The sequence below is a fragment of the Theobroma cacao genome, chromosome 9 (assembly GCF_053813885.1).
Source record: "Theobroma cacao isolate CCN51 chromosome 9, ASM5381388v1, whole genome shotgun sequence".
NCBI classification, from domain to species: domain Eukaryota; kingdom Viridiplantae; phylum Streptophyta; class Magnoliopsida; order Malvales; family Malvaceae; genus Theobroma; species Theobroma cacao.
The window spans coordinates 9,627,415-9,699,503 of NC_142647.1; the positions used below are offsets into that span (position 1 = coordinate 9,627,415).

General features: G+C 34.3%; 1 protein-coding gene, 1 non-coding gene and 1 pseudogene across 2 annotated transcripts; 2 read left to right on the plus strand and 1 right to left on the minus strand.

The window, feature by feature from the left end:
* The first annotated feature begins 21,747 nt into the window (after positions 1 to 21,747).
* Positions 21,748 to 23,788, plus strand: LOC148760696 (ABC transporter G family member 41-like; annotated as a pseudogene).
* A 6,157-nt stretch (positions 23,789 to 29,945) lies between these two features.
* On the minus strand, positions 29,946 to 30,038 carry LOC148760697 (small nucleolar RNA snoR8a). Its single transcript, XR_016028720.1, has one exon. It is a non-coding gene; the product is annotated as a small nucleolar RNA snoR8a (small nucleolar RNA).
* Positions 30,039 to 47,395: 17,357 nt separating this feature from the next.
* LOC148760698 (aspartic proteinase CDR1-like) lies at positions 47,396 to 48,679 on the plus strand. The gene has a single exon (XM_088809443.1). It carries the CDS (start codon positions 47,396 to 47,398, stop codon positions 48,677 to 48,679), a length of 1,284 nt encoding a protein of 427 aa, XP_088665569.1.
* The last annotated feature ends 23,410 nt before the right edge of the window (positions 48,680 to 72,089 follow it).

A 72,089-nucleotide genomic window follows, 5' to 3' on the forward strand; every position in this document is an offset into this window, starting at 1 on the left:
TCCATTTGGAGCATTAGTTGAGGTTAGAGTCAAGCAAAAAAATCAACAAAACCGGTGAGTGAACTTGCATTTCAAAATTTTTTTGAAAAATAGAATTGTGTTGAGATGAATTATTTGAATGATTTTATCCAACTTTTCATTAAAAATGGGTGCTTGGGAACCAACCCTTGATAAATGTTTTGATGTTGCTAAAATGTGAAAAGTGCAAAAAGATGAATCCATGTGCTCCTATATTATGTTGGCATGTATATATATATATGAAAATATGTTGTGCATAGATGAATAATGTTGTGTGATGATATTGACTCGGCTATGTGCGAGTAGGGAGTGTGCATAAGCCGATGATGATGATGACCCGGCTATGTGCAAGTAGGGACTGCGCATAAATCGATGATAATTATGACCCGGTTATGACGATGAATGAAGTGGGGTGGTGTACTTGTTGATATATGTTTATATATGTATATGTGATAGCAAGTTTATGATTATAATATGTGATTGTTTTGAATGTTGATAACTTGATTATTGTCAATGTGTTCACTTTGATGTGCAATATGGGAGGGATGGATTTTATGGCATGTGAAAACCCCTTATTTGTCATTTGCCCTGAATCTTGCATTCTCGCTACAACAAGAAACTCTCAGGTGGTGGGGGCATAAACCAGCCTTGATTTTCGCTGCAGCAACGAGGAAATTTCGCTGCAGCGAAAATAAATCTCGCTGCAGCGAGAAACTCTCGGGTTCTAATGTAATGTTTTCACTTCGGTGAAGATTTTGACTACTTTCCCTTCCGAACTGGGAAAAGTGGTAAACATTAAAATTGTATCCTTGTCTCTTAGCTTTCTAATGGTTGAAAAATTAGGTCAATTGAACTTTTGTTGTAGGAGATATGCTTGAAAAACTGAAACATATGCAAACTGACACTATTTCTCACTACAACAAGAAACTTTCTGTTTTGGCCCCTGAATCTCGCTGCAGCGAGAAACTTGCTACGATTTGATTTTGACATATTTTTCACCCATTTAATTTCATGGGTTGATCTTGGGTTTTTGCAACACTATGAGGTTATTAATCAAAGTTTGAAATGAGGGGTTTTTAATAAGAAACTAAATCAATTGCATTATTTTTGAAGCAAGTGCATCATGATTTCTAAATTCTTCCTATTGATTGCTTGTTCCCTTCTTATGTTCACTCACTGAGTTTTATACTCACGTTTTGAAAATTCATGTTTTCATATTTGGAGGCAATTGGACCTAGATTAAGTCACACACATATGCTCGCCTTCTTGGTAAGTACTATAGCATCTCAATAGCTATATCTTCACCTAGAGTGACTTCGCTGACAATCAAGAGTCTTATGCTTGTGTACATGTATAAGTAATGAAGACCACTAAGATTCATGTTGAAAAATCAAATATGAATATTTGATTACTGAAACCACTATAAGGTGGCAAATGAGTAATACTATGTTAGCATAATACAATTGTGAGTATTGGGTTACTATAAAATGTTATTGAAATATTTTTAGTTGAGAATTACAATATGGGTTTGAGAAATGATGGTTTGGAATGATGATCGGGATTGCATAAACAGACTTGCTTGGGCTTAATAGGCTATGCCCATTGGGCCCATGGGTCGATCATAGCCTGAAATTTAGGTTGTGACAAAGGTGGTATCAGAGTAAGGGTAGTAACCCGATCCCTGGAAACTCTCGTATGTTAACAGGGGCGAAGCATAACTCTTTGCCCAAGGGCTTATAGGGATGGATGCTTCATGATCTTCCACTTTATGAGTGCTTTGATAGGTACCATTTGTTGCCTTCGTATTGAGGGGGATGCTCCATGATCTTCCACCCTCTAGTGACAAAGGTGGTATCAGAGCTCAAGGTTTAGTTGAGTCCTAAGGATTCTTGTGTTAGTCCGCGGAGTTGTAGGAGTTAATGTAGAGTCTTGTTTATAGTTTGTAGCTACAGCTTAAATCATTGACAATAGGCTATATGAACTCCTATTTTTAGTAACCTACCCTCCTACTAACATTATGCAAAGGTCATAAGTGGTGTCGTTCGTGTTTGAGATGCCACCCGAGACATGAGCTGTTATTGGGAAGATTTTTAAGCAAATGCTCCTAATGAAAGGTCAATATAGTGATATATTCCTCCGACTAAGAATGAAGGAAAGTGGAGTTGGATTAATAGGTCTATAATAACCTGTTCATTTGACAGGGTTAAAAGTTGAGCCCAAGATTGTCAACAAAAAGAAAATTTGATGACTCTTAATTGTATTTGAGGTCAATATAAAATAGCACGTGTGATAATGGTAACAAAGGGCGCACTTTAATTAAAATGAATAGTGATGGTTTTAATTCACTTTGAGTGTATAAATTTAAGCATTTAGGGTAAGAGTAAACCAATATTTGTGTGCACGGATGTAAATGCACTATTTTAAGTGAGCTTGTTATGCCATATATAAATGGTGTTGGGCTTACGAAATAATTTACATGTGAATATGTGTGTAGTAGCCTAGATGGAGTTGGTTTTGATTCTAATTAAGTAATTGCGAGATTCCAAGGCTTGAATTGAATTATTGTACTTTATGGTTATAATTGCATGAATTCGTTCAAGGGTGAAAATCGCTGATTATTATAATTGACGTATGGTCATGAAGTAAAAGGCCAGTAAATGATCTACTCTAAGGATGGGCTTGAATTTTGCCATGCTTAATGTGGAACCCAAGGATTAAAAGACTAGATGTGGATTTAGCAGTTTGAAATTAAATGACATAGAAATGACAAATTTAGTCTAAGTGCCATATGGAGTTCTATATGAAGATCGATATATGAATTTCTTTAAAGGTCAATTTAAATAAAATATGTTTGGTTCAATATGCAACCTATGATGTAAATTATTAGTCTTGAATGTGACTTCTCTAAAGGTAAGGAGCTTAAAACATGTGGATTTTCGGATATGCTCTAAGAGGAAGTTTCTACATCCTAAGCTTAAGAAATTTTAATCTTATGACTACAAAAGCAAGATACAAAAGTTTAGTGAATTGTCTATCTTATGGATGTAATTGGTTAAGAATTGATGAGTAAAGTCAAGATTTTAACACTAAGTGGTGTACAATTTGATATATGTGTACCTAAGAGTAAATTTGAAGATCATTGCTTAATCAATTTACACCGAATGTTGTGGTAAAGGTATATGAATGTTAATAGTGAAGTATGTCCAAAGTGAGATATGTGGAGACTAATGTTCCAATCTCAAACTTGTGATAGAAAGCTAGTTTTACAAATTATGGTTTTATGACCATGAAATATATGGAGGTTACCACTATGCAAGCATACACTTGAAGTTGTATATCTTGTGATTTACATTCATCATATGGAAGGAGATATTCCATAGCAAGATTTCGCCTAATTGGTGACTACATGACTATAGGCTTGGCATGAGATTGAGAATGCCCTGGCATAAATGTGGAATGTATTATGAAAGGTTGAAAAGCCACATATACCTTAACAAGGTCAATAAGACAAATGATGGGTGAAACATAGATGTTGTTATAATGAGCATAAAAAGCTCAAGGATAATCAATGCGATTATATTAAGTTAGTTTGGTTCAATCCGAAATAAGAGTAAGGCCATCTTGAAAGATCTTAAAATAATGTTCAATGGAGTTAATGAGCTAAATGTTATCGAATATATATTAAATTGTTAAAGTTATGCATGACTTTGAAGATAAACCTTTGATTGTCTGAGTCCTCAATAGAATTCTATTAAAAAATGTGTTTAAGCATTTTGGAAATGTATTGGAAAACATAAGAATAATATACTAGTTTGACTTGGTATAAGAGGTCGCATTTGGATGGCCATGAGTGGCTTGTGAACAATCAAGCAGTGTAAAGTATGTGCTCATAAAGGAAGCTATGATTGGTAGATAAAGGTGGAACTTTAAATTTCATTGTCATAGTTATTAGATTATATTTTGTATTATATGATATAGTGTACAACATCAATGATGAGATTGTGTTCAATGCTTTAGGCCTTGAATTGTAAGTTATGGACATATATCCACCTTATGAATACCCTATGAGATAAATTTGAAAGATTTTTCACAATGAGAAAACATTAAAACTCAAGCAGCAAATGGCTATATAGTCAAGTTGGGCTCGTGACTGATATGTCACATAAGTATGAAGATATGACACAAGCATAAGTATACTTGGAAATGCTGGCTTGAGGCAATGATTATCCTACTATTTTGTGGACCTGATAAGATTCTGGTCTCGACATAATTGTAGACGCAAGGCATAAATTGTGAAATGCTCATCCCTCACAAGTTCTAATATATTTTGAGTAATTATCAAGGTAAAGTGCCTGATAGGGATAGGCAAAGGTTGAATTATGCTTCAAATGTTTAGAGAATGAGAGTGACATGGTTTGATTAAATGATACTACTACTGGTGAAGGAATAAAAATATGCTATGGGAATTGCAGAGATCTACCTAGACAAGAGATGATGATTTGAGAATTCAAGTACTCGTATATGAGTAAAGATTTGGTAATGAGACATGACCTAAAGTTGGAATACTACAATATGAATTTTGGCTAAGAAAATCGACTTATAAAACACATGATGTTTGAAAATGGTGCCAATTAGTGGTTGACTCTCGTATAAGAATAGAATATTGGGATTAGCTTTGTGTATTCACCACAAATGATGAGTATGATCTAACCAATAGAAGAAATGATTCTAAACTTGATTGTTGGTTATTTTGGTTTTACAGATGGGTTATTGAGCTTGGTATGCCTAAGGCCATTCGAAGTTAAAAGTTTTGGAAATATATATGTATAGATATATATGTTGCTTATTGGTATAAAAACTCATGCGGAGTTAGTTATAATTTTATTCGATGATGATATTCTAACAATGGTTATAGTGCTAGACAATGATTAAGATAATTTATCGTTGATTTTGGCAGTGAACAAGTGGGTTATAATACTGATAGCTTAAAAGTAAGTGTTTATACTTTTGGTATAAGTTCCTCAATTTTTATTATATCTTGATCAAACTCGGTGTTTTGATATAGCTTGAGAGGCTTGGCATATGAACTAGCTTAACTGTGAGCTAGAAATTGTTAGGTTATTATGAAGTACACAAATAGAGAAGTATGACATGAATTTAATATCCTAATGGGCAATGGAAAATGATGTATAAGTTTTGGTATAGCTTCAATATATATAGTTTTGATATATAAAGATGTGGGGAAAAGTTTATAGCTTATGCATAAAGGTGTGCATTTGAATGCGTATAATTAAAAGTGTAAAATCTGACTTGATTGGTGTAAAGCTAATGATTCAAAATGAATGATTATGGATTTAATTTTCTAAGGTAAAAAGGACTAAAGGAAGTTAATATCAGAAAGGTCTTAATAGATGATTCTTAAATTTTAAAGTGCACTTAAGGAGAGATAAATGTTTTGTTTGATATTCAGATTGATAAACTAATGAGGCCATGAGATATGATGTTTCGAGTAAATTTGAGAAATATCAAGTTAGATATGTTGAGTTTTCTATAAGATTGGAAGTTGATATGATGCATGAACCAAGATTCTATGTTAAGAATGCCCAACGAAAGTGATGTGGTAGAACTTTAGAACTTTGATTATTCACCCTACGTCGATTTGAATTCGATGACGAATTCGTTTTAGGTAGGGGAGACTGTAGTATCCCGTATTTTTGATACGGTAGCTAATAAAGTTTACGGATGCCAATTAAGGTTAAGTACTGAGTTAAAAAGGGTAATTTAGAAGTGAACCTGTGAAATCTCGACCTCTAGAGACCCGTAACTAGAAGTAGACACAATAACACGGACCAGGGGTAATTTCATCATTTCTCCTGGTCAACCCTTGAAATTTGTTTTCTAATGTTATTAAGGTCCAAGTAGGCCTAAGGAATGAATGAATGAGGATAAGATAATGAAGAAGATGGAAACATCGATAATTTTCACGGTAAGGGTAAAATGGTCATTTTATATCTTGGGTTGAATTTTTTTAGTTTCATTAACCCAAGTATTTTTAGACCCTTATGGACCTTGTCTTAGTGTTAAAGAAGTAAAAAGATTGTATATAAGCAATGGAATAAACAAAATGACATAGTTAAGGGCATTTTGGTAATTTTGCTAAAAATGGATAAACTTAAGCAATAAAAATCTAAGTTTCTAGGATGTTCTTCAAATTTCCAGCACTTCTTCTTTTTCTCCTTCCTCTCCTACGTTCTCTCACCCCCTCTCATGGAAGCTTGCCTTGAATTTTCATATATTTCCTTAAGATAACCCTGATTTTCATGTTTTTGTGCACCCTTTCCCAAAGTTCTTTATGCTCTTTTACTTTTTCACCATAAAACCATCAAAAACCATTCCTTATTACACTCTCTCACTAGCTGGACGTTCTAGAGAGAGACTGTGAGATTTTCATGATAGTTTGAAAGCTTTTGGGAAAGAAATTCAATTACAAAGCTACCAAGGTGAGTAATGAAATTGAGTTAGATTTTTTTAAGTTGTTGAGAATGTTTAGGAATTAGATTTGTGAGAATTTATTTGTTGGGATTATTATTCATTTTAGTGTGACTAGAGTATTACAAATAATAGTCATTAAATGGTAGTTGGGAGCTAGTTAGGAATAACTATCTAAACTTGAATTAGGAAATACCTTTAGAGAGTGTATTAATGCCAATTTGGGTTGGTTGTGATGTTGTGTGTGTATAGGTTCCAACAAGGCCTCACATGTCCATTTGGAGCATTAGTTGAGGTTAGAGTCAAGCAAAAAAATCAACAAGACCGGTGAGTGAATTTGCATTTCCAAATTATTTTGAAAAATAGAATTGTGTTGAGATGAATTATTTGCATGATTTTATCCAACTTTTCATTAAAAATGGGTGCTTAGGAACAAGCCCTTGGTAAATGTTTTGATGTTGCTAAAATGTGAAAAGTGTAAAAAGATGAATCCATGTGCTCCTATATTATGTTGGTATGTATATATATATGAAAATATGTTGTGCATAGATGAATAATGTTGTGTGATAATATTGACCCGGCTATGTGCGAGTAAGAAGTGGGTATAAGCCAATGATGATGATGACCCGGTTATGACGATGAATGAAGTGGGGTGGTGTACTTGTTGATATATGTTTATATATGTATATGTGATAGCAAGTTTATGATTATAATATGTGATTGTTTTGAATGTTGATAACTTAATTATTGTCAATGGGTTCACTTTGATGTGCAATATGGTAGGGATGGATTTTGTGGCATGTGAAAACCCCTTATTTGTCATTTGCCTTGAATCTCACTGCAGTAATAAACTCTCAGGTGGTGGGGACATAAACCAACCCTGTTTCTCATTGCAGCGAGATTCAGAGAGGAAATTTCGCTGCAACGAAAATAAATCTCGCTGTAGTGAGAAATTCTCAGGTTCTAATGTAGTGCTTTTATTTTGGTGAAGATTTTGACCTCCTTCCCTTCCGAACTAGGAAAAATGGCAAACATCAAAGTTGTAGCCCTATCTCTTAGATTTCTAATGGCTAAAAAATTAGGTCAATTAGACTTCTTTAGTGGGAGATATGCTTGAAAAACTGAAATATATGCAAACTAACACTGTTTCTCGCTGCAACAAGAAACTTTCTGTTTTGGCCCCTAAATCTCACTGCAGTGAGAAACTTGCTACCATGCTTACTACCTTGCTTGATTTTGACATATTTTTCACCTATTTAACTTCATGGGTTGATCTTGGGTTTTTGCAACACTATGAGGTTATTAATCAAAGTTTGAAATGAGGGGTTTTTAGTAAGAAACTAAATTAATTGCATTGTTTTTGAAACAAGTGCATAATGATTTCCAAATTCTTCCTATTGATTGCTTGTTCCCTTCTTATGTTCACTCACTGAGTTTTATACTCACGTTTTGAAAATTCATGTTTTCAGATTTAGAGGTAATTGGGACCTAGATTGAGTCGCACACATGCTCACCTTCTTAGTAGGTATTATGACATCTCAGTAGCTATATCTTCACTCAGAGTCACTCCGTTGACGGTCAAGAGTCTTATGCTTGTGTACATGTATATGTAATGAAGACCACTAAGATTCATGTTAAAAAATCAAATATGTATATTTGATTACTGAAGCCACTATAAGGTGGCAAATGAGTAATACTATGTTAGCATAATACAATTGTGAGTATTGGGTTACTATAAAATATTATTGAAATATTTTTAGTTGAGAATTACAATATGAGTTTGAGAAATGATAGTTTGGAATGATGATCAGGATTGCATAAATAAGCTTGCTTGGGCTTAATGAGCTATGCCCATTGGGCCTATGCGCTGGTCATAGCTTGAAATTTGGGCTGTGACAAGAAATACCAGAGAAAATTGGTCCCTGCGTGTTTGATGTCCAATTCTAAGTGATCGACATTACCCCATCTTATAACTGTTTATTAAGACGCCCGTGGATTCATATGGCTAGAGCTGTATCGTCTTCTCTGCATCAAAAGGTAAAATTCATAATTGAAGGCCAATTGATAAACATCTCTGCAGAAGAAGACATACTAGCCATCCAATCCTCATCAGCCCCTTATGTAGAAGTGATTGAGGAAGTCCCTGAATGCTCGTTCAGATCTTTTGAATTTGTTAATGCTACTTACGTGGGAGAAGGGGCGGTGATACCGACTCCTTGTTTGTCAGTAGCAACTAAAATGGAAGTTAAGTAGATAGTGGGAAAAAGATGTCGTGCTGGTCTAGGGCTAGGGAAGAATTTACAAGGAATTAGTCGTCTTTTGATTCTAGTTAAGAATGAAGAAAGGTTTGGTCTGGGGTATAAACCTACCAAAAAAGAGAGAAGGAAATTGGCAGCCCAAAAGAAGATTAAAAGGATGGCTTAGCTCGAGGGAAAGGAAGAAGAATTTGAGAAAAGAACAACTCCATACTTGTATGAGACTTTCCGCTCTACAGGTTACATTCATCCTGAAGCACTAACAAAAGACAATCAAGTCCTGCAGATGCTTGATGAGCTATCAATCCATATGATCAAAGATGAAGAATCTAACAAGAAAGTCCCTGTGGTGTATCCAGTACCTCCAGGAGAGGAGTTAAGCAATTGGACAGCCACAGAGTTACCTGTCATCTTTAAGTCTTTAAAAATATAATGAACAATTTTACCTAAATGCCTATGCCCAAGGGCGTTAGGAGTAATTTCCTGTTTAAGTAGGGCTTTCTATTACCATAATCATTTAATCAATGACAATGCATGATGTGTTTCATAATTCATCAACCTTTTTGCATATTTCCTTTTCATTTATTCATTTAGCCAATAAACACTTGCCCATACATGTGTCCAATTTTACCTATTTGTAAGTCTTTAAATAATGAACATGAAGACAATCTAGAGAACAATGTGAATTTTGATTTCGAGAAAGTTTTGAACATTGATGAATTGAAAAATAAAGAGAAAGTGGGTGACTATGACTTACCCCCTGATTTGTCAAGATTATTGGAATAGGGAGAAAGGGAGATTTTAACTCATCAAGAACTCACAGAAACGATCAATCTGGGAAATGGGGAAGAAAAGAAAGAGGTTAAGATTGGTACCTCGTTATCATCTGATGAACGGCAAAAGTTAGAGGAATTGCTTCGTGAGTATGTGGATGTGTTTGCTTGGTCATATCAGGACATGCCGGGTTTTAATACTAACATTGTTGTCCACAAGTTGCCTCTGAAACTGGATTACAAGCCAATTAACAAAAATTGAGAATGATGAAGCCAGATATATTGCTGAAGATTAAAGAAGAAGTAAAAAAGTTATTTGATGCTGGGTTCTTGAAGGTGGCCAAGTATCTTGAATGGGTAGCTAATATAGTCCCGGTTTCTAAGAAGGATGGAAAAGTTTGAATGTGCATTGATTACAGGGATTTGAATAAAGCGAGCCTGAAGTATAGCTTCCTTTTGCCACATATCGATACTCTTGTGGACGATACAACAAAACATACTTTATTCTCATTTATGGATGATTTTTCAAGGTACAATCAAATTAAGATGGCACCCAAAGATATGGAAAAAATAACGTTCGTAACCATGTGGGGAACATTTTGTTACAAAGTAATGTCATTTGGATTAAAGAATGCAGGTGCCACCTACCAAAAGGCAATGGTAACTTTATTCCACGATATGATGCATAAAGAGATAGAGGTATATGTGGATGACATGATTGCAAAATCTCGTATAGAAAAGGATCATACTGTTAATCTCAGGAAGTTGTTCGAGAGATTGCAAAAGTTTCAACTCAAGCTGAATCCTACAAAATGTACTTTTGGTGTTATTTCTGAGAAATTGTTGGGATTCGTAGTAAGTGAACAAGGAAATGAAGTGGACCCGGATAAAATACAAGCTATTCAAGAGTTGCCATCTCCTAAAACGCAAAAAGAAGTGAGAGGATTTTTAAAGAGATTGAATTACATTGCTCTATTTATATCCCAACTCACCTTCAAATGTGATCTAATCTTCAAGCTGCTTCAAAAACAAGACTCAAGAGAGTGGAATGAAGAATGCTAGATAGCCTTTGATAAAATCAAAGAACATCTCACAAATCCACCAGTATTGGTACCACCAACGGTTGAAAAACTTCTATTTTTGTATTTGACTGTGAACAAGAATTCGATGGGATGCGTATTGGGGCAACATGATGAAACTGGAAAGAAAGAACATGTCATATACTACTTGAGCAAGAAATTCACGGAGTATGAGTCCAAATACTCTGCGCTTGAAAAGATGTGTTGTGCGCTAGTATGGACCGCCCAAAGGCTCCAATAATATATGTTGTATTATACAACATGGTTGATGACAAAGTTGGATCCCATCAAGTATATTTTCGAAAAAACTTGTCATGTCTGAAAGAATAGCACAATGACAAGTTCTACTATCTGAGTATGATATTGTGTATGTGTCCCAAAAATCAATCAAAGGGAGCGTCATAGCTGATTTCCTCGCAGATCGAGCTACTGAGGATTATGAACCTGTAAGTTTTGATTTTTTTAGACGAAGACTTGATGGCCATCTTGCACATAGAAAAGGACGGTCTCAATGAACTTAATCCTTGGAAAATGTATTTTCATGGGGCATCCAATGCTTTGGGGCACGAAATTGTTACAGTGTTGATTTCTCCAGACGGAAAGTATTATCCAGTCACAGCAAGATTGAATTTCAACTGTACTAATAATATGGCAGAGTATGAGGCATTGGTAATGGGATTACAAGCAGCAATTGAGATGAAGGTTGACACGATAGATGTTTATGGAGATTTGGCTTTGATGATATGTCAAATGAAAGGCGAATGGAAAACTAGAGATTCTCAACTAGTTCCATATCAAAAGCTAGTTATAGAATTAGGCAAACAATTCAAGGAAATCAACTTCAACCATTTGTCTCGAGAAGAGAATCAGATTGCTGATGCTTTGGCCACTCTCGCAGCTATGTTCAAAATAAAAGAAGCGACTCATGTACGCCCTTTTGATTTAGAAGTTCGTGAAGTCTCCGTACACTGCTTGAACGTCGAAGAAGAGGTTAATGGTAAGCCGTGGTATCATGATATTGGGCAATACATCAGGCACCAAGCATATCCGGAGAATACCACGGACAATGACAAGCAGACTTTTAGAAGCTTAGCAATAGGTTTCTTCCTGAGCGGAGAAGTGCTTTACAAAAGAAGTTGGGATCAAATACTTTTGAGATGTGTAGATGCTACTGAAACGAACAAAATAATGAAAGAAGTCCATGAGGGAACTTGTGGAGCTCATGTTAATGGACATATATTGGCTAGACAAATTATGGGAGCTGGGTATTATTGGTTGACATTGGAATTGGACTGCATAAACTTTGCTCAAAAATGTCACAAGTGTTAGATTTATGCAGATAGAATCCATGCTCCTCCAGCCTCATTGCACGTTTTCACGGCACCTTGGCCATTTTCAATGTGGGGAATGGATGTGATTGGGCTTATTATGCCAAAAGCCTTTAATGGACTTCAATTCATATTGGTGACCATTGATTATTTCATGAAATGGGTAGAAGTGATATGCCAATGTGACACAAAAGGTGGTGTGCAAGTTCATCCAAAGGGAGATAATAGGTAGATATGGGCTGCCGAAAAGGATCATTACTAATAATGCAAGCAATTTGAATGGTGCGATCGTGAAAGAGGTTTGCGCTAAATTCAAAATCAAGCATCATAACTCAACAACTTATCGTCCGAAGATGAACGGAACGGTAGAGGTAGCCAACAAAAACATTAAAAAGATTGTCAAAAAGATTACTAAAGTCTATAAAGACTGGCATGAGAAACTTTCTTTTGCCTTGCACGCATATCAAACTTCTGTGCGTACCTCCACGAGGGCAACTCTGTACTCATTAGTATATGGTACAGAAGCAGTTCTACCTATTGAAGTGGAAATCCCATCATTGAGGGTGTTGATGGAAACAGAATTGGAAGATGCTGAGTGGATTCGTTCTCGCTATGAACAATTGAACCTGATTGAGGGAAAAAGGCTTGCGGCTCTTTATCATGGCCAAATGTACCAACGAAGGATGATGCGAGCATATGAGAAGAAGGTTCATCCCCAGCAATTCTAAGAAGGAGAGTTGGTTCTTAAGAGAATACTCCCTAATCATATTGATTTTCAGGGAAAATGGATGCCAAAGTGGGAAGGACCATATGTGGTAAAGAAGGCTTTTTTAGGAAGAGCTTTAATTTTGGCTGACATGGATGGGGAAGATTTGCCTAATCCAATAAATGCAGATGCGGTGAAGAAGTACTATGCTTAAAAAAGAAGAAGAAAAAAATAATAAAAAATATATAATATGAATAAAAATGGAAGGGGTTTGTGTTGAAAACCAGAAAAAGGACAACTCATACCCAAAGGAGGAGGCTCATGCTAAAAACCCAAAAAGGGCGGCTTGAGGCCAAAAGGCAGGAAGTTAGAACGAAATGTCAGCCCAAATGGAGTACAGAATTGAGGTAAAAATACACTATGAATAAAGCTCCACAATTTCCAAAACAAGGGGAAGTTAGGGAGTCTACAACCTATAGATTTGCTCAAAGCATCAATCAAGGACAATTCTTGAAGTCGAATATCAAATTGGTTTTTCTGAATGGTTTGAGTGTTCATTACTTAAAAAGATCTAATATTTGCTCTGTAAATTCTCTTTTCTTGGAATTATTTGAACTCTTATATATGAAACTCCATTTTCTTATCTATTTCAACCTCTTTGTTCTTTACCATCCCATGGTTTCACATAATGATTGTCATAAAATGAATGCTGACTGGTAAAAGGAATAAGCTAATTAAGCAAGAAATTACACTCATTGTTCAACAAAGACTTAATGATGAGGAAAAAGAATGGCAAAGTTTTAAACCTAAGCAAAAAGTCAAATGTCAAAAGAGAAGATGCTTAAGGGAAATCTAGAGTTTCCTAAAGTAACCAGAAAGAAACAAACAAAGATGGTTAAAAGCTGCAATGAAAAATTGGATAAAGCAGGAAAAGGATCTTGGAACCTTAATGAATCATAAACATGAAAGCATTCCATCATTTCAATCATGCATACATGCCTAGCCATGCACATGGTCATTTTCAAAAACAAGAATCAAAATTAATTCATGTCCCAAGCTTCGAAAGTAAGGATCCACCTGACCTAAAATGTTGAGGTCGTAAAACTTTGCTAGAAGGATTTGAGTTTTTCATTGTGAAGTTAACCCAATTAAGTTGGCCTCGTGAATTAAATCGAACCTGTTTTGAGATAGGTCGAGCCTAGATTAAGTCTAGGAATTTTCAATTTATTTTAAATCGAACTTGTTGTGAGATAGGTCGAGCCTAAATTAAGTCTCAATTTTTTTAAATTGAACTTGTTGTGAGATAGGTTAAACCTAAATTAAGTTTAGGAATTTGAATTTTTAAATCAAATCTGTTGTGAGATAGGTCGAGGCTAAATTAAGTTTAGGAATTTCAATTTTTAAATCGAACCTATTGTGAGATAGGTCAAACCTAAATTAAATTTAGGAATTTGAATTTTTTTTTAAATCGAACCTGTTGTGAGATAGGTTGAGCCTAAAATAAGTTTAGGAATTTGAATTTTTAAATCAAACCTGTTGTGAGATAGGTCGAACCTAGATTAAATTTAGGAATTTTAATCGAATTTGCTCTAATATGGGTCAAGCCTAGATCAAGTCTAGGAATTTCAATTTTGTTTAAATCGAACTTATTTTAAGATAAGTCGAGCCTATATCTGATTGATTAAATCAACTGGCTTCGAGATAAATCAAATGTGGTGTCTACGTCTTTGCACTTTCCTTGATTCTCAAGAATGTACAAAGAGGGGCAATTGTAGACACCCATTCAATAAAAATATAAATAAAAAATAAATAAATAAATAAATCTAATCAAAATAAAAAAAAAAAAAAAAGAAAGAAGAGTCTGGAGACCCGTATGGCCTCCACAGTCAACAAAAACGGAGCATTAAATGCTCCTCCGGCAATCGAGATTTGAAGATCCTTCCAGCAGATTTGTTTTTGACTTGAAGGCCACTCGAAAATCATGCTGAACAGAGCATGATTGCCCTCTCTGATTGTCTAAAACTTTGGACAACTGGATTCTATAAGAACCCTAAAAATTTTGAAGCAAATGAGAGATTTTTGGGAGGAACCAAGAAATAACCCAGAAAACCCAATCTTTCCATATCACAAAGCACCAAAAAATCCCATTCTCAAAACCAACAAAATCACAAAATCAGATCCAAAGGTCCTAAATTCTACCAGCAAACTACCATAGCCACAATAAAAACAATAAATCAAAATCAATAAAAACAGAGCAAAAAAAAAAAACAAACAAAAAAGAAAATTAGTGTTTTAAAAATGGGGTTGATTTATGTGGGTGTGGGAGGCCGACGGCACAAAAAGGGCCGTTGGCAAAAGGGGGAGACAGAGAAAGGGAGATTTGGGATTTAGGTTCGCTGATCTACGGTGGTAAGGAGAATGTAGGAGAGCCGACAACAAAGAAAGGGAGATTTGGGATTTAGGACCACCAATCTGCAGCGGTATGGAATAAAAAGAAGTCATCGACCGACAAAAAGAAAAAGAGAGGCAAAGAAGTCACCGATCGACGAAAAGGAAAAAGAGAGGGAGAGAAGTCATTGATCGGTGAAAAGGAAAAAAAGAGGGAGAAGAGAGAGAGAAGGGAAAGTTTTAGAGAGAAGGTAGAGAAGGTTGCGGCTAGAGAGAGAAAAAAAAGGCAAAAAATGAGAAGAGAAAGGAAAATGAAGGTTTAAATACTTAGGGTTAGGATTTTCAAAACGACGCCGTTTTGGAGGATTACAGTTCGCCAAACAAGCACCCAAAACGGTGCGTTTTGAGCTCTACCTTGTGGGCCTCAAGAAGTAGATCCGACGTAGCAGATTTAGGCTTTTGTGGGTCATTGTATCACGGGGCGCGGTTCAGACCCGCAGATGGTGCCGGAAGGCGTGGCGGAGTGATGGAACATGGGGGAGTCTCACTGGGAGCCGAAACCCCCTGGGGTGTGCCAGTCAGGAGGAAGCTGTTGGCAGGGGTGCTTGACACAGGCCCCTGGGCAAGCCAGCCCGCAGAGCTCCAGGCAGACAGCCCGCACAGCCCAGACAGCCAGTCTGTGCGAGGCCCAGAGTGGCCCCTGCGCCCAGCGCCCAGGCAGCCTGCCTGGTGCGGCCCAAGCACCCCAGCCCGCCACTGTAGCACATCTGCTGCCTGTCCCGCCCAACAGTGCCCAAATTTTGGGACTTTCCCGCCAAAAGCCATCCCATCAGCTGCCTTGGCTTTTGGGGGGAATTTTGGGGATTTTGGAGGGAAAACCTAGTATAAATACCCTTTGTAAAGTGTGTACAGCAGACTTTGGCAAATAATAAACTCTCATTCACTCTCAATCTCTGAAACTCTCTCTTCCTCTCTTCTCCCCTCTCTTTGCTGCTTGTGTGCTTGCTGGCCTAAGGCCATTTCCTGCCTGCTGTGTGTGTGTGTGCACTGTCCAGAGTGCTGGTGAGGGTGCTGTGTGCCTGCCAACCGATTGACCCCTGCTGGGTGCGTGCTGCCTGTGCTGGGTGCGTGCTGCCTGTGTTGGGTGTGAGCTGTCTGTGCTGGGTGCGTGCTGCCTGTGCTGTCTGCGGGTGAAGGGTGCGCGCTGGGGGCCGGAAGCTTTGTGAGGCTGGTTGGTAAGTTTGCATTGCATCCTGCATCATTGTGTTGCCTCTTGGTCCTTGTGGCCTTGAGTGATCAGCTGTTAGGGATTTTAGGCTGACTTGGGTTCGGAGGCCAAGCTGAGGGCGAGCCCAAGGCCGCACGGTTGGGGCGTCTGCAGAACCCCCACGTGACAATTGAGCTGGGTTAATCTGAGCTTGGAAAGGTATAATCCTTCTTTTTGGTTTGGGCTTGTTTCAATTGATTTTGGGTCTAGCCCATTTTGTTAAATAAAATGCATTTTTTTGTTATAATTTAAACCATATTAGGAAAGGTTATATATATATATAACACAAATGCTCATTTTAAAGTTAGAAAATCAAAATAAAGAATAATAAAAAATAATAATAGTAATAATAAAAAAATAATAATAAAGATGCATAGTTTAGAAGAACATATATATATATATATATAATAAGTAAATAAATAGTAAGAAAACTAATAATAGATTTAGTTTAGTTAAAAATAGTAATAATAATAAGCAAATGAGAGGAATAAGAAAAAAGAAAAGAAAGAAATATTCATATTTAGATACTTGTAAATATAATATATATATATATATATATATATATATAAAAGAACATGATATAAATATAAAAATTATAAGAAAAATGAAATGACTATTTGAGATATTTTACCTAAAAGGGGCAAAGAGTTGCCTCTTTCTGGTGGATTTTTTAAGTGTGGAGTTCGAGATAGATTTTCATCGAAGTGTCGGGATAAATCTAAACTCTATACTCCAACACCCATTAATTCAAATAATTATTTAAAAAATATAAAATGAAATAATAAATAAATAATAAAAAAAAACAAATAACATGCATTAAAGAAAAATTTTAATAATAAACACGTAAACAAGGTAATAAATTACCTTAAACTATTAAACACATAATTGGATGTATTATGAACCACCTAAATCAACAAACGCGTGCATGTAGATATCATCATTTTCTTTTATCATAGCATGCCACATTTATCGTGTAAATGGGGCAAGAATTCTAATGATAGGATTCCCTTGAGTTCTTCCAAGGATATCTCTAGGTGAGGAAAATTTCGAGACTTCACCAAAACGTTGGGATGGTTTTCGAATGATTTTCCAATAAAAGATTGTCGACCCCATTATTTAAAACAAACAAATCACGACATCGTTTTACACTTGCATCATGTGCATAGGTACAACCGAATAAAGGATTCAATTAGATAACATAATAAAGAATTAATTAATAAGAAGGATTAAGAAAACACAAGAATAAAATCAAGGTAGGCTACAATAGGATAACTTAAGATTGAATGGTACCATTCGTGGAACGGGCGTCACAGAGGTGCTAACCTTTCTCCGTGCGTAACCACACTTCCGAACCCATCTCTAAAAATTGTAGACCAGTTCTCGTTCTTTCGACGGATCTACAATTAATTTAGGACTTCGTCGATTAGAACCGAGTTAATAGGTGACCAATCACACCTAAAATGGATAAAACAAATTGGTGGGGACTCCTAGTTATTCTATTTTGGCCTATGTCTAACGGTTGAGTTCCTGGACCCGCACGTAACGACAACAAAGTTACAAGATGTTCCCTCTCTAAGCTCTCAAAGCACTACTTGCAATTTCAAAGCCTAAAGATCCACTTTTATAGTATAAAAGTCCAAAGTCAAATGTGATTAGGACTCGATGTGGAATAAGAAGTTTAAAACCATACAACTACTCAATGTTGTACACAAACAAGAATTTTAATCAAATAAGATTTAGAATTCTAGTCAACCTAAAACTCAACAATCACAAATCAAACATGTGGCAAAAAAGCAAAGCATCCAATTGAATCACAAAAGCCTCAAAAAATCTCCACAATCAGAGAGCAATGGAAACCAAAAACTATTCTATCATTAAAACCGAAAGAAAGAAAAAACTATTAACGGCAATCAATTTCTTTTATATATTGACAAATTATAATACATCCCTGCATCTTCTCTTCTCCTGTTACTGTTGATGGCTTCATTTCTTGGAGTTATGAATTTCTGTAAGCCTTGAAACGAAAAGGAAAACTTGTTTAGCTAAACCAGAAAAAATATAATATGGTATATGTACAAGAACAAAGATATAAGAGTACGAAGGAATTTCAAGAAAACATGCATTAAAACCAAAGGATACAAAGATTGCTCATGTTTCATTTTGTTTTGCACTAACAAATTGATATATAGGTGACAAAATTATCAAATTTTTTATAACAAAAAATGAAAACACCACCATAGTCTAGTACCATTCATGTGACTATTCATACTTTTTTGTTTTTCATACCGAAAACTGAAAACAATTATTTACAGTGAAAGCAATCAAATAAGTTAAAATATCACCTATTTTCATCTAAAAAGCAGCAATAATATTAGAACAATTTTATCCTCGGTTTTCAGAAAAATAATGTCTTACATATGAGCAAGTGATGAACACCATATCCGCAGCGACCCAAGGATTAAAGTTTTTCTCCACCCCATGAACAATCACGTTGCCATCATTGTAGATGTTCCAATTGGTAATTCTAACATGGTTAATCGTAGGGATCTCATCAGCGTAGTTTGCCATAAGCATGGGCCATTGTGGATCAAAGGATGGCAGCATTAAGCAGTTTGAGAAATCTCCACTATCGACTTTCATAGCTACAATTTGATATCGATAATGTGTTCGTTCCCATTTCTTGAACGAGATAGCCTCATCTGGGGGAGCGAATATGGTAATTTTACGACCGCTATATAGAGTAATTGTGTTACTATTTTTTTTGTAGGTACCACTTTTTCGGATTCCAAAATCTGAATGTGAATCTCCATGAGGTATGAGAGAAGGAAGATTTCTGTCAAGAATCAATGCCATAAGTTTGAAACCTGTAAGCCTTAGAGCTTTCGTGATCTTATCAACTTGTATAACTACTTTATGGCTATCTGGTCTCGGTTTGAAATTGGAGTGAAGCTGGTCCCAGCTCAAACCATCGCTTTCTGTCGAGACATGCTGCGAGGTATTAGTTTCATTAGGTGAAGTTCGGGGGCGATAAATAAGTAGGAAGATAATGGCATAGAGGAAGCACTGGAAGATAATAGAATAAAAGAAACGCTTGGAAGCCATGACACGATACAAAATAAGGGCTAATGTGACCATCAAACTTCATAAAATATATATAGATTGGAGTCTCAACAGAGGTTAAATTCTTATTTAGGTACAAGTATAGTTGGACTTGACATCAATTGCCGGGAAACCACTGGAAATTATAGTTTTTTTGTTGCTTGTATTTTCCTCTTAATTAATCAAAAGGTGTTATTGTTCCCCACCAAAAATGAATTACTCCTAACCCAAATACCAATGGAAATCATAGTTCACCTTGTTAGTATATTATTGTCCTTTTTTTCTTAATTAATTAAATAATTTGTTTTTAACATATATTTTGTAAAATTGAAATTAATCATCTATTAGGATTTATGTATTTGACTCAATGTTGGATGTATATATATCTCTCTTCACTTAAAAGAGTCATATTTGAATCCCTCTTCTTCATAATTAAAAAGAAAAACAAAATTATCCGTAAAAATTCAATACATTATGTTGAAAACACAAAAGTTGAAGTACAATTTAACTTATTAGATCCCTTCACTTGTCACGTGACAACAATCTTAACAAGCCAACTATTTTATCTTCAATTTATGTTATATTATGACCTATTGGATGAGCATAGGTTTTCACTTCCTAATCGTTTATTTAAAATATAATATAAGTCAAATTTAATCAGGTAATAAAACACACCACCAAGTAATTAGGTTTTTAATTAATTTTTTCCACGTATTTATTATTCTCTATACATTGAATTTGAAAATTATTTGATAGTGATTGTAATTTTTAATCTCGTTAAAAAAGCTTGTTAAATTTTCAATTCCTTTCAAGCAACATCTGTCAACAGCGTACTACTTGATAGAATGTAACACACATCTAAGCTTTAATGCAAGGTAAACTACTAGCAGAGTATACAAGCAGAATGTAAGCAGCCTGCTTTAATTGCTCAGGAATTCCTTTCACATTTTGCATTCTCAACAATAATTGATCCTACTTTTATTAAACACAATGCTACGCAAATTAATGTAAAATCAGGTAAACGAAACTGGTGCAACTAGCTTTGAGCCAATAGTTTAAGACTAATAATTAATGCTAATAATAACAATTACAACCAGCAAAATCTAACTCTAATTAAATAAATAAACAAATAAAATTTCAGAAATAATTAAATATTCTTTGAAGACTTCCAGAAATTGCAATTGAAAAAATTTTGGACTCCATGAACAATGATGTGACCATCATTGTAGATGTTCCAATGTGTTATGTTAACATTGTTGATGGATCCGTAACCATTAACAAGGACTTTGCAATAGGAATCGCATGTGAGCAGCTCGACGCCCCTTTGTACAGATCCTGAATCGAAACCTTCTTTATCGACCCTGGCAGTCACAAACTGGTACTCCAACACCTTCCAATTTTCATCATCGGAGAAAGATTCGTCCACAGGAGCAAATATGGTGATTGTATTGTTGTTGTATATGGTCACACTGTCTGTGGCATAACAAAGGCGACAGCCAGCAGGATACGTACCACCGAATGGAACAACGGTGCGGAGATGGTTTTGGAGAATTAGAGACATGATCTTGAAGCCAGCATCCCACACAGCTTTGATAATCCCATCAACTTCTATGATGGCGTTGGTATCTGATGGCTTGAACATCAAGATGTGCTCTTCTCTTGGTTGCGTTGGAATTGCAGATAATTGGAATGTAGGCAGAGTATGAACAAGGACAATAACAAGAACCAAGGCTAGGGTGTATTTGGATACCATGATCAGGATTCAGAATTAGGATTAATAGAGGAACAAAACCCTAGTTCTGGGAAGGGGGAATTAATGCCTTAGGATTATTGTGTATATAAATAAAAGCAGAGTTGGATTTAATTATAAGATTAGGTGTATAATTTGATCAAAACTCAAAAAGTAGGAAGGTTGCTGGCTTCAAATCAAATTATTAAAACTCATGCTTTTTTTTTTTTTGCTGCTTTCTAAAATTTTACTAATTTGTTGCCAATGCATGGGCTTTTTAAGCTCTTTCTAAAATTTTACTTAATTTGTTGCCAATGGATGGAATCCCCAATGCATAGATATGTGTCATCATAATATTACAATTGCGACACGATAAAAGTCAGATTATAATGCAAATTTTGGTTAATAGGCAATATAAAATCAGTTGAATAATTTATTGATAAATGAATAGCTCATAGAACATTAATATTTGAATAATGTTATTCAATATAGAGCTTCACAAAAACTGACTAGAGTAGTTTAGAGAAAACTTTACTTATTCAATTATTTATATATATATATATATTAAGCCATCTAACCTAAATCAAAACAACTAGGTGAAGATTTTCCCAACCATATGCGGTCTCTTTTTTCCTCTACCTTTCCTAGTCCAGGCATATATGTATTAATATTATTATTATTAGTTCAGACCTTTTATCAATTGTATATGTTACCTCTTAACTAGTCTAAAACTCGAGATGTTGAAAAAAATTGTAGAAAAACAGGAAAAGGTAAATTGAAGAATAACGGACTTGTGTGTGATAAGATGTCTGTGTATTGGTTGTTGGTTATATAAGATTTGAATGGGCAGCCAAAAGAATCCATTGGTGTTGCTATGGAGCAAATATTAGCCACTGTCCAATATTTTCTCTTCTTGACCTTTACCATTGTAAGCTTAACCAAACCAATATCACTGCTTTTTAAAAGCTCATTTGAACCATATTCTCGTTTGCTTTGTCTCTATCACAGGGAGGATGGTATTACCTTTTGATCCCTCAGCATTAACATTTCAGAATGTGCAATACTATGTTGACCACACCTCCGGCAATCACATAAATCTGCCCTTTGTATAAATTTGAAGTCGTAGAGCACATTCTCTCTGTCTCTCTCTCTCACACACACACATGCATAATCAACTTACATATAACCATGGACAAACTCTAACATAAGTTATTTAAGTCAGAAGGAACCCATTTGAGGTGACTGGCGAGACTTGAACCGAAGAATTCATCAACAATTGCTAAATATCATGACTAATGAGCCATTGGATGAAACAACACTGATTGATCATTGGTGCATTGTTTTCTATTTGTTCTTAGGAAATGAGAAAACGAGGATATTCTCGAAGAAGCTTCAACTCCTTTCAGATATTACAGGAGTGGTTAGGCCTGGTGTTCTGACAGCACTGATGGGTCCTAATGGAGCAGGAATAACTACTCTTCTTGGTGTTCTTGCAGGAAGAAAAACTATAGGCTGCATAGAGGGGGAAATCAGAGTTGGTGGTTGCCCCAAGGTTCAAGAAACATTTGCAAAGATATCAGGCTTTTGTGAACAAACAGATATACATTCTCCACAAATCACAGTAGAAGAATCTTTGATTTTTTCTGCTTGGCTGCGTCTACCTGCTTGTATTGACTCAAAAATGAAAACTGTAAGACTCCAAAGGCGCAAGAATTACTAATATTTTGTTATAAAAATTTGAGATAATTTGTCTTAAAGCTGCTTTAATGGATTTTGTAGGAATTTGTGAAAGAAGTCATTTAGATACATTGAACTTGATGAAGTCAAGGATGCTTTAGTTGGCATACCTGGTCATAGTAGTCTATCAACTGAGCAACGTAAAAGGCTTACAATAGCTGTAGAACTTGTTGCTAATCCTTCCATAATTTTCGTGGATGAACCTACCTCCAGTTTGGATGCAAGTGCTGCAGCATTGTCGTGCGTGCAGTGAAGAATGTAGCTGATACAGGTAGAACAATTGTTTGCACGATCCACCAACCGAGCATTGACATATTTGAAGCATTTGATGAGGTTAAAATCCATTTTTGAGGCTTGAATTGTTAGGATCATTGTTTTCTTGCTATCATAAACAAGTTCAAAACAAGAGTTCTCTTTCATATTCTTGTTATTCTCATTGCAGTTGATTTTTCTGAAAACTGGTGGGAGTTTAGTCTACTTTGGACCATTAGGACAACATTCAAGTAGCGTTATAGAATATTTTGAGGTCAGTTTCCCCTTCCGTTCCCTGATAAATATAGTCTAAACAAATTTGCTTCCGAAAGATAATTTTTACTTGCCTTCTATTCTTAGAATTCTTACTGACAGAGTATACCTGGGGTGCCCAAAATTAAAGATAATTGTAACCCGGCAACATGGATGCTAGATGTTACTTCAACTTCTGTAGAGGCTGAGCTTGGAATTGATTTGGCCAAAAATGGTATGACCAAAACTTGACATGCTGAGACATAATAAAGAGAGTACGGCTGAGATATTTTACTTGGATTCTGTTGACTTTTTCTGCAGAAAATACCAAGGTAGTGGATCTGGTTGTATTATGCAATGACTACATCTTGGACATTAAATTGTTTGCTCACTTCACAATATGGAGATGTGAATGATAAAATTATGGTATTTACTGAAACCAGAACCATAGCTTCGTTGCTAGAGGATTATTTTGGGTTTCGCCATGATCACCTAACTATTTCCGCACTTGTTCTTTTCTTCCATCCCTAAATTTTTTCCTCTCTTTTTGCATTTTTTATCACACGTTTAAACTTTGAGCGAAGGTAAATTTCTCTTCTCTTGTCTTGAAGATGAAAACATAGCTCATAGGAAATATTTAACATGTAAATAATGTTTTTATAAACATGATTCAATTATGATAAACATTCTCTATATTTGTTTGTTCATTTAATTTTATTTGCGTGCATGATAAAACTGTGATAACATTTTAAAATTATAGAGTCAATCGTGTTTCATATTGTACTAAAAAAATTAAATTAATTACCACCTATATATATATATATATTTAATTTTAAAATTATTAACAATGGAGAAAATAATATGTGAGTTATAATCAAATAAGGATTCATTAAACATTTAGTATTTGAGTTATAGTTAAATTTTTAATATGACATCTAAAACTTAAAAATTTGAAATTAAACACTCGATTCTATCCATCAATTTACTCACGAAATTAATATCATTAATCAAATGGATGACATGTTTAAAGATATCAAATAGAAAAGCAGAAGGAGCAAATACTATACCTTTCTTTACAATCAATCTTAATTTCTCTCCATCACATTTTTGCTTCATAAACAAGCCACGTTAATGGCAATCAGCACAAAGAGCGCAATTCATCCATCACCTCATCCAAGAATCGAAAGAGCACACGCCTGATAGATTTCTTTATTACCAAAGTGCTAAAAACAGCCCAGAATGTCGCAAAAAAACTGTTGAATTTCCAGTGATTTCAGATGGTGAAGAAGATGAAGAAGATTCTGGCGCCAGTCCACAACTAGTCGAATTAAAGGGAAAGATAGGAACGGTGTCGTTCTGCCCTGGTTTTAATGTGCTACTAAAGCACACTGGAGTTTGTCGTTTTACCTTTATGTTATAAATCTCACGTTGGCTTAAACGCCCCAGTTTATGTCGTTTTGGTTTTACTATGTAAAGGCTGAAAGCCCACGTGTTTGAGTCTGTTTTTTCTCCTTTCTTCTTAGCTGTTTGTTTAGCCATTGGAAAGCACAAAATTCCATGTTTGGAATCCTGTGCTCAGCTATTTTTTTTAAGTTATTTTCTCTTTCCGAGGCCAATTTTTCAGGAAATTGTTGTTACTGTCTTATATATATTTCAATGCAAAAATGAGTAAATATAGGCTTCTCAAATATTTTGTTTTAATCTCTTAAAATCCTTCCCAACTCCTCTATTTTTCTTTGAAACCATGGCTCTCTTATTCTGTTGATTTTTTTTCTTTCTTTTGAGATATTTCTTCATGATATCAGAGTTGTAAAATTGATTTTAAGGGTCTATTCTTTAGCTTGTTATCATCCATCATCTATTTCCTATTTGCTGTCTCTGTTTTGAATCATGGCTACAATTGGTTTTAGCACATCAGCTCCTCCAATATTTATTGAGAAAAATTATGTTTTCTGATCAATAAAGATGCAATCCTATCTCAAAGCCTTCAATCTTTGAAAGGTGGTGGAGACCGGGGCTGAACCAATGCAATGACATGCTAATGCAACCTTGGCTCAAATTAAGCAATTTGAAGAAGACAAGGCAAAAAGGTATAAGGCTTTCTCTTGCTTGCAATCTACAATGTCTGATGAAATTTTTGATAAGACTATGCATCTAGACAATCCTAAAGAAGTTTAGGATAATTTAAAGGAAGAATTTTAGGGTAGTGATGGAACCAAAAAAATCCAAGCAGTAAATTTGAACAAGCAGTTTAAGATGTTAACCATGGATGAGAGTGAGACGATTAAAGAATTTTATGAAAAAATTATGGGAGTACTTAACCAACTCAAGTTGCTGGGAAAAGAGATGTTTGAGGAAAGATTAGTGAGCAAGATGCTGGTAGGATTACCAAAGAAGTATGAGTCTAAAATCTTATCATTGGAGGACTTCAGGGATATTAGTCAGATGACCTTGAAGGAATTGGTGAATGAATTAAAAGGCTTAGAGTAGAGGAGAGCATTTTGGTAGAAAACTCTTATTGTGAATGTCCTGGTTGTGAAAACAAAGAATGTGAAGCCTGGTAGCAGTAATTCTAAGAAGCATGAAGCTGACAAGGAGGATAAAGGGAAAAAGGTAGATGAAAAAAGACATGGAAAAAGTAAGAAGTCATTTCTACCATGCTTTCATTACAAAAAAAAAAAAAACAAATCATATAGAGAAGTTTTACTAGTTTAGACCAAATGTCAAGTGCAAGAGATGCCACTAGCAAGGTCATGTGGAGAAAGTATGCAAAAGTAAAGGTAAAATGTTGAAGAGAAAGCTGTTGTTGTTGAAAAGCTTCAAGCAGATGAAGAAGTCCTATTTATGGTCAAGAAGATTGATCTTGAAGAGAGAAATACACTTGGTTGTTGGATAGTGGCTGTTCGAACCACTTAACTAGCTGCAAAGAAAATTTCATTAATTTTAATGAAAATTTTAAAACTCAAATGGAGATTGGAAATGGTGATATGTTAATAATCTGTGGAACTGATACAATGGGGGTGAAAACACCTAGCGGGACTAAATCAGTGGCAAATGTCTATTTCGCTCCTGATGTAAGTGAAAACTTACTAAGTGTAGGCCAACTGGTGGATGAGGGCTTTGAGTTAACTTTCAAAGACAAAGCTTGCATAATAAAGGATTCAGCTAAAGTAAAACTCTTCATAGTGGGAATGAGGAACAAATGCTTTCCATTAAATTGGATGGATATAAAGCACACTGCTTATAATTGCATTTTATCTGATATTGAGATGTGGCGTAAGAGGTTTGGTCATGTGAACTATGGTTCACTCAAGCTAATGGCCTCTAGCAACTTAGTGGATGGGTTACCTTTAATGGTAAATATGAAGAAGATTTGTGAAATGTGTCAGTATGAGAAGTAGAGAAAAGTGTTTTTTCCAAAAACCAGTTCTTGGAGGGCAATAAAAGGACTACAACTGATACATACTGATCTTGGAAATCTTATAAAGACTCTATCACTGAATGATAGTAAGTACTACATACTTTTTATTAATGAGTATTCAAGGTTTTGCTGGGTATATTTCATGAAAATGAAGTCTGGTGCTTTAAGTGTATTTACCAAGTTTAAAGCTTTAGTTGAAAATCAAGTAAGGTTGACTATAAAAAAAACTTAAAAATGATAATGGGACTAAGTATACAACTAAGGAGTTTGAAGACTATCTAAGTAAGTATGGTATTGCACATCAATTAAAAGTCTCTTACAGCTCACAACAAAATGGGGTGGTAGAAAGAAAGAGTAGAACCTTGACGAAGATGGCTAAGTGCTTGATGTTTGAGAAGAAGCAACCTAAGCCATTGTGGGCTAAGGCAGTTAACACTACTAAATATCTACTTAATTTGTCAGTTACTAGAGCCCTGACAGGTAAAACACCTTTTGAAGCTTGGTTTGACTTAAAACCATCTGTCAAACATCTAAAAGTGTTTGGATGTGTATGTTTTGCAAAGATTTTTTATGCAAAGAGAACCAATTTGAGTAGTAAGTCATTGTTAGCTATCCATCTTGGATACAATGAGGTTTCAAAATGGTATAGACTTCTAGATGTTAAAACCATGAAGTTATTTATTAGCAAAGATGTTGTTTTTGATGAAGACAAGATGTGGAATTGGAAATTCAAGTTGGTTGAAAGGTTAAATAACCATGTAATTGAAGAAAATTAGTTGCCATAGGAGGAATTTGAGCTGAATACAAATGATGTGGATGAGATACTTGTGAGGGGAACAAGGAGTTTGACAAACATATATGCTAGGTGTCATCTAGTAATCACTGAACCTGGTTCTTATGAAGAAGCTACTACTAATGAGCATTGGAAACAAGCAATGGAAGCTAAAATGGTGATGATTAGAAAGAATAGAACCTAGTTGTTAGTTGATAAGCCTGAAGATCAAAATGGCATAGGTGTTAAATGGATTTTCAGAACCAAGTTGAATCCAGATGATTCTATTAACAAATATAAAGCTAGACTGGTTGTTAAAGGCTTTGCATAGGTATATGGTGTTGACTACATGGAGACATATGCCCTTGTGGCAAGACATGATACAATTAGATTACTAGCAACTCTATCCATATGAGAAGGTTGGTTCATATATCATCTTGACATAAAATCTGCTTTTTTGAATGGTTACTTGAAAGAGGACATTTATGTGGAGCAATCAGAATAAAATGTTGATAAGGGTTCTGAAAACAAAGTTTGCAAACTAATGAAGGCTTTCTATGGTCTCAAACAAGCATCAAGGGCATGGTATGAAATAATGGATGGTCATCTACTGAGTTAGGGATTCATCAAATTAGATACGAAATTTGATCAGAAATTGCAAAGCCAAAACATGGCACAAAGAGTTTGATGATGCTAGAAGAAAATGAAGTGGAAATAATAAGGGTGATGGCTGATAGAAATGATGAGCAAAAGAGTACAATTCAGAGAGAGGGGATTCCTTCAATGATTTTGACAAGAGAGAGAGGGAAGCCAGGAAAGCTAGAGGCTGAGACAGATGATGATTGAAGATTGATTGATGACGAATGAGAGAAAGTGAAGCTTAGAAGAAGCACAAAAGGGTAGAACAAAAGCAAAAAATTCTTGTTAGAATTAAGGGAAGGGTAAGAAAGCTCAAGTAGAGGAAGAGGTATCTTGAAGGAGAGGAATGTAAAGAAGGGAAATAAGACTTTAACCCCAAAGATTAGGTCAAAGGACTAGTTGGAAGAAGAAAAGAAATTGGGGGACTTGGGGAAAGAGATGCAAGAATGAGACTCAACGTCAGATTCAGACATTAAAAAAAGTGAATGTTGTAATTAGATAAGAAGTATCTGAAATTTTGGAATTTACTGAGGTATTGGGGCTATCTTCCAAAGAAGACAAAAATGAGGTTATTCAGAATATTGTTGAACTAGAAACAACAAATAAAGAGGCCAAGTGCCAAAAGCCTCTTTGTAAACTCCAACAAGGATGGCTTAAGTTGGTTTTTGAGTTTTGTTGGTTTTGTCTGTTTGTGAGTTGGTGGATGACCTGCTTTTCGCTACCTTTGTAACTTTTTTTTTTTTTTTTTTGCTTGGGATGGCTTTTCTAGCTAGTTTTGGAATCCCTGAGTTTTATCTGATTGTGTTGACCCCTTTGCGTGTGTTGGCCCCTACATGATAACGTGACATGCCATGTGGCACCAACTTGATGACATGGCAGTGCCATGTGGCCATAATATGATGATGTGGCATAGCAGATAAAAAAATTTTCATAAAAATTTTTTTGTGCCATGTCATAGGGACTAAATTGAACAAAAATATATAGTACATGGATTAATTGAATAAATTGAGATAAATTGAAAAAATTATTTGAAAAATATAAATCTTTTAGTAGATGATAGATATACTTATTAATAAGTCAAATATTTAAATGCAAAAGATTTATGGTGTTAAAAAATATATATAAATATTTTTATACTTGATCATTTGATTTTAAAATATGTTCATTACTTTATCTTCTCTGCAAAAATTAAGTTTGAATTCCCTTTCTATAAAAAAAAATTTTAAAAAATTTATACTTAAAGTTAAATTTAGATGAATAACTTGCATTATGTTAGAATAAAATAATATAAAAAGACTAAATAATTTTTTTTCTATTTATAAAAGTATAAAAATTTAAAATTTATTTGACCTAGTTTTTAACTTGAGCTTAACTCAAATAAGCAAAATAGGTTGATTTAATTACAACTTTAACAATTTACAAATATCCATTCTTCTATAATTATTTAACCTTTACCCAATTTACCGTTTATTTAAATTTACTCAAAGTTTCTTATAAAATGATTTTATTTAAGTTCAAATACTACAATCAAATTTTGCTAAATTTAAATTTATGTTATTAAGTGGGATCTACAAAAAATTTGTAAATACAAAATAAAATTGTATAAATATTTATAATTATATTTAACTCTATTAACCATAAATGCAATCTTTAATCTAAGAAATTTTAGCCTAAAGAATATAATCTGAAATGTTAAACAAAATAAAAGTATAAAAAATAAATAAAAAATTAAAGAGGTGGAGTAACTCAGATTCTATAGTTGCAATAGGAGGTTTGTCATACCCAAGTTAAGTAAGTCAAAACAAAGAATTATTTTTATAATCATTGCTAACTTCGTATCTCCTTTCTTCATCTAACAAAATGCAAGTTAATTCATCTAAATTTAATTTTAGGTATGAAGTTTTTTTAAAAGTTTGTTTATAGAAGGAGAATTCAAACTCAATTTTTGCGAAGAAGCTAAATTAATGTATATATTTTAAAATCAAATAATCAAGTATGAAAATATTTATATATATTTTTTAAAACAATAAATATTTTACACTTAAATATTTGGCTTATTAATAAGTGTATCTATCATCTACTTAAAAATTTGTATTTTTCAAATATTCTTTTCAATTTAATCCCTCAACATCTCAATTTTATTTAATTTAGTTGTTGTATTATATATTTTTGTACAAGTTAGTTTCTATGACGTGGCGTAAAAATTTTTTTTGAAAATTTTTAAATCTGCCACGTGGCACTATCATGTCATTAAGTTGGTACCATGTGACATTTCACATCATCAAAATATGCCACGTTGTGTTGATATCAGCGTTGAAGTCATCATTTTAACGACAAAATTGGATGCCGTTAATGAGAGAGACTAAATTGAAATAATTTTCAAAATTAAGGGAATAAATTGTTTCAATTTGGAGTTCAGGGACTAAATTGAACAAAATGCATGAATACATGGACTTGGTGGGTATTTTAACCATTTTATTTTTTAACATGGGTTGTCTTGTTTGGTTTTGATGTAGTTTTTTTGATCGAGATAGGCTTCTAGGATCAACGGTTCAAATGATTTTTTGGGGAGGGTTACTGAATCTTAGTATTAGGTTTAGGGTATAATTTTGTTCTCGTGATGCTTGGTAAAGTTTTTATGTAGCTAATCGACTTTTAGCAAATGTTCAGGGCATTAAAGTTCCAAGGATAGTCTTTTTAAACTCTAAGTTGAAGATCGAGAGTGGCATACTAGCGTTGAAATGATTAATAAAATTAAATGTTTTTCAAAAAAAAAAAGTCAATTAAAACATAGCGCGTCTCACAATTTTATTGGAAGCATTGGACACTTTGCTTATTTGACTAACAATGTTGTTTAGTGTGCAAATTGTTAAATAGAAGCAAATTAGTTCAAGTACTTAATTCCAAATTTTTATTCTTTAAATAACAAATTGAGAATTTGATTATAATTTGAACACCAAATATTTAATTAACCCTTTAAACCACAATGCAAATTATGATATCAAACTAAAGCCATAGTTAAAGAACCAAATTTACTCTTAAATTTATAAATTTTACTTTTAAAACTTTAAAATTTTTTAATTTATTTATTAATAAAATGATAGTGCATGATTTATTAATGGTTAAAAGACCTATCAAGTCCATGTACTATTCAATTTTGTTCAATTTAGTCATTATATTTAAAATCAAAGCAATTTAGTCTCTCAATTTTGAGAATTGAGTCAATTTAGTCCCTCCCCTTAACGATATCCAATTTTATCGTTAAAGGATAGCGTCAGCGCTGACGTTAGTATTGACGTGTCACATTTTGATGACTTGGTATGCCACATGACACTGAGTGTGACATGACAATGCCACATTGCACTATAAGATGACGTGGTAGTGCTTACGTGGCACTGACATGCTGACATGTTAGTGACACGTGTTAGATCAAAAAAATTTTGAAAAAAAAAAAATTCTACCATGTCATAGGAAATAAATTGAATAAAAAGATGTAGTATAAGGACTAAATTGAACAATATTGAGATATTGAGGTATTAAATTAAAAAAATATTTAAAAAATATAAATATTTAAGTAGATTATTGATATGCTTATTAATAAGTCAAATATTTAGGTGTAAAAGATTTATGGTGTTAAAAAATATATATAAATATTTCTTACTTGATTATTTGATTCTAGAATATGTAAATTAATTTATCTTTTTTAACAAATTTAAGTTTGAATTCTCCGTCTATAAAAAAAATTTTGAAAAAAATTTCATACTTGAAGTCAAATTTATATGGATAACTTGTATTACGTTAAAATAAAATAATATAAAATGACTAAATAAATTCCTTTTTCTTCTATATATAATAGTATAAAAATTTAAAATTTATTTAACTTAGTTTTTAACTTGAGCTAAAGTCAAATTAGCAAAATATACTGATTTAATTTTTTTTTTTTAAAAAAATGAAGAACGAAAATATAAAGTTAACGATGATTATAAAAATAATTCCTCATTCTGACTTACTTAATTTGTATATCACAAACCTCTTATTATAACCATAGACTCTAAGCTCCACCCTTTCAATTTTTTTATTTATTTTTTATGTTTTTATTTTATTTAATATTTCAAGTTATAATTTGAAATTTTTTATATTAAAGACTGCATTTATGGTTGATAAAGTTAAATATAGCTATAAATATTTGTACCATTTTATTTTATTAACAATTTTTTTGTCGATTCAAATTAATAATTTAAATTTAAATTTAGTAGAATTTGATTGTGGTATTTGAATTTAAATAAAAACATTTTATAAGAAATTTTGAGTAAATTTAAATAAAAGGTAAATTGGGTAAGAGTTGAATAATTTCAAAAGAATGTATATTTGTAAATTGTGAAAGTTGTAACTAAATCAATATATTGAGTAAATTTAAATAAAAGTTAAATTGGGTAAGAATTAATGAGACGCCATGGAGGGAATCTGTGACACGCTAGAGTTAAAAGTTGGTGACACACCATAGTGAGAATCTGTGACACGTCAGCATTTAGAGTTGGTGAGACGCCATGGAGGGAATCTGTGACACGCCAGAGTTAAGAGTTAGTGACATGCCATGGTGGGAATCTATGGCACGTCAGCGTTTAGAGTTGGTGAGACGTCATAGAGGGAATCTGTGACACGCCAAAGTTAAGAGTTGGTGACACGGCATGGAGAGAATTTGTGACACGCTAGCATTCAGAGTTCATGAGGCGACATGGAGGGAATCTGTGACACGTCAGAGTTCAGAATTGGTGACACACCATGGAGGAAAATTGTGACACGCCAGAGTTCAAAGTTGGTGACATGCCATGGTCATAGTTTAGAGTGTGTGACACGGCATTGCTTGAAAAGCTGACACGCCATGGTCATGGTTTAGAGTGTGTGACACTGCAGTGCTTAAACAGCGGACACGTCATGGTTTGAAGTAGAGAGAGAAAAAAAAACGAGCAGTTAACATGGTAATCGTTTGGACTTTCATTGAATTAATTCCCCTTTTTCAGAATAAATAAGAATATTACAAGGCCATTTTTCATTTTAAACAGTTATTTTTCAGAATTTCTAACGTTTGTGTGATTCATTTCTCATTCCCGTTGGTACCGGAGTGTTCGAGAAGGCTCTTTGCAAGCGTAACAGCATCACAGCGCCAGCAACAATGTCTGCCATGAGTGAAGAGGTCAGTGAGTCTCAAATTAAAACATTCATGTGTTCGTTAATTTTTTTGGTTTTTTGTTGGGTTTGTTTGATATGTTCGTGTTTTTTGTTTTGTTTTACAAATGTTTAGATTGTGTTTTCTTGCTGGTTTGATGGTTGTTTGGGGTTAAGTCGTAGTGGTTTTAGGGGTTTTGGGTGTTTACCGTGTGACGCCATTGTTATTATAGTTAGTTATTGGCGTGTCAGGTTTATATGATTTGATTTGATATGCATAGCGTGTGACAACATTTTACTTGATATGCATAACGTGTGACAACATTTTACTTGATATGCATGGCCTGTGATAGCATTTTACTTGATATGCATGGTGTGTCACAACATTTTACTTGTTATGCATGGCGTGTCACAAGATTTAACTTGTTATGCATGGCGTGTCACAACATTTTACTTGATATGCATGGTGTGTCACAACATTTTACACAACATTTTACTTGTTATGCATGGCGTGTCACAACATTTTGCTTGCTATGCATAGCGTGTCACAACATTTATTCCTTATTTATGTCTTCAGTATACCTTGTTGCACATGACAGCTTAACTCACTAGTGCATGTGTGCCATGTTTTGCAGATCCAATGCAGACAGTATGAGGATCTTGACAATTTGCTGATCATGTCGAAGGAGAAGTGGGCATTCAACATCGCAATTAACACCCACTGTAAGTGGTCGCAGATGCATTACATCACAAAGACTCTCCAACAAAAGTGGGAGTACAATGCAGTTAAGCGTACGTGCTTCGAAATGCTCCTGGACGTCTATCCATAGGGGTACTTTTACGCCGGTCTCTTGCACAACATCATGATTCGCCGGATCACTAAGAGCCAGTCAATGGACCCCAAGCTATGGTTTGCCACTGGCAAGAGTAAGGCACGGCTATCAAAGTAGGAGTTCTACCTCATCATCGGGCTGAAGTTTGGTCCAATGCCTGATGTGTTCAGACTACCGTACGAGGTTACTGCGGAGGGAATTCATGACAGATATTGAAACGGGTAAAAGAGCGTTAAGTTGCAAGCTTTACTTGATACGTTTCGCGAGGGTAACTTCCAGCGACCAAGAGACGCGACCAAGATGGCACTCGTCTTGATTGCAAATAACATTTTATTTGGTCAAGACTACCGTAGACGAGTGACGCCTTGGTTGCTGTCATTGGTGAAGGACATCGACCCTTGGAATGTCTTCCCATGGGGGCACTATGTTTGGAAGTTGACCTTGGACTACCTTTTGAAAGGGTTCGAAGTGCCTAACTCAATAGTGACAAAGGAAACTCGGTTATGCTACAACATTTACAGATTTGCATGGGTGATACAAGTACTATCACGTAACATTTTTTAGTTTCCTTTAGAAAAAATAATTTATGGGTGCACTCGTTTATGATTTACGGTCTGATAATGGTTACATTTGACTTGCAGTTCTAAGCAATGAAGGATATTTCGGCCCTCTAAAAATAGTTGCCCCTTCTAGTTCGAAAGACAACGTCTACCCACGAATGTGCAGATGAGATTGCAATCAGAAGCCAAAAGACTTCTACAAGGCAATTCGGAAGTTGGAGTCATCTGACCATGTAAGTGAAAAACTGTTAATTTTTGCTTTATGTTTGTATAATAATTTCCCCTATTCGATAATAACAAGATTTTATTTGTTTATTTGCAGTTGTGGGCACTGGAGACGTTGAAACCCATTGCAGATGAGGCCCTCTGGGAGTATTTTGTGGACCTTGATGTCCCGTTATTGGAGGGCCACGAGTACGTGCCAATAGAGCACATGGAGGATTGGTCGGATTAGGGCTTAGGTGTAAGGTAAAAAAGGAGAAGCTTGAAAGAGAAAAGAGTTTTTGGTGGCACGAAGCGGATGCGTACCGCTGCTGCTTTAGTTGATGAGCTATCGGGCCCTGAGTTGATGGACGAAGGGGACGACCGTAGTCAAGGCAGTGAACAGTCGGTAAGGACAATTCTAACAGTTTTGTGTTCTCCAATTCCATTTGTGATTATCAAATAACATTTCTATGTTTGCAGTTGAACCATGTGCCGGGAACTTCAGAACCACCCACCGATCTTCCTCAGACGCACAGTGGAAACGACCCGTCGATAAGATCGGTTTTAACGATTTGTGTTCTACATTATCACATATGTTTATCGAGTAACACAGTAATTTCTGTTATTACAATTTACAAAAATGATGAAAAGTCCTCAAGCACCAATCGGTTTGGCTCCACCGCAGACAACTAATGAGCCGCTAATAAAGATATTAAAGTTGTAACAGTTAATGTTCAACAATTTCATACATGATTATTGAATAACATAGTTATTTATGTATTTACAGTTTACGAAAGCAATGATAGGTCCATAAGCACCGATCGGTCCAGCTCCACCACAGACTGCTAACGAGCCACCGGTAAGGATATTAAAGTTGTAACGGTTAATGTTCAACAATTCCATACATGATTATTGAATAACATAGTTATATATGTAATTGTAGTTTACGAAAGTGACGACAGGTTTTTAAGCACTGATCGGTCTAGCTCCACCGCAGACTGCTAACGAGCCGTCGGTTAGGATATTAAAGTTGTAACAGTTAATGTTCAACAATTTCATATATGATTATTGAATAACACAGTTATATATGTCATTGCAGTTGACCTAATTGAGAACAGTCAATGATAGAGCAGTCACTACCCATTAACTCTGATGGATCATGCGCAAGCATGAAAAAGAGATGTTGGAGTTGAAGGCTTCAATTCAGTCATTGAGTCTAGTAATACAGACGCTTGAGGACTGTATCGTTGCTCGGATTCTTGATGGCCTTAAATCACAAGTACGTTATTCTATCTTTGCTTGTATTTTGGTGGTTTGCGTTTAGCAACTGTTTAGACTATGTTTTCTTGCTGGTTTGATGGTTTTTGGGGTTAAGTGGTTGTGGTTTAACTGGTTTTGGTCATTAGCGAGTCAGGACATTTGTATTATAGTTAGTTATTACCGTATCAGCCTTAGTGTGTGACAATATTAGACTTGATATGCATGGCGTGTTAGAACATTTTACTTGTTATGCATGGTGTGTCACAATGTTTGATTTGATATGCATGGCGTGTCAAAACAATTTGCTTGTTATCCTTGGCGTGTCACAACAATTTGATTGTTATGCATGGCATGCCACAACGTTTAACTTGTTATGCATGGCGTGTCATAACATTTTACTTGTTATGCATGGCATGTCACAACATTTTACTTGATATGCACGACATGTCATAACATTTTACTAGTTATGGTTTGTGGTATTTTATGAGCTAACTAACGGTTTTTCCCATTTTGTAAGATGGTCCATTTCAAGATGCTAGTTTGAAGCACGATGATGCTGATGATGGGCAGCATCATGAACCTGGTGTTCACATTGACAATGACGTTTTTGGTGCTGACGGAGAGCACATAACTCATGTCGATGACGTCATCGATGAAGCTGTGGCAGTGGATGTCACCTTTCAATTAGATGATGCTGAAGGAGAGCACGTTCCTCTGCGTGAGTCCATTATCGATGCATCTGCTGGAGGGGATGGGGACCCTGACTCAATCGTGGCTGAAGGAGAGCATCTTCCTCCTGTCGATGCATTCATCGAGGTAATAGCAGGAGCTATCGTTCTTTATCGTGGGAGCACTTCTGATGCAGTTGAGATACGATCATCGTCACTAGAGTCATCTGCTGTCCATCATGGTGCAATAGAAATTTTAGACCCAACTAAGCAGGCACGGCTGAAAATGGCAAGCAAATACATGGCAAGCGCGTATGTCAACCCTTTAGTGACCCGTCGAGATGTGAGGGATACAATTGTAGAAGCCTACGAAGCTTTCAAGAAAGATGAGTACTCGAGGTAAGCTCATAAATAACATTGCAAATATTATTTTTTAATGAAACATTAATCTACTAAGACTTTTGAAATTCATTATGTTACATATGCAGGCGTAACATCGGCGTCTTAAAGGATCAAGGGGCTGACTTTTTCATAACTGTAAAGGATCCCAATGAGGAAATGACAAGTGAACATATCAATGCATGCCATAGCCTACTCTGCAAGCGAATGACAAGGCCGAAGTCGAAGCTGCACACTACCCGTGCATGCGTGGTTGACATGACATTCTTCTTAAGTTTATTTGAAAATTGTTTAATTCTATAAATACTAAGTTTTTGATTGCATGAAGTGTAAGCTAATGTTTACATGTTTCACAGGACACCATCCGTATGCTACACATGAAATTTCCAATAGAAGATGCCAGGCCACAATGCAAATTCTAGATGAGTTACGGGGGTACGTGGAGGGTGAAAGGCCGACATACGGTAAAAAATGGGAAGATAATGATTTCATCCTCGCACCTTGCAATGTTGGTGGGCATTGGGTGGTTGCGAAGATTGACTTGGTGAGGTGGACGATCAAGGTGCTAGACTCCGTAAAAACTTCGGATATGAAGGATAACAGAGTTCGTGTGAGTCAGATGACACCTTTGACGACAATGATGCCATTCATCTGCCACCAAGCCGATTATTTCAACAACACATGTCGGAAGAGACGGGATTTGACGCTGATGCCATTGGATATTCATTTGCCAAAAGCTAAAGTGCATCTGCAGAATGATAGTGTCAGCTGCGATATGTTCATGATAGGGTACATGGATAATATTTTGCAATCAAAATAGATCAGAGTTAAGTAGAATATGATTGCAAAAATGTGTCGGCAATACGCTCTAGAAATTTTTTCCAACAGTTGTGAGAGCGAACCTTCAACATATAGGCTTTTGTCTGTACATTTATTGTATAAAGAATTACTTTTATACAATTAATTTTATACATAGTATTTTTTGTGTACACAATTTATTTTATACAATTTATTATATACAGAATTAATTCTTTCTGTATACACAATATATTTTTTACAATTATTTTATACACAATTAATTTTTTGCCTATACACAATTAATTTGATACAAAGAATTTTTTTTCTTTTCTATACACAATATATTTAATTTGATACACAGTCGCAAGAAGTCAGCGTGTGATGCTATAAATCTGCTACCACTTAACGTGTCCCCACATACATCTGCTTGCACTCAGCGTGTCACCCCATAAATCTGCAAGAAGTCAACGTGTCACACCGTAAATCTACTAACACTCAACATGTCAGCCGATAAATCTGCTTCCACTCAGCGTGTCAGAACAATTGGGTCGTGCCGTGTCATGCCATAAATCTCCAGATACACAACGTGTGACGCCATAAATCTGCTTCCACATGGCATGTCATAACAATTGGGCCGTCGTGTGTGACCCCACGATACTGCACCAAGTTAGCCATGTCACGCCATAAATCTGCTTGCACTCAGCGGGTCACAACTGTGAAACAGCGTCTCACGACTGTGAAATAGCATGTCACGACTCCGGTGGTCTCTATACTCAACCCAAGTTGGCATTAATTAATTTCCAGGTTTGTTGTCTTTCTCTTCGAGGCACGTCGGCTGCACCAGCCCAACATTACATTGATTAATATTGAATATATAGATTTTTCCATCCATCTAATTGCATCTGCAGCATGAGAGTTTTGTTTCATGTGGATTGTTCTGTTTAGATGATGAAATTGAATGATTGGTGTCCATGTCATTGAGATCACCTTTCCACTTAGGAATTAAGCCACAATAATTAAATCCAAGGTCTCCGCTCATCTCTTAATTGGGGTTCGACTTGTTCTTTATTGGTTGTTACATGTATATATATTCCCTGATGAAATCGTTTCCTGCCTTGTTGTGCTTTTCTCAAACCTTCCATAACCAAATCTTTGATTCTTTATGTTTAAGTAATGTTTTCAAACTTTCCCCTTCCCTTCCATTTCCACATACTATTTCGTGCTTAGCCACTCCATCCATCCATCCTCCCTTATTTTTCCTGTTGTTTTAAGGCCAAAATTCTATCCTGCCATTATAAAATAGTACTTATAAAATTACACACCAGTACTACTAATTTTGTGCTTATTTTTATATATTGTTAGTTATTGGCATGTCAGCGTTAGCGTGTGGCAACATTTTCCTTGTTATGCATGGCGTGTTAGAACAATTTAATTGTTATGTATGGCATGTCACAACGTTTAACTTGTTATGCATTGAGTGTTTAACTTGTTATGCATAGTGTCAAAACAATTTACTTGTTATGCATGGTGTGTCAAAATAATTTAATTGTTATGCATGGCGTGTCAACGTTTAACTTGTTATGCATGGTGTGTCAGAACAATTTACTTATTATACATGGCGTGTCAGAACATTTTGCTTGTTATCCATGGCGTGTCAAAATATTTTGCTTGTTATGCATAACGTGTCATAAAATTTTACTGGTTATGCATGACGTGTCACAATACTTTACTTGATATGCATGGCGTGTCACAACATTTTACTTGTTTTGCATGGTGTGTCTCACATTTATTCCTTATTTATTTCTTCTGTATACCTTGTCGCACATTATGGCTTAACTCACTGGTGCATTTGTGCCTTGTTTTGTAGATTAAACGCAGACAATATGAGGATCTTAACATTTTGCCTCTCCAAGAGACAGGGGAGTTCATGCAGTGAAGCGTACGTGTTCGAAATGCTCCTAGAGGTCAATCCACAAGCTTCATCTATCAAACTTTGACCTTACTTGCATGGTTGAGTTGATTGTAACCCGGTACAGTTTTCCTAGCACCCCAGGGGAAACATACATGGGTTTATCAACCCTCTGTATGAAGTGTGGAAACTCCATTGGTTTCAGGGATCGAGCCATCTCAGCTGATACTCCTATCTTTGCAAAATCAACAGCCATAGAGTGCAGAGTTGCCAATTCTAGGCTGGATCGAGACCTCGAATCATGGACCTAAAATTGGTAACTATTCACTATATGGTTGTTGATTTTGCAAAGACAAGAGCACCAGCTGAGATGGCTCGATCCTTGAAACCAAGGGAGTTTTCAAACTTCATGTAGAGGGTTGACAAACCCATGTATGCTTCCCTTAGGGTACTAGGAAAACTGTACCGCACTACAATCAACCCAATCGTGCAAGTAAGGTCAAAGTTTGATAGACAAAGCTTGTGGATAGACATCCAAGAGCATCCCGAAGAACGTAGGCTTCATTGCATTAAACTCCCCCATCTCTTCGAGGGTCTTTGTGATATAATGCAACTGTGACCACTTACAGTGGGTTTTAATTTGAGTATGGATAAGCATATGAGAGCCGAAATCCCCCAAATTAAAATATCAAGTTAGTCTGCATGTCAGGCCAAGTTTGTATGCACTCAGTGTGTCACCACAAGACTTGTAGGCAGAATGCTCTTAGTCGACTAACTGATATTGGCGAAATTTAATTACTCATGAAATAGAAAGGAATTTCATTGTAAGAACATAAACAGTTAAATCAAATGAAATAGAAAGTAATTAAATCAAATCATTAATTGTTTAATACAAGTGGTAATAAAATGTGACAAATGGGGTAACAGTATAGGGACTTTATCTCTTAATATTGGTAGCCATTCCATGCTTGTTGTTCCTTCATAAGATTTGTGTAGGCACTTGTACTTAATGTTGTCATTGTAGTTGAATTGGTTTTGCTTTACGGATTTGTTTGCTCGGTCATTCTATGAGCCACTTTTAGCTACAAAATTTATTGCTAAACATTTCAGGCAGATAAGCTTGTCAAGGCTCCTGTTTGATGGAGATTGTAATCGGAAACATTCTTACAAACAATGTAAAAATGCACTTTAACACAATCTTGATCAGATAGAGGCCTTGACAAGCTTATCTGCCTGAAATGTTTGGCAACAAAGTCCGTAACTAAAAGTGACTCATAGAATGACCGAGTAGACAAATCCACAAAGCAAAACCAATTCAACTACAATTTTCAAACACATTTAGTTAGGTGGACAAGTTGTCTTCATCCACAACACACCCTACATTTTCAGACATTGTCCTTCGTATTGGACAGTTGTTGCGTGTGTGACTAGTTTATCTGCAACTTGAACATGTTTTGGGTTGGCGCACTCGTGGAGGCATCGATTGACTTAGAGATGGTGCCGGATTTATGGATGGAACTGCAAATGGGAATGGGTAGTTTTGTCTGTTATGCCCGTACCTCTTGCATTGTGACAGTTGATGGAATCCTTTTCCTCCTAGGTCTTCTCATTTGGACTTGCCAAGGTGAGGGCAAGATAGCAATTTGTTTCACATGAGAGGGGATGTCCCACTCACTAGGATGCCCTACCGGCCTAATGGATCCTAAATAACCCTCCACCAAAATGGTTGTCTGGTAGTAGTCAGCGCAGAATTCAATGGCTTCACAATTGCATTTACTGAAAAACACAATAAACTCAATCTTCAAGCACAATGTAAATGCTACGTCAATTACAATTCAAATAAGAAATAAAGATATTCTGACCTTATTGCTGCAATGGCATGGCTGCATGGCAGTAAATCTGTTTGGAACTCACAACATGAACATGTCTTCCTGAACAGGTTTACAAGTCCGTCCATCTTCCCGTCTTTAACTTTGAACTCCACTCGATTGATAAGCTTAACTAGAAAACGATGTGCATCATTGAACCGTTTGCTCAACTTATTGGCAACCTAAGGGCTGAGGGGTGTGGTCACCTTAACGACTTCCTCGTACCGATCATGGAATCAATGCTGGAATATTTCTCTAATGAACTTGATCAAAACAGTTATCGGCATTTATCTTGCATGCTTTAAGCATGAGTTAACACATTTCGCAATGTTGGATGTCATCATTTGGTATCCCCTTGCTGGTGAACATGCACGTGCCCATTTCTCAAGCCCTATTCTCATAAGGTTAGTGTGGGCTCCCAGGTGAATCTGTTATAGCTAGTTCATATGTCTGTTGAAATCGGCCACCTTATAGCAATCTCGAGCAAGGGTGAAAAGCATACAAACATCGTTCGTGCTTGAACTTGTTTTTAAAGTTTTATTTCAAGTGGTAACCGTATAAACCATGGTGCACTTTTAGGTATGCATTTTGGATTGCTTTCTTAATGCCGAGATGCTGATTAGAAATGAACATAGTGTTTTCAAGATAACTAACCGCATCACGCAACTTGCTAGAAAACCACGTCCATGAGTCTTCATCCTTAACATGGCTAATGCCAAACGCAACTGGATATACAAGCTCGTTCGCATATTTGCATACAATGACAAAACAGAACACCTTTGAACCTGCCTTTCAAATGTGTTGCAACAATTGCAACCGTAAGTCACATTACATCCCTAAACCCCCGAATACAAGCCTCGTATGACTAGAAATAATATTTGAAACTTTCTTCCTCATCAGTAGCCACTGCAATCATTGTGTTAGGATTTTCTTGTTCCAACATATAAAAATACGAGGGTAATAGTTGAAATGACTCCTCCGGTGGACCGAAAACAAGCCTCTCCGCATACTCCTTCACTTGCCAAGCCTTACCATACAAGCATTCCAATCCCCACTGAATCCTAATCTCACAAATTATATCCTTAGGTCTCAATGCTACTCCATTAGCCCGAAGCTTGTGTGATATAAGTTCACTAATAATCTTCACACTTGTAGTTGAAAACTGCCTTTGCAAACCATCAACGGTACAGGTGTGTACTTTGTGGAATGTTCGAACTTGCCAATATTCTCCTCTATCAGGTAACTTCGTTGCATGCACACTGAACTTGCATGCCTTATCCTTGCAACCAATTTCATAATGAGCTTTACATGACCTTTCTACTCTTATCGCAAATTTCTCTTTTATAACCAACATGTTCAAAGCTCGTTTTAACTCGGCCTTCAATAAAAACATTCTTCCTTTGTATAAGCTATTTTCAGCATATGTCGACTCCTCAGTGGTAATTGTTTGGAAGGAGAACCTTTTTGCAGCTGCAATTACCCACGTACGAGATATCCCTGCATTTCTCTTTTCCTGATCACTATCATCGAGCAATGTATTAAGGGAACGAATCTCGTTTTCACCAGCGATGGGGTTATTGTATATGGGGTCATCACACTGAGCATCTCCTACATCAACACCTCTAACAGGTTCCGTTTCACCTTCAACATTATTGCAAATTGGAATGTCATTGTCATAAAGGCAGTCATCGTTTGAACTGTCATCTTGCCACTGTTCAAGCCCATCATCTAAAGTGTCATCAAATCTATCTTCACTAGCAGCTAACAAATCCTCATTTCCCTCATCAAATGCAGTATTATCCTCCAGTGTCATAGTGTCACCCTCCAACCTCATATTGTTGTCCTTAACTGTCGTATTTTCATTTGACAATGGCATTACACACTCTACAGTTTCACCCGATCGTTGCATTTATTCGAGAGAAGCAAGAAATTGGTTTGATACATATCCTGATCGAAATTGTGCAGCCAACTATTTTGTGAATGTCGTCTGTCTACCGGGTTGCACAAACTCTTGTGCATACCTCAATTGCCATTGTTGTGGGTTACGGACCAAATGCTATGGTATATGTGAAGCATTGTAAATCTCATTTTGATTGAGCTGATTACCATGTTGTCCAACTTCTTCATGTGATATAATATTTGTTTGGAGTCCCTTAATGCTGACATACACAGCCGGAACATTCCTCTGTTCTAGTAGAATTAATGCAACATCCTCATCGTCCTTGATAATTGGCCGTGATAGCTCTCCAGGTGTACTGATCAATGCATGTAACTCAATCTCATCAATTTTTGAGTTTACCCCAACAACATCTTCAACCAACTTCATCAAGCCCACAAACGACAAATCACTCCTAACCCTCTACATTCGTGACTCACCACCCTTATAAATGCCATCCACCCACTGACCATCGTGTCTTATCACAAGTTGCACAATTGAAACCCCATTGAAATTTTGAAAAAAAAAATATTGTTAATCATTTTACACAATACATGTTGTGATCAAAAATTTGTCAGTCGTGTTGTTACACGCCATGCATATAACGTAAAATGTTATAACAGGCTATGCATATCAAGTCAAATGTCGTGACACTCCATGCATCAGTATCGTGACACGCCATGCATCACTGTCGTGACACACCATGCATCACTGTCGTGACACACCATGCATCATTGTCGTGACACACCAATCACTGTAATTACTGAGTCATTACACCAACAACCGTGACACGCTACAAACCCAAAAAATCAGTTTACTCACAACACGCCAGGAACAATTATAACACGTCCAAAACCCAAAAAACCAATTAACCCACGACAAGCCAAGAACAGCCGTGACACTCTAAAAACCCATAAATTCAGTTAACGCATGACACGCCAAGAACAGCCGTGACAAGCTAACAACCCAAAAAACTAGTTAACTCACAACACGCTAGGAATAGCCGTGACACGATAAATAACCCTAACACATGTTATAGATGCATGGCGTGTAACAACTCTAGGCAATGTTTCTAATCCATCTTCTAATTTACACCAAATGTTTCAAAAATTTAAGTGTGTTGTAGAAATAAACCCAATAACATGTACCTTGATGTCATCTCTACTATAGGGTTTGTTAATCTACGACAATGTGGCCAGATACCGAGAGATAGACCATAGCTCGATGACGATGGTGCTCAATAAAGAGTTGGCAGAGCTCTTATAGTTCAGAGATCTAAGAGAGTTGACGATGATGCTACTCAACAGAAACTTGCTAGAGTTGAGACAGTTTAAAGAGTTGAGAGAGAAAGATGACCGAGCCCAAATAGCTACGCGCATTGATTTTTATTTTTTTCTATTTTCTCTCTAGTGAAAGGCAGATAACTTAAACAATTGAGCATTTATTTGAAAAGATGTTTTTAAGGGCATTTTAGTCTACTCATGCTTATTTTTGGCTAGAAACAGATAACTTTATATGAGTGGTTATTTCTGAAATCACCTTATCACGAGATCCTTTTCTCACAATTTCCTTTTAAAGGTATTTTTTTTCCTCTCTATAGGATCATAATCCTATTGTTCTCTCTAATGGCATGATTGGTAGGGCCTTTGGCCTTTTAAATTCTTTAATTTCTAGCTTGATGACAATAGCTTCCAACGACTTATGGACTTTGAATGGAATTCTTTCTTATCTTCTGCTAATTGGGATATGAATATCTAAGAGAAGCTTAAGTATTTTAAATCTAAAATTAAAAGTTGGCATCAAAATTCTTTAGGTAATGTTAATGATAAAATTTCTCATCTTGAAAAGATCATTCAAGAGAAAACTCTTTTGCTGCAAGTTGATCCGTCCGTAACTCTTTTTTCTATTGAGATTTTTAAGTTGAAAATTGATCTATGGAAACTTTATACTACTGAAGCGAGGTATTGGCACCAGAAATCTCGACTTAAATGGTTCTTCGATGGTGACCACAATACCAAATTTTTTCATACTGTAGCTTCTAACCGAAGAAGGAAGAATTTTATTGATAAAATTTCTTTCCAGGGGATTGAGATCTTTTATCGGAAATCTATATTGGATGCTATCACTAGTCATTTTAAGAGTCACTATTTGGCTGCATCAAAATAACATGGTATTTCAAGGAAAGGTTTCGGATCTTTGTCAAGTGTATGAGTTGCCTTAGCTAAGGGTATCTCAATGGGCCAAGGCTAAGTAGCTGTTATGTGTTCTTCAATTGTCAATCTTATATGTGATCCTACTTGTATAAGTGTTCTTAAAGGAAAGCTGAGTGCCAAATTTTCTTGTACCTAGGTTAGGCCTCATGTGGGCTTCTTAAGATTTAAGGCCAATGGCACCTCTAGAGGTTGCCCTAGTCTTGCTTGTATGGGAGGTGTGCTAAAGGACTGTAGCGGTAATGCCAAACTTTTATTTTCTAAGTCCTTAGGAATTGATGACTCTAATCTTTCTAAAATCATGGCTATAAAGGAAGCTTTTGTTCTTTTTGTGGCCTTTTCTTGGGCTTCTTCCCATTCTTTGATTATTGAATTTGACTCCATGAATGTGGTTAAATGGTGTAATAACCTAAAGACTGTTCTATGGTGAATGAAAAGTAGCTTAAATTTGATCAATTGTTATAAAAATATTATTGCTCATTGGACTGTTGTTTAGCTCCTCGAGATGGCAACAAGTTGGCTGACTGCGTTGCTAAAGCTGGTGTGGATAGACCTTTTGATTTCATTCAAGTTTTTTAGTTTTTGAGGTGGTTCACTTGCTATTTTGCTTCTTCTTTCTACTATTACTCCTTCTGTTCCTTTGTTTTTGGCTTTTTCTTTCTCTAATTCATTTTGCTGTGGCTACTGCCTTTGTCTGTTTTTGTTCTTTTTTTTTTTTTTGTCCTTGGCTATCTTTGGACTTGTGTTTTTGTTCTATATTGTTCAATGCCCTGCATCTGGTTCTTAATAAATTCCTTTTGCTATTACATGTATATTTTTATCTTTATGACCTTCTACTTCTCACTTTTTACTGCCCAATTACTTTATGACAAGAATTATTTCGAAAAGGGTAATTTATAAATTTTAAAAGTATGTATTATCGGAATGTTTTGTTAATTAATTCAATAATTAGTTAATATATTATCTGTTCAGGGATATGATAAAAAGTTAGATTATAATGCAAATTTTGATTAATAGGCAATATAAAATCAATTTTCACTCTGAATTAGATGTGAATGATTTACTGATAAATGAATAGTTACCTCTAAACATTTAAATAAGTCACCAGAGCTAACCTAAAAGTATATATGTATTAAACTCTCTAACCTAAATTGGGCAATTTTTGAATCACATTCTCTTTTTACCCTTATCTATCGAACACGAGCCAAAGATCATGAGCAACCTAGAAATATTAATAATGATTGTATGTACTTTTAGGTTGCTCATGCTTTTTAATTTAAGTATCCACCTTTGCCTACCTATGCCTATATATAAGATGGATGCTGATGGCAAAGTCCGCAATCAAAGAATACAGAGTGGTCTAAAGATTACAAAGTGGTCATGGCACAAATCCAGTCCCTCTTTTTAGCCTTCACAATTTTAAGCTTGAGTGGTCCAATCATACTAGCAGTACCATCTGATCCAAGAAGGTTGGTTGTTAATCTCATCCATCAAGACACCATTCACTCCCCTTTTCACGGTAAGAGTGAAGACTTAGCAACCCGTCTAGAACGCACCCTACAAATTAGGAGAACATTGCCAACCACTGATATCCAGGCTGACCTTGTTCCTATCCAAAACCTCTTTTTCGTAAATTTTTCTATAGGCCAGCCACCTGTTCCTCAATTAGCACTAATGGACACTGGGAGCAGCCTTCTATGGCTCCAATGTCAACCTTGTCATCGATGCTCCTATCAGAACAGTCCAATATATGATTCTAGGAGCTCCTCAACGTATACTATGTTGCCGTGCAGTTCCAAGTATTGTACCTATTCCCAACCTCTCAATTGCACCTCGTCCATTCCGTGTTTTTACAACCAGCAATATGTTAACGGTGTTGGTTCAATGGGAAACCTTGCCCAAGAGCAGCTTAGTTTTAGAACATTTGATGATGGCTTGGTTGTCGTGCATGATGTCATATTTGGGTGCGGTTTCAGTAATGGAGACCTCCAAGGGAATAAGCAAATGAACGGAGTGTTTGGACTTGGCTTCGAACCCGTATCATTGGCTACTCGACTAGCTAAGTTTTCATATTGTATTGGCAATGTTATAGATCCTAGCTATATTCATAATAAATTGTTTCTGGGTGATGGAGCTGGAGTCGAGGGAGATTCAACTCCTTTGAAAGCAATTGATGGCCAGTATCATGTTCTTCTCGAAGGCATTAGTGTTGGAGAGAAAAAACTTCCGATAGATCCTAATGTGTTCGAATGGAAAGGGGTGAACACCGGAGTGATCATTGACTCTGGTTCAGTTTCTACGTGGCTAGTTAAAGAAGCGTATGATGCAATTGTTAAGGAAGTCAAAAGTCTACTAGATCCTTGGTTGACTGAGACTTTTACGCAAAAAGATCATGTGTGTTACAGGGGAACAATAAATCAAGACCTCGAAGGATTTCCAACAATGACATTTCTCTTTGTTGGAGGAGCTGAATTGGTGCTGGACACGACAAGCCTGTTTTTTCAAATCAAACCTGATGAATTTTGCCTGCTTGTGCGGCAAATGATTGACAGTGATCAGTCTGTTATTGGCTTGATGGCACAACAAAATTACAATGTCGCTTATGACATTAATGGAAAGAAATTGTCTTTCCAAAGAATAGATTGTGAACTCCTAGCTGATTGATGAAGTGCAATTGCCCATACCAAGCAGAAAACACAAATTTCTTTTCTAGCATATTATTGTTCACAAGTAACATAAGGAAAACGTTTTTTTTATTAATATTTAAATTAATAATTATATTTGGACAATTGTTGCTTTTTTTTTCCAAGATTCGAGTAGTTAATTCATAATGAACTCACTTAACCAAGGGTTAATTATTAATAGCAATTAATTTCTTTTATATATTGAAAAATTAAAACATATTAGGGCATCTTTTGCATACATTTCATCTTAGTGAAATTAATTCCTCACGTCTTGATTGCTTTATTTCTTCCACTAGAAACCAGAACGGAGAAGAAGAAAACTTGTTTAGCTAAACCAGAAAAGATATAGTGTATTCTATGTACAAGAACAAAAATATAGTAGTATGAAGGAATTTCAAGAAAGCATTAAAACAAAACCAAAGGATACAAAGGCAGCTCATGTTTCATTTCGTTTTGCACTAACAAATTATCGAGTCATTGAATACGCATTGATAACTGTTGGGAGGTGGGTTTATCCTTTTAGATGAATTTTCCACTCCTTTCTTGATCAAAGAAGCTTACTTTATGAATTTTTTGTGTACATAACAATTTTTTTGTTCTCATTGTTATAGAGCGGTTATTAGAGTTCACCACGAAGAATTACACATTTCAAAACCTTCTAACCTTAAGGAAGAGAATGAAAAACAATGTAAAGAATGAGAGAAAATGTTTTAGTCTTTCTAATTATAGAATAATTTACGTTCACTCTTGCTTGTGTGAAAAAATGAGTACGTTTGGTTATTATTTATAGACACGTGTTGTTCTAATTTTCTATCTAAGTATACGTATCGAACAGATAATATAATGATAAGCAGAGTGTTGATCCCATAAAAAATTGATCAAAAATTTTGTTAAGTATTAAAATTCTAACAATTTAATCTTATCCAAACAATTGAAATAAATTAATTAAATAAAATTAAATCACAAATAACTAAAATAAAATCATAACAATAATAAATAGAGAAAAATCAATTTAATTAAGTCTAGGGTTATAACATCCCTTACACTTCATCCAAATCTTGCCTTTCTTATTTTAACTTACTTTAATGGATTGAATTGCCAATCTAGAATCCTCAATTATTTATAAAGCTCTCTCGAAGCTTTTATAAAAATAACTATTTTAATCAAAACACTATATCTCTATATGTATTGAAATTAAAATAGATTCATTAAATTCAGACTTTAATCTTGACTATATACAGCATATAGGTATATCTCTATTATATACATAAATCAATTTATTCATCTAAGCAAAAAAATATGATCATATGCTATTCCAACCTTGGTCTACATTAAACTCCCTTTCTCAAGTTATTTTTAGGTTTCCAAATGAATTTAATTGGTGATTAATCAATTAAAAGTATTAAGAACAAATTGGAATAAACAATTCAATACCATTGAAAATAAGCAAGAAAGAGATTAAAAATTTAAACTATATGTGAGTTCAATTGCAATCCTTGAGACAAGAAATTAGTTATTCATAATTGAAAATAAAGAATATAAAACAATAGAGTTTAACCATCTCAAACAAAAGAAACAAGAAAACTAGAGAGAGAAAGAAAACTAGAGATTGGTAATCTTCAATCTTCCATGGTTGTTCTTGTTTTTCTTAAGTTTTGTGGCTAATATCCTCTTAAAATAACCTAAAATTGATTTCCTCTAGCTTCTCTTCAATTTAGCTTCATAAGGATGTATTTATAGGGCTCACAAATATAATTTCGGTCCAATTTAGACTCCTAGGTGTCTTTACAAACCCGTAGTGCCATGGTGCTAGCTTTCTAACACCACAGCGTCGACTTTTGATGCATTTTTCTTCTTCTTCGGGTAGAATTGAGCAAAGTGGTAGACATGAAAGTTATACCTTTACATCTTAGCTTTCCAGTGGTCTAAGAATAATGTCTTTTGGACTTCTGTAGTGGGAGATATGATTGAGGAACTAAAACATGTGCAGATAAAGCACTAGTCTATTATGCACCTTTTTTTACCAATTGAAGTTATTTTCGATCCTACTCTTGCAAAAACATAAAAATAAACATAAATAACATAAAACTAACATTATTAACTTAAAATAAACATTTAAATATAAATTAAACTAAACTAATAAAATAACTACAAATACCTAAATCCGATCTTAAATCTAGTCTAACTTAGCCTAATTAGGTATTTAATCTCCCATGAAATATATGTATTTGATGCACACATCAAATACCCCAAAACTTGAATCTTTGCTTGTCCCCAAGCAAAAGGAAGAACTAAAAACAAAACAATTAGCTAGAAATGCAATTCACCAAAGCATGAATTCCCATTTTTCTCTCAGAAATTATCCCACAATTTTAACTCAAGGTGAAACATAGATAATCATTAAATTCATGGTTAATTGTCAGTTAAAGTCCTACTACGCAAGTATACGTATCAAATAGATAGCATATTAGCAAACAGGGTATCGATCCCACGGAGAATTAATCTAAAATTTTACTAAGTACTAAAATTAGAACAATTTAATCTTATCCAAATAATCAAAATTAATTAATTAACTAAAATTAAAACCAACAAGGAAAATCAAAATAATAACTTGATAAAATATCAAATCAACAAACCTAGGATTACAATATCCCTCACACTTCATCTAAATCCTACATCTATTCCTTAGCTTATTTCAATGGGTTAAATTACTAACCTAGAGTCCTAAATTATTTATAAGGGTCTCCCGACTCATCTTATAAAAATATCTATTTTAATCAAAACACTATATCTCTATATGAATTGAAATTAAAACAGACTCATTAAGTTTAGGCTTTAATCTGACTACATATGGCTTATAGGTATATCTCTATCCTATACGCAAATCAATTAATATGATTATATGCTATCCCAATTTTAGTCTACACTAAACCCTCTTTCCCAAGTTTGCTTAGGTTCCTAGATCAATTTAATTGGTGGCCAATCAATTAAAAACATTAAGAACTAATTGGAATAAACAATTCAAATCCCATTAAAAATAAGCAAGAAAGAGATTAAAAATTTAGACTACATGTGGGTTCAATTGCAATCCTGAAAAAAGAAATTTAGCTACTCATAATTGCAAAAACAAATAACATTATAATAAATTTAACCATTGAAAGTAACAAGAAAATTAAAAGCTAAGGAAGAAAACAAAACAATAATTTGCTGTTTTGATCTCCAAGTTTTAGCCTCAACTTCTAACCTCTTGAATCTCTCAAAAGCTGTGTACCTTAATATTGTTAAACATATCCTATTTATACTAATAAACTTAACCTAAAGTTTCTTAAGCTGACCTAGGGTTTAATTGGGCTTAAAGGTGTAATATGAGGCCCAAAAATCAATTATCAATCTTTACAAATTTTCATTTCCGGTACAGTACGTTTAGCCATTTTCCGACGCAATTTTCTCCATCTTTGAGGCAGAACTGGGCAAAGTGATCTGCATAAAAGTTGTAGCTCTATCTCTTATCTTTCCACTGGTCTAAGAATCGTATCATGTGAAGTTCTGCAGCTCGAGATATAGCCAAAACACTGAAATATATGCAAGCAGATTTTGAGTCTATCTACACTTTACTTTTCAAAATTAAGCCCAATCACTTTTAATCCTACAAAAGAAATATAAAAACTAATAAATAATAACCAAGTTAAAAGGAATAACATAAAATTAAAATAACTAACTTAAAAGTTACCTAATTATAAAAACAACTAAAAATAAGTAAATTATAATTGAAAATTGAAGACTTAGCTAATATTTCATAACAAAATTAGAATAAAATAATTCTATAAAATACAATTATCATTAATTCAAGTGCAAGTTCATTCTCAAATAGATTTCACAATATTTATGTATGTGAATGATCTTTCTACAAAAAATATCATACAATCCAAATGAGATTATGCCAATGCAAAATTTAGCCTAGTGCTAGAATTCCATAGGTTTGCTTTTCATCTATCTCTCCATTAATGTAGACTAACACTTATTGCAAGACTAATAGGTCTTTATTAAGCTTGTAACGTAAGGCTAGGGTCTAGGATGATAAAGGATATAATGTGGCTCAATATCACCCTAAGTGCATAACTATTCTAGGACTTATAGAGTGTTATTTTCCTTCACCAACCATTTCATCAATTTTTTTCTTTTTTGTTCAACACTTCTTTTTTTTTCCTCTTCTTTTTTTTTTATCACAATTTCACACCGTCAAACTTATTTCTTTTTATTGTAGGTAGTGGGGTAAATTCTAATAATTTTTGAATTTTTTTTCAACAACTCCACCTTTTTACCTTTTTTAACATTTAGCTCAATCTATATTTCCTAAAACAATATACATGCTTAGGAGTGAGGGTTGCAAATTGAAATTTTATTTTGAAGGCTAAGTTTATTATTATGTGGTTAAACAAAAAGAAAAAAGAAGAAAATTTAGGCTCAAAGGGGTATACCGAGGATAAAAGTTTAACAAGGTTAGCTTGAAAGGTTCAAACGGTCCAAAGATGGCCTAAATCATGTCCCATCCTAGGTGTTATCTAGAATTTTGCCTCGAAAGAGAATCAAACAAATTCTATAATTCTTGACATCACCAAAAATTAACATTAACATAATTTTCTCTAAATCACATAGCAATTCTAAGCAAAAAGATTCTTAGTGCGCAATTTATGGAAATCGCATTATACAATGAAGCTAACAAAAGAATATTACCATCACTCAATTCATGTATATGTCAAACCAAGAATCAAAAAAGCAAGATAATCAAAATATTATCCTGGGATTGGTACTATCACGACATAGGCAATTATCATCTCAAGCATTCCTAAAATAAATCTTAAAAACAAACAAAAAAAAATTTAACGAAAATAAACTAACCTAAAAACATCACAAAAACTAATAATAATAAAACCCTCCCCCAAAATTAAATTGCACATTATCGTCAATGTGAAAAGCTAAAAAGAATAAGAAAAATAAACTCCCTTATCAATGGTGGCAGTGCATTGAAAGCTTTAATTTTCTCTCCTTATCTTCATGCTTTCTAAACTTGCATACTTAACAAGCCAAGCTAGTGAAAGGTTATAAGTACTTATTTAAAAAAAAAAAAGACTAACTAAAATAACAACTAAATCTAAAAAGATATAGCTTGGGTTGCCTCCCAAGAACCGTTTTTTTATAGTCAATAACTTGACTTTGGTTGAGGTCTTCATTCACCCTTTTAAGGAGGTTTGATTTTGTATGAAAAAAGCTTGAGGTGTGAAAGTAGCTTTCTCCTAAGATGAAGTTGTAGTGGCTTTAACTCAAGATTTGGTGCTTGCTCAACCTGAGGTGGTGGAATAGGCTGACTATTACCTAACTTCCCAAATTGAGTTCTTCATGAATAAAGCACTTTTACTATAACCTTCAAAACATGTGTAACATTTGTGAGTTTTTCATTCTTTTCTTTTGTTGTTGCCTCTTAAACCAAACAAGCTTCAAGGAGTTTCTTTGGATTTTCCATATCAATAGCCTCTTTAGGTAACTCATCAATTGTATCTAGAAAAGGAATGAGAGGCACATATGGCTTGACTTGTGTTGGTGTAAATACTTCATCTTTTTGCTTAATTTCTTCATCTTGAACTTGATTGCGGGAAGAATTTCCTTGATCTACTTTATCTCCATCATTACCACATTCTTGCCATTTATCTCATTAAGATGCTTACCATATTCTTCTTTTCTAGGATTAGGCTAAGTATCACTTGGTAAAGTTTTCTAAAGCCTATTGTTGATGTCATTATTAAGTTATAATTGCTCAGGAAACGAGTTATAGACCATGTATGTGAGATGTTTAATGGCTATTCCTTGGATATTCATGTCAATCCATTAACATCTGATTGCTTTCTAGTCATGTTCTGTTAGATCACATCATTCTTGACCCTTAGATATCAGGCTAGAGTAGCAACACTAAATCTTAACTTCATATCATATATCCAAGTACCAAAATGTATGGGATTTCAATTACATAAGTCCTTAGGCCTCACACAATGATGAAACAGAGATCTATTCAATCACTCCCTTCCATTGGTTGACTAATAGCTAATATAGTACGAAATCTATGTTATGGTGGATCTTCCACCTAAAGATTGTCATGTCAAAACCATCATACAGATCTCAGTCCAATCCCTACAAGAAGGATTGCCTTGAATCCCCTAAGATTCAAATCCAACTATCACTAGCTCCATGGAGTGTGGATAATCTCCATGTTTTACTCTTACAAGCCTCATTGTGACTCTAAGTCAAGGTGATATTGCTTAGATCCTCGCTCTTAACCCATGTGACAAGGAGATCACAAAAAACTTGGTACTTGTGATCATTTAAGTCTCATCCCACATGCTACCACAGTGTTGCGGTGATTATCCCATGTGAGAGGAGTAATCTATAATGCTAGGTGACAATAATTATCTTAGATATGTGCCATAATTAATTAACAACATTTGATCAAATAAGTCAACATAAACTTAATTTATTAATTGTTCAAAAACAATAGTACATGAATATCAAATGTGTTATAACCATAAACCCCTAATATGCTTTTGGAAAGCATTTTTAGCAATAGCTTTAATGAATGGGTTTACTAACATATCAATTGTGGAAATGTACTTCAACATAATAAGACCTTATGCAATGATGTTACGAATGTAGTGATAACACCTACCAAGGTGTTTCGTTTTTCCATGGTTTTTAAGATTCTTTTATAAGTTATGGCAGCTATGTTGATGCGATAAAGTAGAATAGCTTTAGTAAAATGCCTAATAGTGTTCAAGTTTTGTAAGAATCTCCTTAACCAAAGTAGCTCTTGTATTATAAGAGATGTTACATACTTTGCTTCCATAGTATATAAAGCAGTACAAAGCTACTTCTTGTTACTTCAAGAGATAGCTCTACGTTCAAGTATAAAAACATATTCTGAAGTAGACTTTTGATCACCTTTATCATCAGCGTGATTAGTATCACCATATCTGACCAATTTTGGACTTTCACCTTGATAGCACAAAGCTAAATTAGTGGTTCTTCTTAGATATTGTAGCATATTTTTAATTGCATCCCAATAGGCAATCTCAAGATTACTTTGGTACCTTCTAACCATACCAACCGCAAAGCATATGTCTGGTTGAGTACACATTGTAACATATATCAGACTTCCAACAGCACTTGCATATGGTGGATTCTCCATTTGTTTTTTTTTCTTCTTTAATTTTAGGACATTGTTCCATGCTGAGGTATAAGCCTTTCTTCATTGGAGTGTTTATAGGCTTGGAGTTTCACATGCGGAATCATTATAAAACCCTTTGGATGTAATTTTCTTGAGACAAACTCAAGAACTTCTTAAAACAATTTCTCGAGATCTTAACCTCTAAGATATATTCAACTTATCCCATGTCCTTCATCTCAAAAATGGAAGATAACTACTTCTGAGCGGTGACAATTAACTCCATGTCATTCTCAATTAATAGAATGTCATCCACATATAATGAAAGAATATGGAACTTAAAGAATATGCAACTTATTCCCTAATCTCTTTATATATACACAATGGTCTTTTTCACTCATCACATAGTCTATGGAAATGATGGCTTTATGAAAACGAAGATACCAATGTGGGGATGATTGTTTGAGGCCATAGATAGAATGTTTCAAGCAACACACCTTGTGTTTTTTCCTTTGGGCTTGAAAATCAACTTGTTGATTCATGTACTAGAACTTCAATAAATTAAGATAGACTTTATTTGAAAAGGTTCAGTCTAAGTGGGGGAATAAATTTACATTTAGATGAATTTTATGAGATTTAAGCTTGAGTTGTTAAGTGTATTGAGGTTTTATTTCTTGAAATAACAACGTGATTAAAAGAAAGAAACTAATGGAGGATGTAATTGCATAAATTTTGAATGCAAAATTATGGAAAACAATATAATTGCAAGGCAAAAGGATTTAATTGTATGAAATAAGAAAGTTTAAAGGGCTAAATTGAAAGGAAATAATGGGCAAGGACTAATGGTAAATTAGGCTACCTTTAATTTTAAAACAAATATTTAAATAATATAAAAAAAGATTTAAAGAAAGTAAAGGATTGCTCAAAGCCATAAAAAAAAATGAGAGAATAGAGAGAGCTCGATTATCTCCCATTTTAATAAAAATGGAATGCTCCATTGTTGTTCTTTCCACAAGCTTAGTTATTCCTCTTTCCATTCTAAGAAAAATCAAAAGTCCTTATGATTTTTTGTCCAAAGCTTAAGGTTACAATGGGCAAATTAAGCTAAAAGAGTTACCAAGAAAGAAAGAGTTTTGAATTTTAAATTGATATATTCATGGTATACAATTGAAAACTTGGCATTTTATTGTGGTAGCAAGTTAAAGCTTTGAAGTGAAGAGATTGTTTAGAGAAGCAAATAAGGGTTTTAGTGCTAGAAATATGACATAGAAACCTAAGACTAAACATCTTGCTGCTTGAGTGTTTCCTCTTCAAATCGAGTCTAAGAGAGTATTCTTGAGTTGTATATTAGCTCTTGAGGTCAAGACATTGGTTAGCTCCAGGATGAGTAGTTAAAAGTCTTATTTTGGCTTGTGGTAAATGTGTGAAGGCTTGGTTGAGAAAGCTTATTGATGACTATTGGAGGTTGCTTTTGAATTTTAAGGTATCAAAAGGTAAGGAAACTTGTGTTATAAATGTTGAAATTTAAGATGAGGTAAACGTGTTAAAAAGATTCTAATAATTTTGATATGTGTTTATACTTGTTGCTAGGAAAATTATGTGCGATGAAATAGGTGCCAAAAAGGTGGAAATGAGATTGCTTATTGAGTAAATCTCAAAGAGCAAATTGTGAGAAATAGCCCACCTCATAAGCCCATTTCAAAAATAACTTTTACTATAATGTTAACTATTTTTACCTACTTTATCATTGACTAGATAAAAAATCCCTTTAAACCATTTCAGACAAATAAAATGCTCCCTATTTCTCTCTCTCACCATCTAGACAAATTAAATGTTATCTGTCTCTCTCACCATCCAGCTCTCTTCAATTTTACCACCATCGCCATCTTTCTTTGTCTATCTTTCACCATCTAGCTATATTGTCATCGATCTATAGAACAAATAGTAGAGATGATATCAAGGTATGTTCTTGGGTTTATTGGTTTACATTCACAAAACCCCAAAGTTGATGGGTTGAAGTTATAAGTGAAATTTCTAAATTAGAACACTTCTTAAAGTTGTTATATGTCATGTTTGCATGTAACAACTCTAATGCACTTGGTGTGTAACAAATCTATTGAATATGGCATGATACGTAACATGTTTTTGTACGTGGTGTATAGCAACATTTTTATTTGAACATGGCATGTAGCAAAATTATTTTGAACATGGCATTTAACAACATTTTTTCAAATAATGTGTAGTAAAATTTTTTTGAACATCACATGTAACAACAGTTTTTCAAGATGGTGTCTAACAACTTTTTTTTCAATATGGCGTGTAACAACATTTTTTTCAATATGGTGTCTAACAACTTTTTTTTCAACATGGCGTGTAAGAACATTTTAGAACATGGCATGCAACAAGTTTTTGATAATTGATTTTGACACTAATTTTTGTTAAATTTCAGCGATGTGCCATATGTGCGACTTGTGATTACACATGATGGACATTGGGTTAATGAGACTTACAAGAGTGGTGAGCCGTGAATCCGACTGGTTAAAAGGGATTTGTTGTTTGCGGGCCTAATGAAGTTGGTTGAAGATGTTGTTGGGGTAAACTCACTAAATCATGAAATCCAGCTACATTCATTGATCAATATACCTTGAGGGCTATCATGCCCAATTATCAGGGACGACAAGGATGTTGTGTTCATTCTACTAGAGGAAAGGACAATTCCAGCAATGTACACCATCGTTAAGGAACAACATACAAATGTTATGCCACATGAACAAGCTATCCAACAAAGTAATCACCTCAATTAGATTTATGCTACTTCAAATATACCACACTATTTAGCCTCTAACCCACAACAATGGCAATCACCATTGACGTAAGGACATGAGTTTGTGTAGCCTAATACACATAACATTCGTATAATAGTTGATTGTACAGTTCCAATCAACATATGTATCAAACCAATTACTTGGTTCTGTCTAACCAATGCAATTGTTTGGTGATACTACAATGGGTCCGATGCCATTTTCAAACAACAATACGATTCTCGATGACAATGCTGCATCTGATCAGTATAAAGACCATTAGTTTGATGATGACTCTGATGGTGAGCATGATGATTGTTTAGAGGATGACTGGTGTGACGAAACTGACATTTCAAATTGCAATCATGTTGAAGGCAATACAAAACACGTTAGAGGTATAGATTTTGGAGATGTTCAATGTGATGACCCTATTTACAATAGCCCCATTATTGATGACAATGGAATTCGTTCGCTTGAGACATTACCTCGATGACAATGTTCAAGAAAGGGTAATTGTAGGGGCATCTTATCCATGGCTTATTTTGAGTGTAAAGATGTTTTCTTTCTAAATAGTTACCATCAAAAAGTCCACATCAACCAATGACAGCTTATACTAAGGAAAAATGTTTTCCTTTAAGGTCGAATTGAAATGAGATAAGAGTTAAAAAGTCATGTCATGCTCGTTTTAAGGTTCTTTGTAAGGACAAGGAAAGCAAGTTCTCTTTGCATGTAATTTAGTTACCTAATGGAGATTATTGGAAAGTTCACCCATTCTACGAGGTACACATGTATACTGTTGATGGTTTGTAAGGTTAATCCGGATAGCAAGTGTGAAGTTAATTGGTGAACTTAAGTCCTTCAAGCTTCAGGCTTATGGAGTAGCATTGAGACCTAAGGACATAATGGCTGAGATTATGGCTCAATGGGGCTTAAAATGGTTGTATGGTAAGGCTTGGCGAGTGAGAGGCTTGTTTTTTGTCCCTTGGAGGAGACATTCCAACTCTAACTCTTATATTTTCATATGTTAAAATGTAAAAATCCTGTTACAGTCATAGTAGTAGCTATTGATCAGGCATAACAATTCAAACATTATTTTTGGGCATATGGGGGCTTGTATTAGGGGGTTTAAGGTTGTAATGTGACCTATAGTTGCTATTAATGCCACACATCTGAAATGCAGGTTCAAACGTATTCTGTTTGTTGTTGTTTGAAAATACCCGAATGAGTCCATATATCTAGTTACATTTGGCATTAGCCATGTTGAGGATGAAGACTCATGGATGTGGTTTCTTACTAAACTACATCGTGCTGTTGGTAGTCTTGAAAACATAATGTTCAATTTTTATCAACATTTTGATATTAAGAAGGTAGTTAGAAATGTATACCCAAATGAATGCCATGGTCTATGCAGTTATCACTTGTGGAAAAACTTCAAAAACAAGTTCAAGCACGATAACATTGTAGTAATTTTCACCTTTGCTCGAGATTACTACAAGGTATCTAATTTCAATAGACATATAAACCAGCTAAACCAGATTCACACAGATATCCATGCCGTCCTTATGAAAAAAGGCCTTGAGAGATGGGCACGTGGATGGTCACTGGTAAGGCAATACCAACTCATGACATCCAACTTTCCAAAATGTATTAACTTGTGGTTTAAGCATGTGAGACAAATACCACTCATCATTTTGGTTGAGTTCATTAAAGACATGTTTCAGCGTTTGTTCCATGACTGACATGAGCATGCCATCAATGGGATCACACCTCATAGCCTTTGGGATACCAAGTAGTTAAACACACAGTTCAATGAAGTACATCACTTTGCAGTTAAACCTATCGATTGAGTGGAGTTTCAAGTTAAAGACGAGAGGAAGGATGGACTAGTAAACTTATCCATAAAAGCGTGTTCATTTTGGGAGTTCTACATCGATCTATTACCTTGTAGCCATGCCATTGCAAAAATAAGGTACAAATATCCATGCCTTTTATTTGCTTTATAACAAATATAACTTTTACATTGTGCTTCTACTGTGAGTTCATTATTTTTGTAGTAAGTGCAAATGTGTGGTTGTTGAATTCTGCTTTAACAACTACAAGTCTATGTCTTTGGTGGAGGATTATGTTGGGACCATTTTGTCAAGCTCGACCTTATAAAGTACTTGCCATGTCCTTCATGTGATTGACAATATGCTTGCATACTTAGAAAGCTCTGAAAAAAAAAATCATCAAAAGTCGATATTGTACCAAATGGTACTATTAAGTTGAATTAAGCCTCGAACTAGTCTAAATAGAGATCTTAAGATGAAATTGAGAATTTTAAAACCCTAGAATGACTAAAATGATGATTTGGAGTTCAAGGGTTGAATTGGAGTCAATTTGGAATTTTCATGTTCTAGGGGCAAAATGGTAATTTTTTCACCCAAGGATAAAATGGGAATTTTTAGAAAAATATTTTGATCACATTTGACTCATTGGAGTATGATTTGAATTTGAGAGGTGAAAAATTTAAATTTTGACATTTTTGGAGTCCTAGGGGTAAAACGGTAATTTTACTAGTTTACGGGGGCAAAGTTGGAATTTTGGAATTTCACACCACTTAACACTTGTCATGCCCATGGATTTCAGCCATTAACATTTTACATTGTGGATAATTGAAACATTTTATGTGGTGGAGAGAGATTGCTTAATGGATAAGTATTACACATGGACCAATGGAAACATGCCATGTGTCAAGCTAGGATTATTCTAGAATTTCCTTGTAAAATCTATTTAAAACTCTCTTAGTCTCACCCATATGGCCGGCCAAAGCATGAAGTGAAGAGGAAAGGAAAAAACACAAACCCTAGGTGAGAAAATTGAAGAAAAAGTGTGGGATTTCGAAGGATTAAGCTAATAAAGGTAAAATTTTGTGATTTCATCTTGTGATTTACACTACCCATGCTTTTTTTTTTCATTTTCCATGCTTAGAATGTGAGACCTTGACCTTTATAGACTCGTAGATAGAAATATACGCGATATCCCTAATCAGGGGTAATTTCATCATTTTCTCAATAAGCCCATAAAAGTAAGTTTTAAACAATATTATGGCTTAAGTAGGCCGAAAGCATAAATGAATGATGAAAATATAGGTGAAGTGACAAGGAAATAAAAATTTTGATGATTTTCCATGGTAGGGGCAAAATGGTCATTTTTCACCTCGGGTTAGAATTTTTAAGTTTTCATGAACCCTAGCATGTCTAGACCATTATGAACCTTGTCCCAATGTCAAAAGAGCAAAAAGAATGTAGAAAAGATTGGAGGAGAATAAGCTAATTTGTGGAAGGGCATTTTAGTAATTTCTAAGGGAGTGGATAAGCTTGGGCCATAAATATCCTCTCCTTCTAGCAACTTCTTGGGATTCCTAGCAGCTTTTTCTTCTTGTTCTCTTCCCTCTTACATTTCTTCAATTCCTCCATGGAAGCTTGATGTGAAGCTTTCATAACTTTCTCTCTTTAGCTCTAATTTTCATACCTTGGTGCCCTTTTGACTAGAACCCTTGTATTCTTCCACTCTTTCACTTTAAAACCCTTGAAAATGATAAAATCTTGTTTCCATACTCTTTCACTAGTTAGATGTTTTAGAGAGAGAAAGAGGAAGCTTTATTAATAGCTTGAGAGCTTTCGGAAAGAAGTTCAAAGTTACAAAGCTATCAAGGTGAGTAGTAAATTAGTATTGGGTTTTAAATGTTGAGAATGACTAGAGATTTGATTTGTGAATATTTTGTAGTTGAGATTGTTAATTCACTTTGGAGTGATAGGAAAGTGAAAATGGATGGCCATTTAAATGGCAATTGAAAGCTAGCTAAAAGGTAGCTTTTAGGGTTTATAGTATGTAAATTGACATTATGGAAATGTTATTTGATGGTAGGTGCTAACGAAGCCCCATCACCCCAATTAGATCATTAAGGGGATTAAGAGTAGGCTAAAGGCTCAACGAATACCGGTGAGTGGACTTGCATTTCAAACTTGTTTTGGGGAATATGAAAGATTCTATCCAACTTGTCTTAGAAAAGGTACCTTGGGAACAAGCTTTTAGTAAAATGATTTTATATCGTGAAAATGTGCTATACAATGGTTTATGTGTTATCACAATACGATAAAATGCATGATATGCATTGGATGCTTCTTTGCATGTTGATGTGGACCCGGCTATGTGCGAGTAGAAGTGTACATAAGCCGTTGCTGACCCGACTATGTACGAGTAGGAGTGCACATAAGCCTTTGCTGACCCGGCTATATGTGAGTGGGAGTGCACATAAGCCATTGCTGACCCGGCTATATGCGAGTGGGAGTACGCATAAGCAGTTGTATATGAGATGATGATGATGGGAGGGTGTACATGATGATTGATATATATATATATACACATATATGGTATATGGTTGTAAATGCAAATATGTGAGCATTTGATTTGTTGAAATTTGGGAGTTTACATGTGTTACATGTTGCTATTGTTATTTTAGTAGGATGGCTTGTTTTAAAGGAAAATGAGACTTTTTCCTTTATGTTTTGACTCTCGCTGCAGCGAGAAACTCTCGGGTTTGAGGGCTTTCACCAGACCTGGTTCTCACTGTAGCGAGAAACCTTCTGTCCATTTTGGCTAACTTGTGGGCTTTGCTATATTTTTCGATTCTTTGGTACCATAGTTAAGTATGGATCTTTTAAGTGATTTACTCATGAGGGGTTTACATGAGGGGTTCTACTAAGAACTAGAACAAATTGCATTGTTTTGAGAAAATGAGTGCATCATGATTTCGATAAACATTCCTTATGGTATGCTTGTTCCCTTCTTGTTCACTCACTGAGTTTATGCTCACCGCTTTCAACTGCATGTTTTTAGATTAAGAGACAGCCGGTAACTAGGATAAGGTGTCTTCGTGGACTTGTATTTATTTTTTGGTAGGTGTCTCGGCATTCAGTAGCTGTACATTCGACCAAGTCTCTCCGCTAAACATCGAGTCTCCTTTTGTTGTGTATAGACAAACCTAATGTGAATTATTAAGATACATGTTTAGACAATGTATATACACTTGTTTGGTATGCTAGTATGAAGTGGCAATGCTTAATATTTTTTTGATTCTAAGTTATGATATATGACTTAGCAGTTTATGACGGAATGATGAACATGTCAGATTAATAAGCTTGCTTGGGCTCAGTGGACTACGTCCATTGGGCCCATGTGCCTATCATGGCCCGAAATTTGAGTCGTGACACACTTAGTCAATTAGGCATCACAGTGACTAGGACATCCCCTTGATGTGAAAAAAATTATTGTTTTGCCACCACCTTGGCGAGGTCAAGCGGGAAGACCTAAGAGGAGAATGATTCCATCGGCTAAGGAAGGCAGTTGGCCACAGAGATGTTCACAATGTAAGAGCTATGGCAATAATAGAAAAAATTGCCCAACACCATTCGTAGTTCCATCCATAAATTCGGTACTATCTTCAAGTTTGTCGATGCATGACAGGGATTGAAAGCATGTTCAACTTGTAGACAACCCATTCACACACATAACATCTGTTCAATATGAATGACAAACTTTGAGAACATAAGGAGTGTTGTAGATGAAGACAGTGGCTCTACCTAACTATATGTGTTAGCTATTTCCATTATGTTAACTTGTTAATGATTAATAAACCTTAACTTCTTCATGTTTACTTAATTTTTCATGAATATGTTTTTTCATGCTCAAATTTTGGATTATTACATGCCATGCCTTGGAGAGAATTAGTCGTTACATGTCATGCCTTAGTAGGCAATTGTAGCTACACACCACCCCATGCGTAAATATACATTGATATTACACATATTGCGTAAATATACATTGTTATTACATGCCATGGCTATTAGCTTTAAAATTATTATAGTTTTGATTTTGATAAAATAATCAAATTTGCTTGAACATTATTTGAGTGATCCTTAACAAGTTCCTGAAATGATTTAACTCTCGTACATTTGTTCTTACATAGTTACAAGCTTGACTCTTAAAGTTATTGAACTATATCTAAAAGCTTGTATGACTTAGTTTAATGAGTTCTTATGATTCCTATTCATTAAAGTCTAATTTAAATATTAAAGGAAAATCCAGATGCACTCATTAAGGGGGAGTTTTGAATATTTTTTTTAATGCTGATAAAAAAAGAGAGAAAGAAGACTAAGTTTGATAGGTCTTTATGTTTAATTTATGTGTGTGATGCTCAGTTATGATTTTGTTGAATATTATGTGCTAGTTATTATGGATATTCAATATATCTTGCTTAGCTACTATGGATATTGTATATCTTGCTTAGCTACAGTGGATATTATAACTATTTTATCACAAATCTTTAAAGAAAACTAGATGCATTAACTAAAGAGAAACAATTTTCATTATGCATAAAGATTTAAAGCATTCATATTGAACATAGACATTGCACTCTTCATCTAGGAGTGTTTTGTCTACATCAAAAATAAAAGAGAGAATGTTGACTCCATGTGTTTTTAATGATAACAAAACATTCATAATCATTGGTGTCTAATCATATTATTTAAATGTGCAAGAGAAAGCTTAAATTCTTTAAGTCATTTGTTGTTTGAAAGCAAGTCAAGAAGCTTGCTCACTTAGAAGATGGGTTAATCAGTTGAAAAGGCAAAGAAGAAAGGACTTAGTGAAAACAAAACATCATTAACTGATTAACGTGGAACATTAACCTATTAAGGCAAAACTGGGCGTTATACAAAAGCAATATAGTAAAGCCTTAATCAGTTAGCATAAGGGTTAACTAATTAAAAAGGTGCTGGAAGCTAAAAACAAAGGTATGCTAATCAGTTAAGGAATTGGGATAATCAGTTGAGCACAAGACTTTAGTACCTTCAAGTGCCAAAATCCAAAGTTGAAAGAAAGTTGACCGATGGAGGGAGCCAAAATGGAGAAGTTCAAAATTTGAAGATTTTCTAATTGATTAAAGTTGATTTTAATAGGCTAAGATTAAAGGAAGTGAAGTCTCAACTAATTAAAAGAAGATCTAACCAATTAAAGAAAGACAACTATGCAAAGGAAAATGAATGCAAAAAGTTTGTAATCAGTTAGAGTTTTCTCTAATCGATTAACATAGTGTACACAGCTATAAGACAGTGCAAGGAAGAAAAGATGTAATTGGTTAGAGTTGCTTGTAACTAGTTAACGGAACATTGTCTGCCTATTTAAAAAAAGTTGCTAGAAGACAAAATAATGACTAGTAATGGCTAGAAACTATCTTTAATTGTTAGAATCAATCTCCTAAGTATTTAAAGGCTTTCTAACAATAAAAAATCATATAAAAAAGCTATCAAAATTGATTTTGAGATTAGAAGACCAAAAACCTTTTCTTTACACTTGTATTTCACTCTTATCCTTTGAAAAAGTGTTTAAGCTTAACTTTGTGCAATTTAGATCAGCTAACTGATAATTGTACTATATCTTTTCTCTATTTCTTGTATTACTTAGAGTGTGAGAGACACTCTAAGGGGTAGACTAAGCTTAAGAAAGCTTAGGGAATCTTACAAGGGTTTTGAGCTTAGTTAGAAGCATATCTTGAGATTGGGAGATCAAGGTAGTGAATATAGGTCAAGTAGACCAACCACTATAAATACTTTTGTTTGTCGACTTTTCTTTATCCTCTATTTACTTGGTGATTTTCTACCTTTACAAGTTTTAAACCCTCTTTTTTTAAAATCCTTCAAAAGTTTTCCAACCTTAAAAATTTCTTTCAAAATTTTTAAAAGTGCTATTCACCCATATCTAGCATTCCGTTGGGACCAAGTGGTATTAAAGCCTAATACTTGATTTTAAGGCATAACATCTTAAAGGGAAGATCAAATGGCTACTCAAAATTCTAATAATGTTAAAGGTTAATCCACAAATAGGCTTCCTCTATTTGATGGAATCAATTACAAATTTTGGAGTACGAAAATGTCTATTTATGTTAGGGCTTCTGATTATGAGATGTGAGATGCCATTACGGATGGTCCTTTCATCCCTATGAATACTAATTCGGTAAATGATGAGAAAACTCTTAAAGATAGATGTAAATGGATAAAAGCCGAAATGAGAAAAGCACAAATAAACTCCCAAGCCATGCACACTTTCATTTATGCACTTGATTATAGAGAACACAATAGAGTGTTAATGTGAAAAAGTGCCAAGGAAATTTGAGAAAAATTAAAAAAGTTATATGGAGAAACAAAAAAGGAAAAAGAGTTGGAAGACACATTTTGTGAGAATCATTGTTTAACAAGCAATAAGACAAATGTAGATAAGGAATCAAGAGAAGATGAATCCTCAAGTCAAATTGAATTATGCCTCATGGCTTTTGAAAAGATCAAGGTAATTTCTACATCTTGTGAACTTAATTCATATGCTTTTAATGAATTGCGTGGCGTTTTTGAGGATTTAGCATTTAAGTTTGAGAAAATGAATATGAAGGACAAGAAAATTATTTCCATACTCAATGTTGAAAATGAATTTTTGATGAAAACAAAAATTAACTTGGAAAAGGAAAATGACAATTTGGTAAAGGATTTTGAAGTTTACAAAAAAAAAAAAATAGATATTTTGGAAAAAGGAAATTTTAATGTGAAAAGGAAATTCGAAGATTCATTAAATGAGAAACAAAAGGTTTTCGTGAATTCTTCATTTTCCAAAATGACCAAATGCAATCATTGCACATTTTATAGTTATTGTTCATATACTTGTCCAATTAGAAAATATTTACCTTATAAATTTAGACAAGTTTGGATTTCAAAAGGAACTTTGTATGACAAGACTAACTTTCAAGGATCCAAAGTAATTTTGACACCAAAAATCAAATAAAAAATGTCTCTTGTAGGTGTGCTAGAGTAAGGAGGAACAATTATTGAAGAATGAATGCTCTCTAGTCACACATCAAGGAAAATGGGTGACCTCTATGCTAAAAGCCTTTTGTTTGTTTAATGAGAATTTTAATTGCTTATTTATTGAATGTTTCAGTTATGTAGCTTGGTTTCTAAAATTGTTTGCTTTTCTTAATTAAAAATTTTGGTTCCTTATTCTTGCTTGAATATTAAGTGCATAATTTTTTAAGCTTTATTAATAAATCTTTGCTATGCAACTTGATTTGATATGATACATGCTATAAGTTGCAAGGAAGTATGAATTTAAAGATTGAGTATGTATTTATATTTGATCTTGAATATATCGTCATTCTTATTTTGAGAAAATTGTTTTATTAATTAATATTGCTTGATTATGGAAAGTTGTTTCTATAAAATTTTCTCATGTTTTGTGAAATTGTTTTCATACTATTATTTTGTGGAAAAATAATTTTTGAGCATAATTTTGAAACATAAACGGTTTGATAATGTGATACAAATATGAGCATACTTGATAACTTACACTCACACCTATTCAAGTAGCCTAAAATAAGGGAAATTGAGTTAAAAAAAGTTGTCATTGATTTCCTTGTACCTCACATAAGTTGACCATTTGAACAATCTTGATTTACATTCTAGAACTTGCTTGAATAGTTCAAGATGGTTGATAATGAGCTTGAAAGTTTTGACTACTTTAATTGGTACATTTAAAGCAAAATGAGCTTATATGAGAAAAATGTTGCCATCCTTTAAGTTTAGAATGATTTATGAATTGGATAAGTTTGTTTTATAATGAAAATACTTATGACTTGTTCTTATTGGATGTGCATGCTTGTTTGTATGCTTGAACGGTCAAAAGGGTATTTTTGGCACATGATAATAAGATGTTTGAAAATGACCATTTACATACATAAACATGATTCATTATGCTCATTACACATTTCGTAAATCATTTAAAGCATAATTGAAAAAAATTGAGTGATATTGAGCTCATCATTTTTCACAAAGTATGTTTAATCTTGAATGTTTCAAGTTGAAAAGTTTGTAAAGAAAGATTAAATCTTTATCAATTGTTCTCTTGCAAAATCTTTTTATTCTCTTTGATTGAAATTGATTTATTGTTTTTGATGATGTAGCATGTTTGAGCAAAATATATTTGATTCATGAATTGCATAAATCCCATTTTACTTGATATTTCTCTCATGATTTATGAAATAGATTAAAAGAGTTTTCTTAAGCATAATTATGAGTATGATCTAAAAATTTGGTGTGCATCTACTCTAGCTTATATGTTACTATAAATAGCATGGAATGTCAAACAAAATATGACCTACAGCTTAATTAAGTAGTGAATGCCTAATGTGCTTTGATTGAATATTTCTTTCTTAAATCTTGATAATTAGTATTCATTGATGATTGAATGTTCAATTTTACATATTCATGAGTTGAGTGCTTTATTTTCAATATTTTATAACAATTGATATCACTTAAGAATCATGAATTATTGAGAAATAGTATGTACCTTGAATTTCAATGCTTGCATATTTTTGATTGGTATATGTCTATATAATTTTTTTAAAAATTATTATACTCATGCTTGCATTTCGATAAACAAAATTGGCATCATAGCCATTTTATTTCTTGTAATTATGTTTGTGCTTACTTAATCATAACTCTCATACATGATTGCAATAAATGAAAAATGCTTTGGTAGTATTTTGTTAATAACGATATTTTTTTGATGTGAAAATTCTCCTTGAATTACTAGTATCATAAATGATTTGGAGAAAATTTCTTGGAATGCTCACTCAAAGAATAAAGTTGATGACAATTAAAAGTGCTAAATGATGATTTTTTTTTATGGAATTTCTCCTTGAGTTGCCATTTTCATAGGAATTGGAGAATTCCTTAAAAAATGCTTGGTTGATATTGCTTGGTAACGCTATATGATGCTTAAGAATATTTGAGAATGATGCTTGATGATTAATGATGCTTGATGATTAATGATACATTGAACATGTAAAGGAACTACTTTGCAAATATCTTGAAAAATATGAGTATTTGATACATATGTTGAGCACCTATTCAAATGTTCATACTCTTTTAGTTCCATGAATACTTGAGTATTAGGGAAATAAATTGAATATCCATTTGAATGCTTGTTTATTCTAGGCTCATGATTTCTCTCCTAATATTTGATATGTTAAGGATACTAACAATTCATGTTGAGCTTATCATTTCTTAAGGGGGAGTTAATCATTGTCATTGATATCATAAGGAATCGAGATTTTCAACAACGAGGTTGGGTGAGAATTCAACATTTGGTGTTCTTCACTACTAGTAACATCTTTCTAAACACCAAACTTGATATTGTTTTATATTGCTTCTCACTTAAACTTGGATGTTGAAATGCAAAATTGGTATCAAGCCTTAAGTTTTTTCAATTAGTATTTAGCTTTAAAATTAACATCAAGCTTTAGAATTATCTTTTCTCATGTGAGCTTTAAATTGATCATAACTTTCTTAAATATGTTTGAGCCTTGAAGTTGATATGCTTAGAATGCTTAATGATAAGGGAAGTCTTTACTATTTTTTTATCAATTGATATAATGAGCTTTAAAATGATTCCATCTTTCATAATTGATATCGTGCTTTTATAAAAGGAGAGATTTTACTTATATCTATCAATTGGTCTATTGAGCTTTAACATTTGGTATTACAGCTGAAATATGGATTATGTGCTTATTGAACATCTTTAGGCTTTTCTTTCTTGAGCTTCATAAATGTTATGTCCATATTTTGCTTATAGATGTATATACATGTGGCATTCTTATTGATGATTCTCTTGATGAATTAATACTTGAATGTGTTTAATGGTTATATTTCTTAATGACTTGGTTGAGGATATTAAGTGCATATATATGAGGACTTGGTGGCTTTATGGTTGTAATGCTTATATTCTTGATGATTTTTGCTAACCATTATTTCTTGAGCTTTAGTGTTTAATGCTCACACTTCTTAACCTTTTAGATATAACTAAAAGGGGGAGAAAGTTTATGAGAAAATTTAATTTCATGCATATGTTAAGGGGGAGATTGTAAAATTATTTCAAATGCAAATTATGCTCATAGTTTTGTCATATAAAAAAAAGGGAGGTTGTTAGCTTTAAAATTACTATAGTTTTGATTATGACAAAATGATCAAATTTGCTTGAACATTATTTGAGTGATCCTAGACAAGTTCTTGAAATGATTGAACTCCCATACATTTGTTCTTATATAGTTACAAGCTTGACTCTTGAAGTTATTGAATTATATCTAAAAGCTTGTATGACATAGTTGTATGAATGCTTATGATTCCTATTCATTGAAGTCTAATTTAAAGATTAAAGGAAAATACACATGCACTTATTAAGGGGGACTTTTGAATATATTTTTTAATGATGACAAAAAGAAGGAGAAGGAAAACTAAGTTAAATAGAGTTTGATAGGTCTTTATATTTAATTTATGTGTGTAATGCTTAGTTATGGTTTTGTTGAATATTATGTGCTAGTTATTATATATATTCAATATATCTTACTTAGCTACTATGGATATTGTATATCTTGTTTAGCTACTATGGATATTACAAATATTTTATTGTAAATCTTTAAAGAAAACTAGATATAGTAACTAAGGGGGAGCAATTCTCATTATGCAAAAAGATTTAAAGCATTTATATTGAACATAGACATTACACTCTTCATCTAGGAGTGTTTTGTCATCATAAAAAAAAAAGAGAGAATGTTGAGTCCATATGTTTTTTATGATAACAAAACATTCTCATTCATTGGTGTCTAATCATATTATTTAAGTGTGTAGGAGAAAGATTAAATTCTTTGTTATTTGTTGTTTGAAAGCAAGTCAAGGAGCTTGCTCACTTAAAAGATGGGTTAATTAGTTGAAAAGGCAAAGAAAAAAGGACTTAGTGAAAACAAAACATCATTAACTGATTAACGTAAAGCCTTAACCAATTAAAGCAAAGTTGGGCACTATATGGAAGCAAGATATTAAAGCCTTAATCAGTTAGCACAAGACTGAACTGATTAAGAAGGTGTTGGAAGCTAAAAACAAATGCATGCTAATCAGTTAAGGAATTAAGATAATCGAATAGAGTACAAGACTTCAGTACCTTCAAGCATCAAAATCCAAAGTTGAAAGAAGGTTGACTGTTGAAGGGCGCCAAAATGGAAAAGCTCAAAATTTGAAGATTTTCCAATTGATTAAAGCTAATTTTAATTAGTTAAGGTTAAAGGAAGTGAAATGCCAATCAGTTAAGGGAAGAGCTAACCAATTAAAGGAAACTCCTGTGTAGATGAAAATGAAAACAAAAAGTTTGTAATCAGTTAGAGTTTCCTTTAATCGATTAACATAGTGTACACAGCTACAAGACAGTGCAAGGTAGAGAAGTTATAATCAATTAGAGCTACC

What these genes read in the sequence shown, in the direction of transcription:
- LOC148760698 (XM_088809443.1), top strand. Translation starts at nt 47,396, where the DNA reads ATGGCACAAATCCAGTCCCTCTTTTTAGCCTTCACAATTTTAAGCTTG.